Raw genomic sequence first — 53,763 nt, 5'->3', positions numbered from 1 at the left:
AGCAGTCTCGATTTAGCGGTTTTTTTTTTTTGTCGTCCAGTACCACATTTCTTCAGCAGAGGGCGGGATTGTATTTCAGCTTTGCAATTTTGAACGATACACTCGAAGCGTTGATGGTTTCAACCTTTAAACTTTACTTCTCTTTCTTCATCCATGATAAGTATGAACCTTGAACTGAGAGAGCTTTGTGAGGGTATGTTGCATAACCAATTCACACCAACAAAATAAGGGTAAAAGACTTCAGTAAACATTTCAATCGATTGCATTAAAAGATGATTTATATTATTTAGGTTACAATGCACAATATCCCAGCAATTTGGTACTTACATTCATTCATAGTAGCAACACGTTTTTTTATTACTGCATTTAAAATTCACATCTGATATCCCGATGTATAACATTGCAGGTCTTTAATTACAAATGCCCAAATTCACAACATTATATAATTGCAAGAGAGCTTTCAGACTCAAAGGAATTTATACATTTTCAGCTGTATTCTGTTGACATTTTGGAGAAAGGCACTTTCATATTTTATAAGTATGCTATACTTCAAAATATTATTAAACAATATTGCAGTATTAATTAACCAACATAGTATACAAATAGGCACTGTAGGTAGTGATAATATTGCTTCCATTTAGTTAATACAAATAACTGGAGTGACAGTAATGTATTACAAAATGCATTAAAAAGTAAAATCTATTTTATTTTTTCCTTCAAATACAATATGAAAATATCTTAAATGATTTCCCTTTCATGGGATGTGCTTCTAAGGTACAAAGGAGGAAAGAAAGAAAATAATTTCATGTTACCCTTAACTTATTACAATACATAGCATATGTTAATATGCATATTACTTGCAAATGTATGAAGTACATCCACTTACAAAATGCCTTTAACTTACTGGTCATAGATGTCATACATTGAGGTGCAGTTGAACTGCTACGGTTATTAGGGAGAGCATTTGGTATGTCCTACTATTTTCTTCATTCTGGTTCACCCAGTATTTGGAACACACTCCCAAATACTTTAAATAAGTCTGCACATTATAAGTTTACACGAAGTGTGACTACTGTTTTATAATGTACCAGTTTCAACTCTTGTGTGCTTAACACATTGGCAAGTGAATGTAAACATAACATAGATTAATAAATCACATAATTTAAAGTAATGGAAAATGTAATGATTTATTTACCTCTGACTAATATATTGATTTTGTGAAGACTCACAAAACATCAACCTTTCCCAGAACGATTAATTATTTATTGCGATATAGCCTCCTCACTCTAACTGTGCATTTGGATAAGATTAAACAGGAGGCTTTCTAAGATATTCTTGAGGAATGGATATTTTCACAGTCGTGAGCTGAGAGCCGTGCTGATCACTGGTCCTTTTGAAGTGAGCTGTAGTACTCCACCAACACCTTCCAGGCCTTGGGGGCCATGAAACCATCCGGAGGGTTCTGTCCTGTGCGAGCCAAGTTCCTCATCTTGGTTCCAGAGATGAACTCAAAGTCAGAATGTCTAACAGAATGAAAAATGAGGAATGGAAATATGCAGAGATTGGGCAGTACTGGGCAACACAATTTTAGTGGTCCAAATAACATAATTTATGCAAGTGTATTAGTAAAAACAAAATTTAAGCAATGTATAACAGTATCATATACGTGGCTAGAATTTTGTAAGGGCTTAGATTTATTACAATCTCCATGAAGAATTCTATAAAGGCGGTGCACTGACAGTTTATATTTTTACTCGAGGCCTTAAAAATACTGTGAATTCTTGTCAGATTAATTTTTTTTTTCATGTTTTTATTTTAAAGATGTGCAAGGTACAGTAATGTGCTACTGTCATTTATAAACATACCTTGCCAACTGATACAAATACAAATATCAACATTGTCTGTCCAATGTATGATATCAGAAAATACCACCCCTTCAACCCCCAGGTGCCCTGATGGCAGACCGCTGATCTAAAACATTTTAAACTCATAGCCCTCTTTTTTACTTACCTCTCTTTGTCATAGAAATCCATAGCCTTTTTAGACTTGTTGTAGGCAGCAACCCTGAAGGGGATAATCTCCACAGAGGTGAGGCCTGGCGCCATGGTTAGAACCTTGCCCCCATGCGTTGGTTCATACAAGTCTTGTTTAGTCTCTGGGTGAGGCATACCCGCAGGGTCGCGGCCAACAATATAGAAATTGGCTCCTGCAATCATTCTGGCCCTACAGTGCCATTGTACCTGAAGGAAAGTTACAGAACATCCAGCTTGATAATCACACAAACACCTAATATGCATTTATATCTAATTGCACAATAAATCAGCAGATCCTTGCCTCTGTAGGTCCAGCATACATCATAGGTGAGGGAAAGATGGCAATGATGGTGCTTTTTGGGTCCAGGACACCTTCCTCCAAAACGGCAGCATGCTGCCTCATTCGCCAGTCCAGAGGCACATCATCATCTTTGGTCCAGCCACCAAGTGGGTGCAGTAGTAGAACAGGATTCTTGTAGCCACGTTCCAGCAGACGACGTTTCGTGTCTTGCATCAGCAGAGCGTGACCGTTGTGGACTGGGTTACGGAGTTGAAAAGCAAATACTGCATCTAGGGAAGAAATAGTTACACAGAAGCATCAGTTTCACATTAGTTGCTTGTGTTCTCTGTATTTTAGAACAAACTCTCTACCCAGCAAAACTCATGGTGGAACCAAAGAGCAAAGCATGAGTATGGCATTCATGTCACAGTGAGAGGAAGCTATGTGTCTACTAATCACAAACATCACCACGCTGCTTTTAATTTACCATGTCACAATTTTTCTAGTTGATTTTCTGGTTCTGACAGCGTAATTGTATATTCAAGAATAAATTCCCCCCAATTTCAAGACTTTCAGTTTTTTAATCCTTGCAATTCACACTGTATATATGTATGTTCCAATGCTTTTTGATCTTTACTCTGGATTTAGGTGAAAGATTTTGAAGATTTTCTTACCCGCGTTCATGTCTTTGAATTTCTGCTTCAACTCTTGTGGGGTGAGACGGTACTGGTCGAGTCCATCATTCCATTTAATTCTCTGTAAAACCTCCAGGTCACCACCTACAAGCCAGTCACCTCCCTCCTTAACCATCTGCACAAGTTCAAAATATAGGTAAATCTTGCAAATATGAAAATGCCCCATACTAATATGCAAAACCTATTTGCAGTTTGTAGTTATCTGAATAGGCTTTTTTAACTTTTTTCTTTCAATGAAAGTAACAAAGGTAAACTGTAGCATTTACATAGGAAGAAAGAACAATGGTGGTTGACAGTGGTTGACACTGCGAAGATGTATTTAGGAGTCAATGGCATCTGGTGAATGCCTTCTCACCTTGATGTAAGGGTGCTGTGGGCAAGTGGTGCCCCACTGTCTGGCAGTACGTTCCTCCTTGCGGTGTGCATAGAACTCTGGATTCCTGAGAATAGCCACTCGTGAACCCTGGTACTCTAGTGCTATGGCTGCACTGCCATCCAGCTCTTGCTTGATCTCAGTACTAACAGGCAGGACAATGGGGACAGACAAGTTGATGGCCCCATCTGTGAACCAAAAAAAAAACAATTTAATCAAACTGAAACCAAAAATACATGTGTGTCAAAGTTGCAAGACATCCCAAAAGTACATTCAAATTATGATGCATTTACTTAAGCAATGTCTTCTAAAATTAAAGAGGTACACTCATTAGCAGGATTAACTTTTTAGGTAACAGGAGACGTACAATGCCTTTGACAGAAAAGTAGTCAATATCTACATAAAAATATATTTTACAAAATATAACTTTATTTAATGCTACTTAGCGTGTGGAAATTAATGTGCAATTGAGCACTGACCTTGAAAAAATATCCAAAGGTACTTGGTAAATGTTTTTAAATAGTACAAGTATGAGATGATGCTGAAATTAATTCCACGAGCAAGCTTCAAACAACCTGGTGTGAATCAGTGATAGTTGACCTAGATATGCAAAGTCTGCGTACATTTTCTCCAAAAGTAGGCTGAATGTTCTGATTAACAAAGATAACACTGGTTTCATTTATGGTTTTCAAAAATCTAAAGAAACTAGAACATGTGGTTAAAGTCATTAACAATTACACGACATGTAATCTGCTAGAAAGGAGACTTATTCTGTGAAGTGTCTCTTACACCTAGAATTGGATATGATGTAAATGTAGGACAAGTTCTTTTTTTTTTTCTTTCATGCCATCCTTGATATGATAACAGATTAAGAGGTCAGTTTTTCATCAGATAATTTGCAGTCTTAATTCATTTTACAAGACTACAGAACGAGGATAAATAGTGGTAGCAGTGATAATGTCAGAGCAAAGTCAGAAAAAAGTGACAACAATAGTGGTGTTTTGGCTCTCACCATCTAAGAGGTTGCTAAAGTGCAAAACTTGGAGAAACTCTCGTTCTCTCATGAAGCCCTTCAAAGGACTTGCCCAGCCCTCTGCTAGAACCTGGACCCACTGGAGGTCGAGCTGATGAAAAAAAAAAAAAAAAAAACTTATTCAAAACAATTATATTTTTTCTTTTTTAAACTGAAGGTGAAAATTACAGGTAAACAGCATACAGTTCCGGTCAAATGTGTGATTTCTTTTAAAGGTCAAGTTTGTAGAATTTAGAATGGATCATTTTTGCATTTCTCTTATTCAAGTAACATTATGTGTTCTGCGGTTCGGAAACTTCTGATAATGACAGCTGTACTTCCCCCACCGTGATGTATATGACATATCTCAATCAGTTAAGACTGACAATTATTTTCCTTTTCCTGCATTGCTATAAATGCAAACTAATTCAGAAACGTTATCAAATTAAATTAATTTTACTGATTTCACATAATTTGTATCATATCCTAGCAAACAAACACTTTGGGCTGAGTCTGCTAGTTTGTCAAGTATTGGCCACATACCTATCTGCCTGTATGAAAAGATTGCAGGCTGCAGTTTCACCACTAGGTGTCATTAGATCCAGTACTCGCTTACTAGATTCCTAAACACTGAAATAGTTTAGTTTTTTCCATTCCAGAACGTCTCATCTGTCTATCAGCTGTAATAAGTTCTTATTTTATATCGCAGCTGTATAAGAATATTGTGGCTGATATGTTCGTGATCAATACAATCATTCTCAACTAAACCACAAAATAGCTCATTGAAACCCAGCCTTGGTTAAATTAAATCTAAACTACACAAGAAACCAATCTCAAAAGTTTTTGTGGCAATGTATGTGTGCATGTCTAAATAAATGCAATCTCTAAATGCAAACATCCTTTTCCAGGTACTTACACAGGAAACACAAACAGATAAAAAAGAAAAAAAAATGAACAAAGGAAACAGGAAAATTCACATAACTTTTAAAGCAAAATGTACAGACGTTATTATATGTATCCATATATGTATGTGTATGTATGTGTGTGAGTGTGTGTGTGCATGTGTGTGTGTGTGTGTGTGTGTGTGTGTGCGTGCATGCCTGGTAAATATAAGTAAATAAAGAGATAAAAACAAAGAAAAATATTTAAATAAATACAATCACATACTGCAGTCTGCATATTCTGCTTGTTTTGCCCAAGGGTTGTTTCTAAAAGCGTGCACTGACTTACGTCTTTGTCAAAGTGATGGCCTCTAGAAAAATGCTCAGGTCTTGTTTCAGTTCTTGACAATCCTGTTAGTCTACATTTAATTGTATCAATTTTCCTGGGGGTTGTTATGTCTCTAAGAACTGTGAGAAGTACAGATCAGTTCATGTGATCCAAACAGTAGAGAAGGTTTTTTGAGCTCATTATGAGCTCTTCCCCAGAATAGACAACGCAGCTATTTACTGCGTAATAAATAGAAAGCCTCGATATTGGAGTGGTAGGTTACCTTGGTGATGCTGATGGTGGGTAGTGTGTTTGCATCAGCCTCAGCAAGATTCAATGCGTTCTCTGGAACAAAGAGTTCATTTACCTCCTCCATGATTTCACCGGGCACAATATTCTATAGATGGAGAGAGAGAGAGACTATTAATGCAAAGATTAAAAAATGTTGTTTCCTGTGTTGTGGTAAATCAATGTGAAATCTGTAAAGGACATGGAGAACATTGAGGTGATCCCTCAGAATGCACAAATTCCTCCTACTTATTAAAATTGCTTCTTTTTTTGGGTTTACCCCAGCAGGTCCCATTAGTAGGTTGCACCTTACTTCTTCTCAAACAGTTCAATTCTCAGGCAATTAGCTACTGTGTCATTGGTACAGCAGATCAAGTACTTAGGAGATGGAGAGTAATAGAGAGTAAAGAAAACAGGTTCAAGCAGGTGGAGAAAAGTGTCAGGGGTACTATGTGATAGAAGGCTATCAGCCAGAATGAAAGGAAAGTTGTACAAGACAGTGGTGAGACCTGTAATACTGTAGGGCCTAGAAACAGTGACACTGATGAAAAGACAAGGCTGGAGGTTGCAGAGATGAAGATGTTGAGATTCTCTTTGGGAGTGAGAAGGATGGATAGGATCAGGAATGACTCCATCAGAGGAACCACACATTAGATGTTTTGGAGAGAAGGTCAGAGAAGCCAGACTGAGATGGTTTGGTCATGTACAGAGGAGGGATAGTGAATATATTGGTAGATGGATGCTGAAATTGGAGCTGCCAGGCAGGAGGTCTGGAGGAAGACCAAAGAGAAGATTTATGGACGTAGTGAGAGACAGTATGAAGGTAGTTGGTGTGAGAGAGCAGGATACAGAGAATAGGGTCAGATGGAGAAGGTTTATCCGCTGCGGCGACCCTTGAAGGTAAAAACCAAAAGGAAAAGAAGAAGTTACAGGTACAGTAGATAGACTGGCTAAGGGCTTAACGTCAAGCATACGCAGACACTCTTTTAGACTTCTGCTTTTGCTCTTTGTGGCCAAATTTAATTACAATAATCAATGTTGACAACTGACTGTGACAGGGTTATGATACTGTTTTTTTTTTTCCTGTTACAGTAAATTTTCCCATCAGCAATCCAATCCTAAAACGAACGTCCCTTTATGTCATTCAAATGTACTTGTGTTACCATGTGACATAAATGTCCCCCGGGTAATTTAGTAACCACCTTGAAATGACCCTTGAATGAAAACTTGATTTTCGTGTCAGGCTGGAGGATTCAGAATTTTTGCCAAAGAGAAGCATGCATGATTGCAGGAATGCTCACCATCTGACTTTGCACTGTACTTGTTGTACCTGTATTTGGATATGTATCCTCATGTGGCAATGAATCACGCTTGAGTATAATTTTCTTCGGGTAAAGAATCATCTTTTGCTATTTTTCTTATCTGGGACAGGTGTAAACTAACAGGAAATCAACACGTTTGTTCAATGAGGGCAGCTTTTATACCCCTGAATATATGTATATATTTACTTATATGATTGACTTGAAATTTTTAAAATATTTTATTTCTCCAATTATATGAGTCATATGATCTGTTTTCTGTCAGACCTTTGAAAAATAGCACTTCAACATGTGTTGCAGCACACACACACACAGACACACTTTTTTAGGACAAGCCCCAACTCAGGTCTCAGTTGGCTTGCTTGGACTTGTCTTTCACACACTTTTGCGGAGGATCTTTCTTTGTCGTGCTGCTTTCTCATATATGTGTGTAATTTTGCAGAGACTGCATGTAGTGGAGAAGGTAAAGCAATTTTGCAGCTTGTTTGCAACAATAGTGATGGGGACCAGAGGGGCCAATATAAATTAATGAGCACTATTTTACCTTCTCATAAAACGCATTCGCATATCACACAGCATTACAAAATTGGGGTGACACACACCTGATCTCTGAGCATCTCGAGCACTTGGTCGACGCATTCATTCACCGAGAGCTCTCCAGTTTTCAGTACCAGCTCTGGGGCTTCTGGGCGCTCATATCCTGAGTCAATCCCAGTGAAACCTTGCAAAAAACATGCAACAGAAGCGTTAAGACACCACAGGGATTCGAATCATCTTATTTCAGAAAACATACAGTGACTACCTAATATATGCAGGAAGCACGGGCACAATGTAAGAATTTTTAAGAAAATGTATTCAGTCGACAATCACACATACCTTTGATTTCTCCAGCCCGGGCCCTCTTGTAAAGCCCTTTTACATCTCTGCTCTCACACACCTCCAGAGGAGCATGGATAAACACCTCGAAAAATGGTAGTCCAGCATTGGCATGGATTTTTCTGGCTTCCACACGATCCTGTGGAAGGCAATACCGTGCATTGAGCACATGTAGACAAGACTCCTTTTCATATGTACAAACTTGTGAAAAGGTACGTGACCTTAGAAAAGGGGGAGATGAAACTGGTGATGCACACAAGTCCCGCATCGGCAAACAGTCGAGCGACCTCGGCGATACGACGGATGTTCTCTTCGCGGTCTTCAGCGGAGAAGCCCAGATTCTTGTTCAGGCCCTGGCGAATGTTGTCCCCATCCAGCGAGTAGCAGGGGATAGCATGGCTGACGAGAAATTCTTCCAGTGCAAAGCTGATAGTTGTTTTCCCAGCGCCAGACAAACCTTGTTGGAATGACAAGAGCGCATTTGTTGAATATTCCGTCTAATACCCTATTTCGTATGTGTGGCTGTGAGGCACCTCAGATAGCAGGGCACTGCTTACCGGTGAGCCAGATTGTGCACCCTCTGAAGCCTCCTCTTGTACCCACAATCTGCCCCCTCTTGCTCCGGCTGACATGATGAGCCTGGTACACCACATTGGTCGACCTATTCAGGTCCTGAAAGAAAAGAATCCTGAGTAAACAAAGGCAGGTGTGTGCGTGTTATTCTGTTCATTCAGTGATAATTATCAAAACCATTCAACAGTCGTACTTCTGGTAAGCCCACTCCTTCTCGACTGTCAACATTTTTGCCATTTAACGAGGATGTCTTCTAAATAACGCATATTACAGCGAGACATACAATTCAGAGATTAGACTCCTAACCGTGTGTGGAATGCACTTACCTGTTACCGCCCATTTTGCATACAGATTTTGCCTCACTTGACTGGTTTTGTATATGGCCCTGCCAGAGAGTAAATACATTGACCAGGATGTGGATGAATGGGCCTGTGCTGACTTCTTGAGGGAGAGGGGTGGAAGAAAAAAAAAAAAAAAAAAAAAACAAGGAAGGTAGTGGACTGACTGGACAATGTGGACAGTGTGCTGCAGCCCAGGCGGCGCACTGGGACAGCGATGATGTGGCAGTACTGGTGCCCACACATTCGCCCCGCAGACCCACTCCCTTCCACCCTGCATTCATTCAGCCCACTATTAACACACCCCTTCCATCAGTGCTCTGCCAGTCTGTGACCAGATTGTTTTTTTCCACAAGCAACTAGTGTTCCAAAAAAGCCATATTACTGCCTCCTGTTAATCATTTCATCAGTATCAGGAAATGGAAATTGTGTAGTCTGTGTTTTTTTAGATAGTAAAACCCGCCCAAAGATGTTTCTTGACAACTAAGTATCAGGACTGTAGATCTATCAGGAACAGTTTTGGTGGTGATTCACTGATAACTTGAGCAAAAGTTTTTCGTGCTCATCGATGAATAGGAACTTCTTCAAATTATTTCATTCAATCCCAACGTGCGCCCTTTCACACAGAGACACACTTGAGCCCTTCTTTTAAACACACCTGAGACTCGTTGTTCCTGCCTCACCTAGTTACTTATTTAATTTGCTCCTTCTCACATGTGATTTCACTATGCAAACATCTAGCATCTTCAGCGTCTTCATTTCTCTGGCCTTCCAGCACGCCCCTCTGAGAGCCAGCACGTTCTTGTCCAAGAAGGTCACGGAAACCAGCTGGGACATTTTGTACCGACGCATCATTAACTTTTTCAGGTAACGGAATACATGTGCGTGACTTTTTGACTGTTCTATCGTCTGCGACTGGGTGATTTAACAATAAGCGTGTGGAGTCACAATGGGCATATACAATCAAATATTACCTCGCTGTTTGTTTAATCCACAACTACAACCTCACATTTTAACCATAACTGAGATAGCGGAGGGAGACAACTCAGTTGAAAATAAACAATCACCTGTTGGATGATTACACCTCATTGTGTGATCTGATCACCTTGAGACGGGTGTAAGTGGAGTCCAAACACCATGAACTTCGTGGCACAGAATGATAATCGATTAAAAGTTTGTTAGAAGAAATCTGGACACACACACACACACACACACACACACACACACACACACACACACACACACACATCCAGAGCTTTCCATTAATTCCTCTCACTCCTCCCAGGCCCCCCACCGCCCCACCCCATCTTGTGATAACTACTCCCCGGCTGAGCAGCAGTCTCAGCCCGTCGTTCCAACAGTGGCTTCTTTCTGCCCCTCGCCCAGACCAGACACCCCCTCCCTCGTCATGAATGGGTCATATTGAGATGAAGTCGTTCTGACAACAACCGGCCCATTCAAGGTAACGGCACGTCTTCTGCCACACCTGGGTATAACGATATGCAGCACCGAACACAGCCGAATATTGAAGTCGACCACACGGGGGTTAACTTTGTTTTCTTTTTGACCGTGTATGTGCGTGTGTGTCTTGTAATCATCACTTTGAAGCGACCGGAGAAACCCGGTGGTTATTTCACATGAATACACCGCGCGTTACATGGAATAGCGCTTTGAACGCTGTACTTTTAGACAAAACAGAAAACAAACATTTGAAGATTCGGCTGATGACACTTTGGATCTTAATCGGTTCGCTTACCGTGCGAAGCTTTTTCACTCCGGACATTTCGTACGAGGGAGGGCGGGTGGAGGGAAACGCACCGCCGAAGGGACCGAGAGAGGCTCCTCAGTCTCAGGCCTGGATGCCGAAGTGTGCCGCTTCTCTTCTTCCGCGCCGGAGCTTCCAAACTTTTTGTCCACGGTTATCGATACGGCGGAGGATAGAGGGAGGGAAGGGGTTTAAAAGGACTTCCAAGACACGTAGCATTCCTCTGGCCCAGCCTCCAGAACCTCCTCCTCCTCCGACGGCCATAAATCTGCATAATTTAAGGTACACCAGCCAATACTCGTCGTGAGTGGGCCGAGCGTGGAAACCGGCTGGACCGGAGTCAGTGGGTGCGAGGCGCCTTCCACTGTAACCACCCGCTTCTTCCTGTTGCAAAAAATAATACAAAAAAAATCACACAAAGCAACAAAACAGCATTTCCTGCTGAGCAGAACACGGCGAAACATTCGATATTGGAAAATACATCACTTTTTGACTTGCAATATGAATATAAAAAACAAATCTGGCATGGATTTAGCACACACTGACACTGTGAGTGCTGATCTGTGGCTGTTGGACTGTTTGAACTAAAGTTATGAGGCTGCTCGCAAAAGAGAAAGCATATAAGGGGTCAACCTTGGGAAAAGATAGTTAAGCGGTGCTTTGTTTGCAGAAGCAGCTTGATAAAATTCAAATCTGCTACTGTTCCAGTTATCAGCGCGGCCCAGAGATAGTTGCTTGTAAATTATGTGTTTGTGTTTGATTCAACTCATCGTGCTGTGGTGTCAAAAGGGGATGAACATCCAACCAAATATGACGAAGAGTTCCTATTTTATCATCACTATCAGTGCGATCTTATTCATTTATCAGAAAAGGTAATGTAACTTATAAGAAGCGCTACAGGTTAAGTGTACAGGACACGATGGCGGTGAACCAGGTGTTCAGACCCTCAGCGGGGCCTGATATATGAATTTTGTCACCGACAGGAGAAGTCAGATCTGCGTACAATAGGCATTCATAGTTGTCTAATCCGGGCGGCAGGTTGAAAGTGAGCGCTTCCACCTCGCAGTGAGATGACCCCTGGTTCGATTCCCACTGGGGGCCTTTCTGTATCCTGTTTGTATGTTCTCCTGGTGTCAGTGTGGGTTTCCTCCCACGATCCAAACACATGCAGAGGGTTAATTGGTGGCTCAAAATTGCCCAGAGTTGTAAATGAGAGTGAATGGTGGTTTGTCTTTATGTGGTCCTAGGATTGACTGGCAACTGGTCTCACCCAATGGCAGCTGCGATAGTCTCCAATGTCCCTGTGACCATGAGTGCAGGATGAGCGTTAGCTAATGAAAGAATGAATGAATGTTGTATAATCCAGTGCATGAGGTTTGGGTCGGGGCACACCCTAGATCACCATTCCATCCAAGACCGACACACAAACGCTCTTATTCACACCAATGGGCAATTTGATGTCCTTGTTTCACCCTAAGCGTAGTTTATTGGACTGCAGGAGGAAACCGGAGAACGCTTACAGATTCTCAGTAACTTAACGTACACCACTCCCACGGGGAAAAATGTTAGCACCTGCCAAAAGACTGGAAATTTACTGTGATACCATTTTGATGGTATTATACCAGCTGCATCAATGCAGACTTTTATAAAACATCATTGCTGCACTTGTGAAAAATTGATGGTAATTTGTTCCACTATAAGCCAATAGCCAACTGTATTTTAAAAAGTACTATTTGAGTGCAGTTTATTTCATTTTTGTATATCTATCACTCTATGTATAGAAATCTTCTTCTTCTACTTTCGCCTTTTCCCTTCAGGGGTCGCCACAGCAAATCAACCTTCTCCATCTAACTCTATTATCTGTATCCTCCTCACTCACACCAACTACCTTCATATCGTCTCTCACTGCATCCATAAATCTCCTCTTTGGTCTTCCTTGAAACCCCCTGCCTGGCAGCTTCAATTCCAGCATCCATCTACCAATATATTCACTATCCCTCCTCTTTACATGATTGACCATCTTAGCCTGGCTTCTCTTCTATTGCATAGTACCCCTGACACTTTTCTCCATCCATTCCAACCTGCTTGACCCATCTCTTCACCTCTTTTCCACACTCTGTTGCTCTGGACTGTAGACCCCTAGTACCTGAAATCCTCCAACTTCTTGATCTCCACTCCCTGTAGCTTCACCATTTCAACCGGGTTCCTCTCATTCACACACATATACTCTGTCTTGCTGCGACTAACCTTGGTTCCTCTCCTTCCCAAAACATACCTCCACCTCTCTAGATTTTCCTCAACGTGTTTCCTGCTCTGACTATAGATCACAATGTCATCCGCAAACATCATGGTCCATGGAGATTCTTTTCTAGCCTCATCTGTCAACCTGTCCATCACCACTGCAAACAAGAAGGGACTCAGAGCTGATCCTTGACCACTGCTTTTATCCCTACAGCAGTGATCCCCCAACCTTTTTATCATGGCGCACCGGTCAACACTTCGGGACCACTGCCCTACAGCACACCGCACCACTGTCTCACAGCGAGCATACATGTCTTGCACCTGTCAAACATACTTCTCTGCACTCCAGATTTCCTCATACAATTCCAGAGTTCCTCTCTTGGCACCCTGTCATATGCGTTACCTAGGTCTACAAAACCACAATCCGGTATGATCTGGTTATTACTTTTGATTTGCGTGTTTGGTTTTTAGCAAAAGTTTGACGCCGGATGCCCTTCCTGACACAACCCTCTGTATTCATCCGGGCTTGGGACTGGCTCAGTCCCGTGCCCCCCCGAGGCTAGCTCAGGGAAACACCGGCCCGTGCCGCCCTGAGGCTGCATTACTCTATGCATAGTAGTAAGGATAGAAATTCAGTAGCCATTCATTGATAGCCTGCAAATTGGATTCAGAGCCATCAGTAAGAGTGCTGTGAGGACCAAAATAGCTGAATGTCCTCACTATTCATAGTGATCATAGAAATCTGTATTCCTTTAAACCATAAGTTGAAGCGAAGGTAGGTCCAAATGCAGTGTTAATGACAAGTTTCAAAGCTTGTTTAATAAGTGACAGGAAACAAAAGTTTGAAAACAGATGCTTGAAATTGTTACAACACGATGTCTCAGGAACCACACGCACAGCAGGACGGCTAGAAACACGGAGAGAGTTGGGAAAAACGTAACTGAGGGCTATGGCATCAGGTACACAGTTTGTTGAGTAGTATACAGTCTGTCAGGTGAAGAGTGCAGCAGCAGCCAAATGGTTTGTTGTCGAGGTGTGGAGTCAGCGTTGGGAGAACACTGGCACCCATAGAGCTTATGGCAACAAGCGACTTGCTTGGTGTTGAGGTGTAGAGTCTGCACCGGGAGAAAACTGGCACCTGCATCCACCGAGGTTCCTGAAGTAGGTGAGCTCTTGGAGAGGCACAGTTGGGGCCAGTAGGCACGGTGAGAGGGTGCCGGCCCGGTTGGGGCTGCAGGAGCATCAGCATCCTCAGACCCAGGGAAGGAAAACAGAAAAGACAGAAGCAGCTCCCTTGCAGAACTCTGGAGGGAGACAGCGTGTGTGTGTAACAGTACAACCAGTGAGATTGAGGCTCTTGCTTTTAAGTCATACTGATCACTGGCAGCAGCCACAAGCTCAACCACAACAGATATGGATTCATGGACATTTGCAAAGATCATTTTAATCCCTTTATTACCTTGTGCAAAGTTTGATTATTATAATAAGTGATTTCGCATTCGTAAATACTATGACACACGGCAGAATTTGACTGCAATTGCAATAATTAAATAATTATTGTATTGAAGGCTGAAATGTTGCTTTCCTTTTGACGCTTATGTCAAAAGACTATACTTGAGTTAAATAGGCTTAACTGAACTCTGCTGACACGGCAAGACAGGGGTGTTGTCTTCTTGGAAATGAAAAGGCCTGCTTCAATTCCAAGCTCTGAGACACTGAAACCTGGCTGCTGCTCAGATGCTGCCTACTGCTCATTGGTTCAACCATGATGGGTTAAATGCAGGGGGAACATTTTGCTGAAATTGGGCTGTGTTTATAATACTACATGTGACAAACATTTTTGTCAAAAAAATAAGATGTCACACTGATGTAAGTTGTAGTTTATACTTTCGAGGCATCTGTTTCCACAATATCCATTAAAGGAGACACCCTCATAAGACAAGCATGCTCTATGCCTTAACTTCAGCTGAACAGCCGACACTCAGTCTCAAAGTCACAGCTGTGGAGCAGGTCCTTGTAGTGATCTTTGACGTCTTGATAGAGAGGCACTGGGGCTTGTTTGACTGATAAGCCAGGGAAAGTGATGGGTTTTTCATTGAGCAGTGGCTGCAGCCTCAGGTCTTCTTCACCACAGTCGTACAGCACCAACAGAAGGTTAGCCGCATAGGGTAACATGTAGCTGGTGCGGAAGGAGCGTTGGGTCTGTGTGGCGTAGTTAGTTGATGTCAGAGGAACACTGTCCTTAAAAAAACCCAGGAGGGTAAGCAGTGGCAGCAGGGTCTCTGCGTGGCCGATCTGGACTGTCACAGCTTCAGTCACTTGCTGACCTGATCTAATATAAACAGTAAGATTTAGGTAGTACACAAAACAAAGTCATTTTCTGGATTACATTTAACAGGCTAGTTCAATACAAAGTGCACGTCTGAAAAGCATTCTCAAAACACAAGTTATATGGTGCATTTGGATATTTGTTCATGATTCAAATAGTTGGTCATTTACAGACATCCAAGATACTGCATCTCTCTTGTATGTTTGTATTGGGTGTCCCTTAGCAGTATCCTTTTACTCCAACAAAACTATTAAGAAAAGCACAGTATGTGAAATATAAATGCATTTATGACTCCAACCACCCGCAAAAAGATAGTAGAACATCCTTTTTCTGGGAGTAAAAGCATTATGACTAGTAAGGGTAGTTTACTTGTATATCTATATATTTGACTTCACTATGTTTTTAGTGAATTGCTTAAAAATGTGAAAGTACCTTAATTAGTCCAGTACCAAGAGTAACAGTAAAATCATGCTAATTGTGAGAAAAGCAGTAAAGACAAATACATTTATTTGATCCCCCAAAAGGATTGTAATCTGTTTTGTTAAATGAAGAACACAAATATGCATTTGGGGAACGTGATGTGCTCATAGAGCCGATAAAGGTTTTGTGCGAGCTGAAGTGAGACAGAAGGTTAACTTCATTGATAAGAATCACATTCTGCTGATTAAATTCTTCACTTCGAATTACCCTCAGGGGTCAAGATGCTCTTGAGTAAAAAGACAATTGCTGGCACAGGTCCCAAGGTTTTAATCCTTAAGGAAATAGTCAACATTTTTGGAAACATTCTTATTCAATTTTTTTTTTTTTCTGTGAGTTATAGATGACAGCTGGCAGCTGCTGGTTAGTAAACTGTTTCCCTGGCAACCCTACAGTGACCTTATACTCACTTGTTCTCGTTGGCTGCTTTGTCCAGTCGACTGAAAACATCATGGAACAGGATACAACTTGACTTGCTGTTAATGTCATAACCATAGCCTCTTTTCCAGAACTGTTTCAGGTCATTTGAATACTCCATAACCTGTTAACCCAGATAGAACAAATAATTTATAGTCTGCAGGAAGTGGGATTCATTTTCTTTCATAGTGTAAGTTAACATTTCAGGCCACCTGAGCATTGGGTCAGCAGGGATAAAAATCTCTTTGTGATGTGAATAATGGTATTCTCAGTGAATGAAAACACTGGCAAAAGAGATAATAAAAGGCATTGTGAGTTTTTGTGGTCTGGCTGACTGCACTTTGTTTTTATCTTTGAGATTGGGATTTAAATGTTGCATCTTGTACACTCTACTGACAAGAACTACAATATGGTCAAATTAAACTTGGGCCTGTAAGTAAAAGGGATGAGAAAGAGCATTTGGCTGCTAAGTACTTTCATGTTACAAGTTGTTATTCCCTCCATTAATATTCTCCATTGATATCAACACTCTCTGTTTCTTCCAGACTTGCTTGTGATTCTACAATCTGTGAAGCCATTTTATAACATGAAAAAGTTGTAGTTAAACACCAAGAACCATACCTGTGCATCAACTTGATCAAAGAGCTGACACCAAGGCGAGCTTACAGTCTTGATGGCAAACTCATAAGCACACAGGTAAAATGCAGCTTCGGCCATATCTAGGAAAGAGACGGTGTAATAAAATGTGAAAATGTCATGAAACAAGTCACTGAAACTAATGTAACAATGTGACTCCCATTTAACCAAAAAAACAATATTTTCATGTATGAGAATTTCTTGATGAACACAACAGTTTCTGTTGTAGGTCATATGTTCTGTAACTCCCCCATAAAAAAAATCTAGAAGAAGAAACGTAAAAAACAGTAGCAAAATAATACTAACTGCATTATAATCGTAGAACAATCAGATTCATTCATAAGCACACACACGCACACACACACACCACACCACACACACACACACACACACACATTGGTCTTGCAAATATTGTATCACTATTCTTGCCACTTGTGTGGTATAGTTCCTCTAGGCACCCTCACTTCCAACAGAAGAGAAATGAAAACATAACAAAAAAAACTTGGCGGGTAATACTCAAACAACTTTCTCATGTGTCAAAGCTGATGTTTGAGGGCCCTTCTTTTTTAGGAAGTGCAACACGTATGATTCATCAAACAATAACTCTGCATTCTTAAGCAATTTTTCAGTCACACAGAGAAAGAAACTTAAACAGGATCTTCTGTAATACAATATGATTTTTCAAATTTAGATGTGTATCGCTCCTAGACAAAATCCAACCATAGTAAGGCACACATTTTGTTATCTATCAACACAATTATACAAAAACATCTAAGGGACTATTGAACTTAAAATGAGTGGTTATACTTTAGTTATTTATTTTGAATGCTGGTTTATACTACCATCAGAATGTTATAATATATCTAAATCAAAGAACAAAATCCTTTCCCACTGACCAAATGTGATGGTATCATAAGGAACTCGGAGGCGATCAGCTATTTTTTCCTGGACTCTTGCCATCTCTGGTCCCTTCCTAAACTTGTCCACCTCTGTCAAGGCTGATGGGTTGTTGTCAACTTCCTCCACAAACTTGGTGCACTGGTCGAAGAACCGCATCAGGGCATCATTCACAGCATGGTCAAACTCCATATCTGGAAATGAGAGAGCAACCAGTAACTGAAAATTTGATATTTGAAATGCATTCCTGTACTGAAAGTATCATCGTCGTGTTTGTAATGAAAAACACGGTTGATTTCAACATTACTTAACAGACAGATGGCCGTGCTTACAGGCTGATGGCTATGCCTCTGAGTTTCTTCAGGTATTAAAAGGAGTACCTCAGGGGTCAACCCGAGGGTCACTCCTGTATATCAACAATATCGGCCACAATGTGCCCCATGCCAAGTTTCAACCCACATAGGCATCAAGTGATAAACATGTTGAACATGAAACTTGTTTTTTTTATTTCAGGATTAAAGCTTGCCTCTCCTGTCAATACAAAAGGCTGATTGCCTCTAAGAGATTAAAAAGCATCACTTTGTTCTCTAGGAACATGTTGGATGGTCTTCATTGTTTACACGTAGACTACCATTGGCGCCTTGGATCATATCAATTCCATTCCCGGGATGTTCTCTCACCGTCTGTCCTGAAGGTCCGAACACAGCCAGCATAAAAAAGGCCATTTATGTTTGCTGCTCCCTTTGCCTAGAATGAACTACAGAAAACCCTGTAACCTGGCCTCACTGGATGTCTGTAAGAGAATGCTGGAGGACGTGGAGGCAGACACACCTGTATGCACACGTTTATCCTGTAGTCTTATAGGGTTTTATATGATTACTTGATAATTTTATGTTTTCAATTGTCTGTCTTTGTTTTAACTCCTTTAAATGAGCTGCTGCCCGTCTCGGTAACTCCACACTTGTAAACATAACTTTTTAATCTTAATGTGGTTTTCCTGGTTAAACAAAGGTTAAAAACAATCATCATCATCACCCTACCTTTGATAGCCCACAGCTCGGTCAGCCCGGCCTTAAAGGACAGAGTGCTGTTGACACACCTGTGCTTTGAGCTGGTTATAAATCTGATGAATCCACCTCGGAGTTTATCCTCTGAAACTAGTGTAGGAAACAACTTGGACAACCTAATGGCCAGATGTTTGTGATCCCTCATTCCCTTCTCGACCAGCCGGCCGTCCATGTCGTCTGTGTACCACATCCTCCACTGGCTCCGGATTTCACGCAACCAGCTCTCGGTGCCCGACGCATTGCTTTTGACCAGATCGTCGAGTTTCTGCATTTTCCTGACATTTTTAACGGTCGGATACCTTGTCCCGTGTCTGATTATGGCCGTCAGGTGGATCGGGCGACATTGTTCGGACGGAGGTTGTAGAATGGATCCGTTAACCGCGAGTATATTCTCTATCAGATGCGGGTTCACTTCCTCGTACCGCCCTTTGGTGGTGAAATATTTGGCGATCGCCGGTATGTTTAGGTTCCAATCTGGGCCAACGCTGCTGGAAAAGGGAGCTAAAACACAGAAATACACAAAAGGGATGATCCAATACTTGGTCGACATGATGTGACCAAAGAGCTCCGGCAGCTGTTTGCCCCCTCCCGCACACACAACCCTCCACCTCAGAGCGGAAGGACGTAGTCTGTGCGTAAGCGCAAGTCCAGGAGTCCGTTGACCACATTCGCGTCAACACTGATTTTTACTTTCCAGTGGACAGTGGATACTTTTCCTTTTCCTTTTTTCGGCACCATTATATATGTAATTTATGATTCAAGGAGCCACTCGGTCGCTATTCTGTTTATTTTTTAAAAGCATTCCCAATCTATTTTTTTTCCCCTTTTGATAATCCTATTGAGTCGCAGTCTTGAAAATATAGATACAATAAATAATGGTTTGTCAAAAATTTAGAATGATAATATTTTATTAGGGTGTTTTTTTTTAAATACACTTGTTTTACTATTTGTGTGATCTCATGCTTGGGACCCATGTGGTTGTTTTCACTTTCTATGGTGACCAAAACAGTTGGCCCCCCAAAAAACAAAGAACCTGACTTGTGCAGTTATTGTTACTTTTTGAAAGGGTCAGGTTCACGTGTGTCTTGATTTGCTCAATGCTCAATTTAGACTTCAGATTTAAAGGTTTGTAATTACCCACTGAATTTTGTTATAAGTAATTTGAATATAGTTCTAGCATACAATGATATTTAAACATGTGGTAACTGTAAAAATTCCATGTACATTCCTCTTTAAGAAAAAAAAAGTTCAGTTATTTAGCTGGCCTCGTGTCCACCAGGTGGATCATTACATTACATAACATTAGGACAGGAGAGGAATGAAGGTTAGTCACAGCAAGGCAGAATATATGAGTTTCAATAAAAGAAACCCAAGTGGAACGGTGAGGCCACAAGGAGTGGGAATCAAGAAGTTGGAGGATTTCAAGTACTTGGTGTTAACAGTCCAGAGCAGCAGAGAGTCTGAAAAACTGGGTTCAAGCAGGTTTGAATGGATGGAAAAAAGTGTCAAGGGTGCTATGCGATAGAAGACTATCAACCAGAGTGAAAGGAAAGGTGTACAAGACAGTGGTGAAACTGTAAGCTGTATGATCTAGAAACAGTGACACTGTCAAAAAGACAGGAGGCAGAGCTGGAGGTTGCAGGGATGAAGACGCTAGGGTTCTCTTTGGGAGTGACCAGGATGGATAGAATTAGGAATGAGTCCATCAGAGGAACAGCACATATTAGATGTTTTGGAGAGAAGGTCAGAGAAGCAAGACTGAGATGGTTCGGTCATGTGCAGAGGAGGAATAATGAATATATTGGTAGATGGATGCTGGAATTGGAGCTGCCAGACTGGTGGTTTAGAGGAAGACCAAAGAGAAGATTTATGGACATAGTTAGTGAGGATATGAAGGTAGTTGGCGTGAGAGAGGAGGATACAGAGGATAGGGTTGATTCGCTGTGGCGAACCCTGAAGGGAAAAGAAGGAGAGGACAATAAAGTAAATTACATGTCACACACAGCACTTGCTTTGTTGGTCTTGTGCTCTCTTTGTCTCTTTTTATAAATACTGTGTGTTTATCACATAGTAGAACCTGCTCAAGCTGTTTCAGCAAGCCTCACCTTTAATCCAGTGACATCTAGTTGTATTTTTTTCAGTCAATCTTGACGTTCATGAGAAATTAAAATTTGGAAGAATAATAACTGCAATCACATGAAATGAGAACATTGATTCTAAACACCAGACAGTCAGTCTAAACACCAGAGTACAATGCAACTTACAAATTCTCAATGTTCTTTTTGACTAATCCTGGTCAACAAGCAGGTTAGATAGCTTTTGCAGTTCAAATAAAAAAATGCCACAGACCTCAGCATTTACCCATTTAAATCAGTCCTCTTTACATTGTCACTGAATTGCTCATAATTTGGTTGGTCTGCTTTTTATTACCACTAATTAGATAAAAGTGCCCTGAGCTATTACTTACCGATGACAAAACATGTGTGGTTTGATCATTTATTTCTGGCTTTCCCTAAAACTCAATTTAGTAGTTGGGACATGGTACAGATTTTTTGTGCTAGCTTATCAAGCCTTTTTTAATGCTTAATTCATAAATGTAAGTTGTGATTTGGCTTTTTGTCATGTGTTTGTGGCTACTTCAACTGCACCTGTCATGTTTGTACCAATTAATTTTTATTCATATTGCCATTGTATTTTCTTTTTTTTTTTTTTCATTTTGCCAAGTGATTTTGCACGCAACGTTTACTGTCTTCATGTCATTTCAAGAACGCCAGGAAGGTAACATATCTAAGTTAAAACACAATCAAACACACCAAAAAATAGCAACAGCCCAAAATGGCTGTGGTCTTGGATCTCCTTCCCCATAGTTGTTAAAGCAACAATGTTAAATGAGCTGCTTTTGGCAAGAAGTGTTAATCCCATATGAGGTAGTGGGTTAATGTGAGGGAATCACTTATTTGCAGTAGAGGACCAGCACTATAATTACAATAAGGCAAATACAACAAAGCTACCAAGGTGCAATCCTACAGGGTATGTCTAGATAAAATCCATTAGAAGGGAACAAGAAGTGATGCTGATGCCCCTGAGAACATCTGAAGGAGACCAGATCAGGCTGTTTGTTTGCTTTGTGCTATTTGTGTTTGGTACTGCCGTGTGTGAGCTTCTGCACAGACCAATGCTCCTGGCTCAAATAACTGCATGTCTGTTGATATCAAGATTGTTTATCTGGCTATCTCAAAAAATTCCTTTGTGATACAGAATAAGGGAAAACAAATATTGTAATGTTTACAGTGAAACTGCATCTGCTTCATTTTCCCTTTGTCTCTCTTGAAACAAGTCTTAAAACTTGTTGCTTATGTGAAAATCAGTCTTTTCTGCACTTCAAGTTTATAATTAAAACGTTTTCGTGAAGGAAACCATATTAATACCATGGGATAAATAAGAGAATCTTTGGGTGTTGTATTTCCTATGTGTAGTTGCCATCTAAGAGCCCACACAAGGGGGAGATCAAGGTCTTGAAATAAAATTCACAGGCTCACAAGAAGTATGTCGTTAGAATGGCATCTGAAAAGGGAGACTTCCTTTTCTTGCTAGCTGCATAGCTGAAAGTTTAGGTAACAAACAAGTGAGATACCTGCAAAGTAAAGCACAATGTGACATACATGCAAAGTAAAGCACGATGTGTACAGGAAGGAGGCATCTCCATGGCAAGCACCAAGAATGTAACGTCTGTATATAGTTGAATTTACGCTGTGAGTTTTACAATATGTATAAAAGAGCTGAATTATGGCCCAAATTTGAAAACTGGTATTGTGTTTTCAAATGAAGCATACAAAGCTAGTTTGGTTTCAAGCAGACATGAGAGGCTTAGTTCTTCAGCTTTACATAGCAGCACCACCCAGTGTACAGCAACTCATAGTGAAATTTTTGAAGTGGCATTAACTTTTAACTACTGTAAAGCTTGTCACCTTGTTTTTCGATATCTCTGATATTCAAAAAACATGTATTGGATATATAGGCTGTTCAAAATGTGATTAATATTATTATAGTCATGTTATAAAGACCTCTCTCCTTAACAAAGTTTAAAAAACAATCAAGCAAGGTGTCGTGCCGGGGGAAAAAAGTGGAAAATGCCCAAAAATGAAACAGATGAAATCAGAGGTTTGGTGTACCAGATAAGTGTTCTATACATTTCTTTATTGCAATCACAAAACAAAAATTATGAGGAAATTCAAAATAATTTCTACAATCATCTCCAACCGGTCCGTTTGCTTTTACTTACCCAAGATTTTCCATTCCCTCATTTAGGTATAAATGTATTTTCAAAATTATATTCATACAATATTTTTGTATTTTTTTACTGTAATTGACCATAATAACAATTTATCCTTGTGGGGAAATTCATTCAATTAACCCATCATGGATGAACCATGGCTTCTGTCCACTAGCAACGTGCTCAAGAGACCTTCAACACACTAGGAGGAACTGAGAATTGAACCAGGAGTGTTCAGTTGGAAGATGAAATGCGTGTTAGATTTCACATTGTATCCTGTGCAACACAAGCAACATTGTTCAATATTTTCAACCCTTTTTTGAAAGTTCTATGGAAGTCTGTTGGTCTTTTTCATATCAGATAATCTATTATAGTTCCTATTACTCAGTTTTAATTTGAATTCATTGTAAAGAACATGAACTATTACTACTTTTAATATAGATGGTAAATGATATTAAACAAAAGCAGCACATAAAGTCAATTCAATCACAAATGTATAAGACATGAAATCTGTCACTATTTCAACTACAGTTAAAAATTGATACTTTTTTTTGCCAAGTTTCCAATAATATCTTGTCATTTGGAAAGTATCATTTTCATTTCACCATGTTTCTTTTTGCTTCATTTATTAATTTCTAAACCACAAATGATAGCAGCAAAAGAAGAAAGCAAATTTAGAATGAAACTGAGATCAAGTTAAAGTAAGCTAAGTCTACAGTGATATGGTCTGACCTTTCAGAGCCAATCAAAAACCTCCTCTGCAATTCCAGAATGACCTGCTTTCTTACAAGGATTTGGTAACAGTGTGTCATATATTTGATCAAAAGCCACCCAAAGAGGAACCAAAAATAAAATTACAACACCTATATTATTATAGTTTGGGTAATATGTGCATATATCTTGAAATGAATGTGTTCAAGTAACTCTTGCAACTGTAATTATAAGGTTATCAAACCTAAGAGCTCGCTGTTGACACAGCTTGATGGTAAACATTTTGATTACTTTTCCAAAATGCGAATCCTTTACTGAGTCTAGTCTCAAATATTTCATTTCTCAAGGCCCCAGTAACTGATCACTGTACAAAAAACATAAAATCAAATCCACTTACTAAGAAAACTAGGATAGGGGATAATGTAACCCCGATTAAATTATGTGTTGAAAGCTATGGAGTATTGTGCAAAGACATGCAAAATGGTAAATAAAATAAAACATGCTAAATTCACAAACCCTTTCCATAATAATCAGTGGATTTTTAAGAAGAGTTATCTTCTTTTCCTTTTGGCTTTTCCCTTCAGGGGCCTCCAAAGCAAATCAACTTTCTTCATCTAACCCCATTCTCTATATCCTCCTCTCTCACACAAATGAACTTCATATCCTCTCTCACTACGTCCATAAATCTTCTCTTTGGTCTTCCTCAAGACCTCCTGCCTGGCAGCGCCAATTCCAGCATCCATCTACCAATATATTCACTATCCCTCCTCTGTACATGACCCAACCGTCTCAGTCTGGCTTCTCCGACCTTCTCTCCAAAACATCTAACATGTGCTGTTCCTCTGATGGACTAATTCCCGATCCTATTCATTCTCGTTACTCCCAAAGAGAATCTCAACGTCTCCATATCTGCGACCTCCAGCTCTGCCTCAGTTCTTTTCATCGATGTCACTGTTTCTAGGCCACACAGTATCATTGGTCTCATCACTGTCTTGTACACCTTTCCTTTCATTCTGGCTGATAGTCATCTATTGCATTGTACCCCTGACTTTTCTCCACCCATTCCAACCTGCTCTCTACCTCTTTACCACACTCTCCGCTGCTCTGGACTGTTGACCCCAAGTACCTGAAATCCTCCAACTTCTTGATCTCCACTCCCTGTAGCGTCACTGTTCCACTCAGGTTCCTCTCATTCACACAACTATAATCTGTCTTGCTGCAACTAACCTTCATTCAGTACCCTCTGTCAATACATTTCCCTCTCTATCTTTAATCACCTGGACCTGCTGTACATCTTTTCCATCCACATCTCTCCATTTTGCCAACCTGTATTGATCATTCTCTTCCCTTCTTACTGTCCAACCGAGCATACAAGTCATCATATGCCCTTTGTTTTGACTTTGCTACCTCTATGCTACCTCACACTGTAGCTGCATGTACTCCTGTCTGTTCTCTTCAGTCCCCTTAGTGTCCCAGTTCTTCCCCTTTTAACTGCTTTCTCTCTATATACTCCTGCACTTCCTCATTCCACCACCAAGTCTCCTTATCTACTTTCCTTCCACGAGACATTTCATCCTCTGCTCTGCCTTTGTCCTCTTGATCTACCTTGTCACCAGAGTCATCCTACAAGCCACCATCCTATGTTGTCAGGCTACACTCTCCCCAACCACTACTTTGCAGTTATTGATCTCTTTCAGATTACCTTGTCTATGCAAGATGTAGTCTACCTGCGTGCTCCTACCTCTGCCCTAAGTTACTCCATGTTCCTATCTTTTCTGGAAAAAAGTTTTCACAAAAGCCATTTCCATCCTTGCAAAGTATACCACAATCGGTCCCTCTTGATATGAAATCTGCCCATCACCTCTATTGCCTGCACCAACATGTCCATTGAAGTCTGCACTAATTACCGCTCTCTCATCTCGGAGGATATTCTGCATCATGTCATCTAACTAATTCCAGAACTTCTCCTTCTCCTGTAACTCCCATCCCGCCTGCAGGACAGAGACACTAAATCATCACAAGATTTATGGACGTAGTGAGAGAGGATATGAAGGTAGTTGGTGTGAGAGAGGAGGATACAGAGATTAGGATTAGATAGAGAAGTTTGATTCACTGTGGCAATCCCTGAAGGGAAAATCCGAAAGGAGAAGAGGAAGACTCATGAGTCCATCTGACATTTTTTTCACCTCCAGAACATTCCTCACAAACTCCTCCTTCAAGATAACGCCTACTCCATTTCTCTTCATGTCAGTACCATGCTAGTGCAACTTAAAGCTTCTAGCCTTACTACCTTTCCACCTGGTATCCTGGACAGGGTATATCTACCTTCCTTCTCTGCATCATGGCAACCAACTCACGACCTTTTCCTGTCATCGTCCCAATATCGAAAATTCCTACTCTCAGTCCCAGACTCTTGCCTTTCCTCCTCTCTCTCTGCCTTCATTCTCTCCTTCTTCGACCCACAGTAGCCCAATTTCCACTGGAACCCTGGATTATTAGCAGCACTGGTTGTCATTGTTAACTAGGGCGTTGACTGATTCGGTATGAGATTTTTACCTGTGATTCGCATATTTGGTTTAGCACAACTTTTACGCTGAATGCCCTTCCTGACATTTATTTGCATTTATCTTGGCTTGTTACTGGCTCAGGGAGACACTGGCCTGTGCCCCCCTGAGGCCGCATTAGTTATAGATTACAAAAAAATAATAAGGAACAAAGAAAACATAATGGCACTATGTAATATAAAAATGGCAAATGTTAATGTGAGGATGATATAACACAATTAGTAAATAGTAGCAATAACAGCTCTATCTAGAAGTGTCAAAACAGTGGTGACGCTTGCTGGTGTGGATAAGGCCAGTCTAAATGCTATTGAAGAATCTGTCATCACTGGACTTGAACAATTGACATGACTGAATTCCTTTATCACACACTAATAAAATTATTGGTTTGGCATCCTTGAATCATTTTCTTAGCGAATTCCAAAATGCTTTACATCACCAAATTCCAAACGTTAGACTCTTAAAAGGTGTAGTGTACAAAATAGCACACCATTAAAAAAAAGAAAACAAAACGCTGAAATACACTTTTGGGGATGTCGATTGGAAAAGGAGAGTTGGATTATTTTTTAATTGTGGAAATCTCTGCAACACATCAAGCACTCTGTTAAGGAATAAAACCAACCATCTACAGCCACTTCTGAGACACTATTTTAACAAAAATGGCATATTTAAGGAAGCTTTAGGAAACTAAAACAATATTGTAAATGCATGTATAGAAAAACACATGTAAACATTTAGACAATAACATCCGTTTTAATTTTTTCGTCAAAGTATGCTGGAGGGGGGTAGTTCTTATTGGTGTTAAATTTTAAAACAATCAAAAACAATAAATAAACAAATAGCAGCACTCCCCAACTTCCGACGTGGTGACGTGTTTGGCTTAACGCATAATGACGTAGCACAAACGCTGTTCCCACTCCATGAAAACACTACTCACACTCAGCCGAGGGACTCGAGATTATCACTACAACCCGACGAGTCATTTTGCCGACAAGGTAAATTACACACACTCCGTTTCCGTAGAAATCTGTTGAAAAACAATTATAGCTCATGTTCTGAGTCGTTTCAATCTTGCGTTTGTTCAGTGAACTTAGGTAACACTGGCTAGAAGGTAAGTGTTAACAGTTGGTTAATGGTTTATTATGAGGCTCTAAGACCAGATCGGAAGCAGCCACAGTTATGAGGCGTTGTTCTCTGCATGCGTTAATTATCGGACAGCTTTACATTTTCCTGATGCACCTAATTCTTTTTACTCGCCTTGTGTCAAGCATATAATCACCCGGCGAGTCAACGACTCCGGTTTTTGTTTATTCTGAAGCCACCTGAATGGCGCTGGATGTAGACTTAACTAAATGCTAAAACGGCAAGCCCTTGAGATATTTAGTATTGTTATTAGGCATACGCCATTGTACACCATTGCCTGTAATCTACAGCCGTTTAGCTAACATTGTATCTCGCTACGAACACAAGAACCCTATGTGAATTCTACACAGCTAACCAGCTAACTTAGCTAGCTTAAATGTTGAAGACGCCAGCTTGCTTAGCTATTTATAGGTGGCAAGACTGTAAGCTTTTAAGCCAAACAATTCAGGGAGTTGTGCAGGATTAATGTGAATATAACGGTGTTTCAAACATGTCCAACCACCGATAACATTCACAATATAGAATTAAGTTATTGCTGTCTCACAGGTATGTCAGCTAACATTACAGTAGAAGTGAATCACCGAAATCGTCTACTAATCCACTTTGGCATGTTGAAGATCGGAGTAAATAACTTTAAATTACGAAATTTCGCGTTTTTCTTTTTTTGTTTGTTTTGTTTTGGGGGTGTCGGAGGATTTTTGTTGTTCAAATTCAGCGTTTGATAGGGCGGGGATTCAGCGCCCTTTTCCTTCCAAAATCCGTATTAAAATGTCCTGCCCCCTTTGGAAAATATGAGAGACATAACCATAGATGTGCCATAATAGTTGTATCGTTGAAAAAAAATTAACAGGAATGACTTATTCCAGGAAGTGGCTATATAGCCAAAATCCCCAAGTGTCTCACAAGAAGAGACTAGAAGCAACTAGAGATAGTTACTAGAATAAACAGAATTTTAATTTTGGGAACTGGTGGCAAAGCCGGCTTCCCAAAACTGTTACAACTGCAGTCACTCTCAAAATGTGTAAATGAGTCAATGGAGCTCATTGCAAATATTTAATGCCATGTCAGACTATCAAGTAAGCGGGTATATTTGACAAGAAGGCACAGTGTTTTTTGTCTACTTGTGGACACAATGGGTTTTCTGTTGGTATCCTTAAGACTCAGCATTGGAAAACTGTCAGCTGACAACAAAATATATTGACAATTGGTGTCTTAGATCACCACCTATCTGTGGCTTGGAATATCATTAAAACATCCTTTGTTGAACAAGAAGCAATATCACTGTTTTTAGAAATATATGTGGGATTTACTGCTTCACATAGAAAGTAAAACTGCCTGTTTTGCCTCTTTAAGACTTTTCCCTGGTAATGCTGGGTAGGCTTTTTATTACTCTCGCAGGCCTTGGGTTATGTAATCAGAGGATCAATTAGAACTGCTTATATACTGTAGCTTTTCATAGATAAACTTTCATTTTACACTTATCTGTAACAGATTACTTGCAGTTTGTGCAAATATTCAAATTTGACTTGAACTGTCACAGTTTTAATGTTATCATCTTAGAGTGCCTGTGATTGTCTCACATTCAACGTTTGCCTGCACAATTTTCAATGTGGATCATAATCTTTACTTAGAGCCTTTCTCTTGTTTAGTTGGAGATAAGCAAATCAGTAAGAAAGATTTTAACACATTAACGAGCACAATTTTTCGATTGAGCCCCTTTGAGTCCATTGAATATTTCCTCTTTCATTTTTTTCAACACATTATTGTACTAATCTCAAACCAGTGCTTTTTCTTGACTGCATATGATACTAGACATACAAAATACACTAACTGATTTTGAACTTGAGTACTTCTTAGCAAAGTAGGCACGAGGGGGATATATTTGTTTCACTTTCTCTCATCCTGTGAGTACAGACTGTTTTTTTTTTTTTTTTTTAATATTATACATGCCTTTGTTTATTTCTACCATATTTTGAGTAAATGAAGAAAGCCAATAACACTTATTTAACATCCTCTTGCAAGATACAAAAAGTGTTATTATGCCTACTAAAAAGTAGTTACAGTTACCCATCTCCAAACACTTTTGAGAATTATATTTTTAGTTGCTGTAACTTTGCTCATTTGTCAAATGCATTGCATTGTCCAGCTCTGGGACACAATGCATGAAAAATGTTTTTTTCTTTTTTTTTGTCATTGCTAATGTGAAAGGGCTCAATAAATGTTTAGTTTCTTTTTTCTAATATGCCCATGGCATCACGGCACTCTGAAACCCATTACACCCAGTGGCATCAGCTGCTAATGGTTCCTAACTATTCAGCAAAGGACAATCTCAACCCAATGCTTATGTTCAGTAAGCTGCTCTCAGGCTATGTGCTACTGTGCTGTAACAGGAAAATATCCTTTGAACTCAAGGAGCAGTGTAATTTATTTTTTCAACTTTTACATGTTATCTCACAGCTATCCCTTCTGTGTGGAATCACTACTATCCCACTAAAATGTGAACTTTGGCACACCTGAATTATATACAGCCTTTTTTCCAGCTCAGACCAGGAATAGAAGAGTTTTACTGTTTTCAGACTGATCAAAATGGTGTGTTACCTCTTCATACCTGGCTATTAAAAAGTGGAATTGTTGACAATGTTACTACAAGAAGCTATAATCACACGCTAAAAAGTTTCTACAATTCCCACTTGGCAAGGCAGAGCGCAGAGCCATGTGCAGCAATGTACAAAGTCGTTATAAAAGCTGGAAAGTTAAGAGGAATATAATTGCCTAAAATTAGTATTTGATCCACAAAAATTTCCCCTGAACTTGATATCTGCACATGACTGCTTAAAAGTTTACCTTGCTTAGCTTTTATCTTTTGAGATTACATGAAAATATCAAGCAAATGTATACTTATCTTATTTTTCCTTAAGCCACAAATTTCTAAAAGAAAGCATAATTTTCAGGTGATAAACAACCATTGTGTGTGTTGTAGTTTTAGTAAATGGTTGCCTCTGTGATGTATTGCATATTGTAGCCCATCCATCCATCCGCTTATCTGGAGTCAGATCACGGGGGCAGCAGCTGGAGCAGTGAGGCCCAGACCTCCGCTACATGGTGCAGCTCCTCTGGGGGGACCCCAAGGCATTCCGAGGCCAGCTTGAAGACATAATCTCTCCAGCGTGTCCTGGGTCTTCCCTGTGGTCTCCTCCCAGGTGGACATGCCCTGAATACCTCCCCTTGGAGGCATGCAGGAAGCATCCTGACCAGATGCCTGAGCCACCTTATCTGGCTCCTCCCTATGTTGAGGAGCAGCAGCTCTACTCCGAGCTCCCCCCGGATGACCGAACTTCTCACACTATCTCTAAGGGACAGTCTGACCACCCTGCAGAGAAAACTAATTTCGGCCTCTTATATCCATGATCTCATTCTTTTGGTCACGACCCACAGCTGGGGACTATTGGTGAGGGTGGGAACGTAGATCGACTGGTAAATTGAAAGCTTCGCCTTTTGGCTCAGCTTCCTCTTCACCACAACAGACCACTACAGAGTCTGCATCGCTGCAGACACCGAGCACCCACTCTGCTTTTTTGGAGGTATTGAACCTCATCCTGGCTGCTTCACACTCGGCTATAAACCATTCAAGTGATAGCTTGAGATCATGGTCTAATGAAGCCAACAGAACCACATCATCAGCCTACAGCATCGAGAGCTTTGAGAAACCCAGGGCGGACCCTGCTACTGATGAGCTTTTTGACAGCTTCAGCAACTTAAGGCCCGGAAATAGGTGTGTCCGCTCCAGAGTCCCCCTGCTCTGCTTCCTCAGTGGGCGGTGTTTCAATGGAGTTGAGGGGTTCTCAGACTTATTCCTGCCACCAAACTCCTCCCCGAACCCCTCCCATGCCCAAGTTTTTGCCACGGCAACCACCGAAGCCATAGGGAAAACTGGGTCCAAAAACTTTGTCTGTTCCCTCACGTGGTACCTGTTTGCCTTGGGTGACTCTTCATAGCCAACATAGCTCCCAGGATCACTGGGATACACAAACTCCTTCACCATGGTAAGGTGGCAGCTCACGTAGGGGCAAATTTTAGTCTTGATGCATAATTAATTGGTGTGTTATATAGCTGTAAACGTATGGCTCTATTCTGTCAATCCAGTTTATAGCATCGCAATCATCTAGTTAGCCATTAGCAATTGATGTTGCTTACATCATAGGGCTGCCCCTAGAGAAACTGTATGTAATGTCTTTAATCTTATTTCTGCCACAATTAGAAACACATGAACTTGTATCACTACTCACATGATGTCCCAGTTTCCTATGCCCTAAAAGTACATTTTGTAAATCTAGGGTAGGAGCAGTAGCTGGTCTACTTTTGTATAGTCTGAAAAAGGACACATTATATGAGAAACAATCCTGATGGAACGGTTTTGATTGTGTTTCTTGAACTTTTAATGTGTTTCTCACTTGTTTAGGGATGTCAAACTACTGACACAATTTTAACCAGAAATGGAGTTTCCTGGAATCAAGATTTGATGATGCAAATGGTTGACAAATGCTTTCAGACAATGAAAGTAAATAAGATCATTAGTGAGGAATATCAAATAGGCATTAGGCAATTAAGGTGACATGACATCGCAAGGTAGTAACTCTGCCACCGTACAACCCCCAATCAAATCCCTTTTCACAAGCAAAGTTTTTCATGATCATTGGCAAAGGCCAGACCCCTCCAAGCATTGGCTCAGGTGGTTAGCTGCAGTGGTCTGAAATTGACCCTCTAAGGCTCTATTGGTAAATAGAGCCCCCACTATTCACTGGCTACTGACATTAGCCTTTTTGTCACCAGTGACACTTAAGATTCTTGAGACCTACGCATTTGTTTGTGCATTTTTTTTTAATTAATATTTTTTTTTTAATGAACAACTTGTAGAGGTGCTCAGACTCAAAGCACATCAGCTGCTTCAGTTGAGCAGATCATTAGGGCAGATCTACTTTCTTCATTTCTTGTGATAAGCATGCTTTTTTTTTAATAAAAATTTGTCCTTTGTTAATCCTTCATGGGTAAATCCGTTCTCCGCAATTAACCCATCATGGATGGACCATAGGCTGTCGTCCATCAGCACCAGGGGAGCAGTTAGGGGTTCAGTGTCTTGCTCAATAACGCCTCGACACAAGAGGAGGAGCCAGGAATGGAACCAGGAATGTCTGGTTCCAATGATGATTGCTCTACCTCCTGCCACAATAATTTTGCTCCAATAATTAAGGATCTCAGTCTTTAGTTTCACCCACTTTAACCAACTTGGACATTTCATGTGTTTTTGCTTAGATCTGATATACATAACAACTCCTGGTTAGTGGCAAGGTCCACTGTGTTTCTGTGCTAAATATTTCAGGACTGTGTGCAACAGTTCAACTGCTGTTGAGCAGAGATGAGAAAAGGAATGTGTAGGTTCAGTTGGTGTCTGACATTTTAATCAGTGACTCACCAAGTCAATTGTGCTTTTCTCTTGAACAGTGCAGTCGCTGTTGTGTCATTGAACTTAACTATCCAGAGAACTCTAAACTACATTACAGTTTCCAATTGTACATTTTGAATTGTCCAAAGAATGCTATTTTGTTTGTAAAGGAATAAGAACTTTTGAACATTTAAACATTATCAGGTTTCACCAAAGGGAAATCAGGGACAAAGCTTTGATTGTAGGATACAAGCTAATAAATGCCATCTTGTTAGGATGAACAATGTTGACAGAATTTCCCATCTGTGTAGATAACATTGTTGTACAATTAGATAATTATTATAATGGTATCAAATCACTTCACTTCCAACGTGTTTTGGTATTACCATAATGTCATGTTAAAAAAATAATTTAAAAGTAGTTAAAAGGAGCCAAAAGCTCCTGCTCCTTTCTATGAATCTCCTGTTGAATTGTGTGGAGCAAGACACTGAATGCCTTAACTCAGTGATGTCAAAGGCAAATACACAGAGGGCCAAAAAAGCAAATTTGTTACAAGCCGAGGGCCGGACTAATTCAGTGTTTATTAAAACATATTGAACTGAATGAACATAGCCGATTGAACCAAGACCTAAATGCATAAATAAAATCGCATGCATTATAAACTGAAAATGCAATATCGTGTTGCTCTATGATCATATCAATTACTGCTTTCAAATAGTGAAATGAGAAAATAAAAATAAATAATTCAAATCAGTCGTATTCTTTCTGATGGCTCCTATCTGCAATTAGTCCATTAATGAAATACAATAAATTAAAATACAAAAATCTATGGCACACAGACAAAACAGCATTTTCTTCAAAGAAAAATCACATCTTGAAGAAACAAATGTAAAAATTTACCTGAATTAAAAACTAAAAATACGTTCATGCTCTGTGATGACCACTTGTCTGAGGCTGAGCCTGATACTTGGTGGTGTCTCATCTTTTGTACAAGTTCTTCAATGTTCAGGGTCAGGCTCTGAGATGAGGAAATCCTCAGGATTGAGTGAAGGTGCTTATCACTAAGATGGCTCCTTTGGGATTTTTTGTTTAGCTTCATCAAAGAGAACAGTTTTTCACACAGGTATGTGCTACCAAACCTAGAGAGCGTCTGAGCAGCTTGGATGCGCAGCTTGGGCATTATGCCGGGGATGAAATGTGCAAACTCAGCAGCACCCACTCTCTCATATTTTTCCTTCAGTGTGTCATTGCAGTGGAGCTCAATCAACTCCATTTGTAGGTTTGTGGGTACGATTTCCATGTAAACTGCAAAGGATTGCAGAGCAGTGCAAACCTGCTTTTTTGGGCTTCAAAGTCAGCAAATGGGTGTCGGACGCAAGTAGCAAGTATGTTGAGTTTATCGGCAAACTGTGCACTCAGGAACACAGCGGTAGAGAGCTTCTCTTTCATGGTCTGGCAGCTGGGAAAGTGGCTCAAGTTTTCCATCCGCATCTGCAGCCAGACTTTCTCTCACACAGGTTGGCCTTTTACCTTTGTGAACATGTACTCTGCCTCCCACCTGCCTTGAAATCCCCTGTTCTCAGCGTCCACCTTTTGTTTAGCCAATTTTTTTGGGAGGAGGTAACTAAAACTTGACATCTGCTATGACTGCTGATGAAGAATGAAACCAAGGCCCGCTAGCTGCACTGCAGTGACTTCCCGGGGTACCATTGCATTGTGGGGAATGTAGTATTGGTGCGTTCAAAATACCAGCAGGTGGCTGCGGCCTGTGGGCCGGTTCCAATAATAATCAATTTCATCCCAGGGGCCAGAGATAATTTGTTAACGGGCCGGATCCAGCCCGCGCGTCTTGACTTTGACATATGTGCCTTAACTGGTCCATGGCACCGACTGCTTATGATTTATCCATGATGGTTTAAATGCTTAGGATTAACAATTTCTTGCAAGGGTCTTATGAAATGCTGTCCCTCCCCCGAAAATCAGTTAATTTTATGGGTAAATTATAACTATTTAATTCATTCATAGCTGTAAAGTAGTGCCTTTATTTCAGTTCATTCTCTCAGTCTGTAATAACACCCAGGTGCTGCACCCAGTCTTTTTACTGCTTCTTTACTGTAGGAAAGATTCCACTATAGCTTTGGACTTTGCATGACTCAACATGGATTTTTTTTTCTATTTTTTGGAGATTGAGCTCACCCTTTAATCTCTGAAATGCTGCACATTCCAATCATGTTATTCATCCTCTTTCTGTTCAAACACAGCTGAATCATCAAGTATGTCCCTTCCAAATACAAAAAAATCCATGTTTATCCAGGCCTTAATATATGCCATTTATTTGAATGATTTCATTCTGACAAAATGAGGATTTAATATTTGTCGGAAAACTGCATTTTTTAAAGATTCATGATATTCTGTATAAGAATATTAACCTATTGCAACCATGGGACTGAATTGCATTGTAATCTGAAGCAGTTACACTGTTACTTTTTAACCATAATATCGCTCATTTAAACCAGGCCAGTACTGTTGTGTAAATATTGGCCGCAGTCTGTTGAGTTTTTGTGGGCAGAATGTAACCGTATACAGGTGAGAGCGTGCTTGTTGACCCATTGTTGGTTTAAGTGTGTAAAATGATACCACACTTTTAAAAAAGGTGCAAAGAAAGCAGTATGTTTAGGACACTGGATAAGGTAAGCAAAATAAGGTTGGCGTTTTTAAGGAGGAATCTGTCCCAATGGGTTGTGTAAACGTTATGGGACAATAGAGCATCATTCAACCTAATAATATTTTACTGCTGTCCATATAATAATACTGGGAGATGAAATGGAGATTGTAAATCAATGCCTATTCAAAAAGGGACGATTAGAGTTGAAATAATAAGGTAGTGTTATACTGGTGTTCAGTTTGATCACTCAGTGGATGGTAATGATTAGGTCATATTTAATCCAATATTTTTTAGATATTGTTTGCGTAGCATCTAACTGTATTTTCCCTGGTATTGTGCAATTTAGTTCCTAATCCTAAGGCTCAATTTTACTGCTCAAAAACAAATGCACAAAAGTTATGAGACAAAGTCACGTTCAATTAAAATTTTGGAGGAAAACTCTAAGATACACACACAATTATTGTAAAATATTTTCATTTACTGAAATGCTTTGGAACTTTACATGAAACATGATATTGATATCATATATCAATGGATTTTGTCAGTATTAATTGACAATTTTGGCTTCTCAACAAGTTGAGTAGCCTTTTTTCCAGTTTGTGGAAATGTGTACAGGAGAATTCATTCCTGAAAAATATCTTGATCGGACACCTTTTTTTTTTAGTGAACTACCTTTTTCTACCTTTTTGAAATCTTTGCATCTGTAATAAAAAAAACATTTTCAGACTTTTTATAATGAGCAGTTGTCATTATTCATGCTAATTAATTATTTTATGTGTCACTCAAGAAGAAAATACACTAAAAGAATAGCTGAATAATATAGGTATATAATATGCCTACTTGATATAGTAGGACAAACATGTACATACCCTAGGTTTTTTTACACACCTGTGTGTAATTGAAATCATTTGTCAAAGAAGACATGAAGGAATAGAGGGGAAAAATTGCTCTAAAACAAAGATCAAGCACAATCAACAGCTGTTGCACAAAGGCAAAGAAGAAAATGAACGAAGACTTGGAAAAAGCCTTGCCAAAAAATATTGAAGTAGCTTTTGAAGCTCAGAAAAGTGTGTCTATTCATGTTGGAATAATTAATTTCGCTGGTGGATTTCAATTTTGATGAAATATAATTGTTTATATTTCAGGACAAAAATGAATAGAGGGGGGCAAAAAATAATCTTTAAAACCAAGAAAAGAGGATGATGACTAGGTGTTGGGTTTTGTTCAAAAAAACTAAGAAGAAAATGAATAAAGAAGGACAAAAGGCAAAATAGTGGTCTACGGATCATTTGGTACCAGTCCACACAGGAAATCTTTCTTGGTACAAATTATAGTTTTTTTCACTAGACCCTCTGGATCTTATTTTGAAAAACGATTGTTTCCGCCTTCACCTTACTGCCTCACCTACTATTGAAATTGCCTAACCTAAAGTGTAATCATTGTATTCAGAATATATACCATGAACTGATAAAAGTGTTCATTATTTGAACCCCTGTGCCTCTAACTGGTCTGTGGAACAAAAAAGGTTGGGGACTGCTGGTTTAGACCAACAGCTGTCTTGTTCTCAAACCACAAGTGAGTTATGAAAACCCAAAGAGGAAACTGAAGACCACAGATAGCTTTTAGGTTGAATAAACAAAAAAAACATTATCCAGCGTGGATTCAAATTAGGTGTTTGAATGTAGTTTGGAGAGGAGGAAGGTGTGTTCGGAAGCAGAGAGAGAAGAGGAAAGGCAAGAGTCTGGGACTGACAGTGAATATGAGGACTATGACAGGAAAAGGTAGAGTTGGTCAACATGAAAAGGAATGTGCATGTACTGTGTGTCCAGGAGACCAGGTGGAAAGGTAGTAAGGCTAGAAGATTAGGAGCAGGCTTTAAGTTGTACTTTAATGGTAATGGCACGAAGAGAAATGTACCGTATTTTCACGATCATAAGGCACACCGTACTAAAAGGTGCAGTCTCAGTTACTTGTGCCATTACTGTATTTTACACACACATAAGGCGCACTTGATTATAGGGCGCAGGTTTTAAATATAATCCACGCCCACACTTCCCCCTTTAACATTCTCATGGTAGTCGTCCATGTTAGTGATGTGGCTGGGCTGGATGTGTTTGTCGGCTATGTGTTTGCTGCAGTAGGAGTGGAAGATGGCCAGCTTTTCATTATAATCTGCTGGAAGTTGCTGCGCTACTGTAGTCCTGGTCCAGATGGAAAAATGGCACTGTTTCATGAAACGAAAGCACCAAGACGGACCTCCTTGGAAATGTTCAATTTTCATTTCTTCTGCTAGCGTTACTGCTTTTAGTCGAATGGCGACCGTCGAAATGCTCTTTCCACTCGTTTTTTGCTCGATGACCCACTGCCCGAGTCTTTCCACCAACTTGGGCCACCTTGCCTTTTGTCCATGGAAACCCAGCTGCGTCTTCTTGACCTGTCTGAGCTTGTTTTCCAGCTTCCTCCACTTGTGAACCCTCGATTCATTAATCTTAAATTCTCTCGCGGCTGCTCGATTTCCATGTTCTGCCACGTAGCTGATGGCCCTCTGTTTAAACTGTGCTTCAGAAGCGTGTGCCTTTGCCATTTTCAGGGTTGTTAAAACAACGATGTTCTGCATAACGCACATACCAGTTCTTTTATATACAATCAACGCCCACACTTCCCCCTTTAATGTTCTCATGGTGTTCTCTACTATGTCTGCCTTACAACAACAACAACACACACAGGGCGCACTGCACTATAGGGTGCGTCGCAGATTTTGAAGAAAATCTAAGACTTTTATGTGCGCCTTATAGTCGTGAAAATACGGTAATAGGAGTTATCTTGAAGGAGGAGCTTGTTAAGAATATTCTGGAGGTGAAAAGAATGTCAGATAGACTTATGAGTCTTAAACTGGAAATTGAAGGTGTGATGCTCAATGTTGGTAGTGGCTAATCCCCAAAAGGGGGGTGTGAATTTGAGGAGAAGAAGATCTGGAATGAGCTAGATGAAGGGATGCTGAATATCCCTAGAGATAAAAGAGGGGTAATCGGTGCAGACTTCAATGGGCATGTTGGTGCAAGCAATAGAGGGGATGAAGAAGTGATTGGCAAATTTGGAATACAGGATAGGAATGTAGAGGGACAGATGGTGGTAGATTTTGCAAAAAGGATGGAAATGGCTCAAGTGAACAATTTTTCTAGAAAAGACAGGAACATAGGGTGACTATAAGAGCGGCGATAGGAGCACGCAGGTAGATCTTATATAGACGAGGTAACCTGAAAGAGATCAGTGACTGCAAAGTAGTTGTAGGTGAGAGTGCAGCCAGACAGCATTTGATGGTGGTTTGTAGGATGACTGTGGTGACAAGGAAGATCAACAGGACAAAGGCAGAGCAGAGGACAAAGTGGTGGAAACTGAAAAGGGGGAAGTGTTGTATGGTTTTCAGGGTGGAGTTGAGAAAGGGGGGCTCTGAGGAGTCAGCTAGAGCTTCCAGATGATTGGACAACTACAGTTAATGTTATCAGGTAGACCGTTAGGAGAGTACTTGGTGTGTCATCTGGCAGGAAAGTGGATAATGAGACTTGGTGGTGGAATGAGGAAGTGCCGTGTATATACCGAGAAAGCGGTTTTAGCAAAAAAAAGAGGGACACAGAGGCTGACAGATGAGGTTTGACAAGAATCGCCATGGACCATGATGTTTGCAGATGACATTGTGATCTGTAGTGAGAGCAGAGAACAGGTTGAGGAAAATCTAGAGAGGTGGAGGTATGCCCCAGAAAGGAGAGGAATGAAGGTTAGTCGCAATGAGACAGAGTATATGTGTGTGAATAGGAGGAACCCGGGTTGAACAGTGAGGCTACAGGGAGTGTAGATCAAGAAGTTTTAGGATTTCAGATACTTGGGGTCAACAGACCAGAGCAATGGAGAGTGTGGAAAAGAGATGAAGAGACGGGTTCAAGTAGGTTGGAAAAGTGTCAAGGGTACTATGTTATAGAAGACTATCAGCCAGAGTAAAAGGAAAGGTGTACAAGACAGTGGTGAGACCAGTGATGCTGTATGGTCTAGAAACAGTGACACTGATGAAAAGATAGGAGGCATAGCTGGAGGTCACAGAGATGAAAATGTTGAGATTCTCTTTTGGAGTTACCAGGATGAATAGGATCAGGATGGAGTCCATCAGAGAAACAGCACATGTTAGAAGCCAGGCTGAGATGGTTTGGTCATGTACAGTGGAGGGATAGTGAATATATTTGTAGATGGTTGCTGGAATTGGGGCTACGAGACAGGAAGTATCGAGGAACACCAAAGAGAAGATTTATGAACGTAGTGAGGGAGGATATGAAGGTAGTTGGTGTGAGAGAGGAGGATACAGAGATTAGGGTTAGACCGAGAAGGTTGATTCACTGTGGTGACTCCTGAAGGGAAAGGCTGAAAAGAGAAGAAGAATGTGGTAGGAAAACTTGTTTAGGAGAAAGGAAGTTGCTTTTAAAGCTTACAGAAGTGCTCATGTATTCATTTACAATACATGTGTGTGTTTTTATCCCAGCCCATTTTAGAGCGCCTGTATCCTGATCCATATGAAGCTATTGAGACTAAGTCATATGTTTCCACTCTTGTTCGTCTCAAGATGAGCTGCGGACTGTGTTTACAGTATGTGTATCTGCTTGACATATGTTCCTCCTGGGTGGGATTTTTCTCTCGCATCACATGTGCTGCCTTGTGCCTCTTCCCCCAATTTGGCCTCAACAAACTTTCAGAGTGGAAATATTTAACACACAAGGGAATGCTGATTTGTTACCGTTTTTATCCAAAGTATAGCTTTTTTTTATCGTTTCTATTTTTCAAGTCTTTGATGCCATTCCTTGTATCTGCAGAGGGATATGATAATTAGAGGAAACAATATATGGATGGTCTTGAGCGTCTTGTGTCCATGATTTGGCTTGAGTGCTGTATGGTCTGTGATGATGTTCATGCTGCAAATTCTGTGGCCTGCAGGAAATACTTAGAATTTATGAATACTAAATACCAATTGTTAAATTCAGCATGCTGCTAGGTATTACAAATGGCAAGCTTTCTGCAATCATCCATCCATCTTTTTAAATATTCATTGCTCAATGAATTGAGATTTTCATCTCTGAAAGAAAATACATAACCAGTACACCTGCTCTCAAAGATCATATCTTGATAGGCTTATAAAGTCTACCTAGCTATGTAGGATGCATCAAATTGTACTTTTTGGTCAAGTATACAAACATAGACGTTAACTTACATGGCCATAGTCTTTGTGATAATTTCAAAGCTTTCTTTAAAGCTTTTAAAGCGTTCAAGTCATTTGAACTCTTTTTTTTTTCTTTTTTTTTTTTTTGCAGATACAGAAACCAAATGTTCACTCCTGCAACCGCCATAAGTGGATTTTGACACACCCAGAATTATTTAATTTTGATATAAATTGCTGATATTTCACCCCCTAGAAGAGAATGAATGGAAAGTGTGTGAAAGTGATTCACAGTGACAAAAGTAATCAGATCAGTTAGTTTTAAGCTCAGGAATCGTCATCAGTGGAAACAAGTGACTTCAGGCACTGTACAAAGCACATCAGTGTGCATAATTTGGATTGGAAGCTTGTAAATTATTGCCTTTGCAAACCACACTTCACACCTCCTTTGTGCATGCATGCATGGTGTATATAGGGTAAACTTCAAAAACCACATTCAAAAATTCAGCAACTTTTGGTGTTTTTAGAATAAATTGTTTTGTAGAAAATGACTGGCCAGCATTTTTATGCAAAATTGTGTCCCCTGGTTGTGCATTTTTATTTATTTTTGTTTGTGGTCTGAAATATGTGAGGGGTAAAAAAACCTGCCAAGATCTGCATTTTACAGAGAAGACGATTTAAGTGGTGTTGCTCAATTTTCCCGATGTGCCTAAGTAAATACCCACCAAAAATACCAGTCCCTTGATTGATCTAAACAAATGAGAGCATTCTTAACATAAAGTTTGGTCAACTTTTCAAAATTCATTTTGGGGTAAATTATGATTACATGATTACAGTGTTAGAATTTACTTGTGGTTTACATGCATCACTGACATCTTGAATCATTTTAAAGGACTTTGGTTAAGTTAGAATTTATGTACATAGTTGCACGGCAAAGTGTTTCTATGAGCCATCAGACTGACATTCATTTAATGGTAATGCATTGTTTTTTTCAGCTCACAGAATACATCTGCTCTTTGTTCAAACAGTTGAGGCAGTTTGTTTTGAAGGAAGTGTGTTAGTAGCAAGTTGTCTATTGCTTTCAGTCACTTGTGGTTTGTGGGCAGTATTGGGTCCAAAGGTTGTCATGTATATGTGTGTCCATGTAATAATGAATGTGTACTTTGCTTCTTCTTCATGGAAATGGAAAAAAATCCTACTTTGAACACTTAAAACATCACTTAAATGATTTCTGTAAGAGTCAGGCTTTCAAGAAGTAAACAAATCACAATTGAACTCACATTGAGGTGTGTGTTTACTGTACAGTAAACACACACCTCAGTGTTGACAATCTGCTTCGCGCTTCATGTAACAATTCTCTCTTGTTGCCATATTTACATTAGGTCTAAAGGGAAATTATTACCAAGGACAGAATTCTTTGTTTATAGAGGATCTTCTCTATTTTTGTTGTATTAAATTCAAAATATCACACGGTTAAAGCATTTCCAGACTTTCTGCTTTTTCTGTGCCTCCTTGTCCTCAAATAATATTGTCTTCAGGTTTAGTCTGTTGCCTTCTGTCTGGCAGTTACATAAAGCCCAACCTTTGATCATTAGTAAACTAAAGCTCTCTTCAAGTTGTTATCCTTAGTGAACCTGGCATTGGTTAGTTAAAATTAACATCCATTAGTAGTAGTTAACAGCTAATACCAAAGTACTCGTTCTATTATCCTTCAGCTGCAATGACTTCCATCAGATTTTTTTTTTGGTATAATCAGCAATTTCTTAAAAGTATTACTTTGTAATGAACTAAAGTAATTGGAAACTAATTTTAGTGAATGTGATTCTCACTTTGCCAATTTGGTTGTGCAGTAATTTTTCCAGAGCATGCTATAAGCTGATTTCATAGAGCAAAGGTCCTCAGCACAGCTAATCTCTAACCTGTCTGAATTGCACTCTGTTGACAGTAGAGCTCTTTGTCTCTTTCTCATCTCCATGAAATAGTGTTTGCCTTTGCACCTCCAACACACTCTTACTAGAAGGTGTGCAGCTGGTTTGTCATGTGGTCTTGTTTTTGTGTTGTATCCACTTTTTGAGTAGTGTTACAAATCATCATATTCCAAGTGTCTATATTCCAAGTGGCTTTATAATTTAAAGTTACTTCTATAGTCCTATTGCTTGTTTATCACTGTATGTCCCTCCCCATGTTTTTTTTATATTCATACTGATATAAGCTATTGTGAATGAGCGAGAACATTTTTTTTCACCAATCTGTAACAATACTCAGATATAAGTGGTGCATCTGAACTTTGACATCTCACTTGAGTTATTAGGACCTTTTCATGTACTTGGTTCAGAATGGTATAGCAACATTTTTGGAAGTGGTATGGTTTGGGATCTCTTGTTTCTATCCAAAGGCCAAAAGCGATTCAAGTAAGCTAATGGGGCTATCTGAACCACCTATAAGTTTAAATATGCTTGTAAATGGTTCTCTGTATCTATTTTTCAACCCTGTGGTTAACTGAGACCATGTCAATCTTTCTTGTCATCCTAGTGTATGTTCCTTCCCTGTTGCTCCCTATAAGCTATAATTGGCTCCAGCGTACCGCTGAACCCTTACAGGTTGAATTGTACAAATGTCAAAACCTTTTCCCCCCTGTAATGTACAGATGATCACAAACGTCAGTAAGCCATTGTTGAAGTGTAGTGCCAAGCTCCTCCCTCTCAAATAAAGAAGTGAATCATGTGGGATAATGATAACTGTTGATTTATAAAGAAAAAGAAGAATACAAAGGTATCTATGGTATGAAGAATATCACAAGTATTTTTGATTTGAGTAAGGAGCATGTATTTATTGAAAAATTGTTAGACCGTTGCCAAATATCCTGCTAAAGTCTGTCTCTGGTAATACTCATACCTTTGGGTTGTGCCACACACTTTTGTCTGTAAAACCAATTAGAATAGAAGAATAGAATAGAAGTTTCACCCCAAAGGAAATTCTTTTGCTGGAAGGCTCCGACATTACATATATTCACTGGAAACATGATATTGATTTGATTTTATTGCTGTCAGGTTTCCATCTTGCAGAAAGGGAGGAGTCATATAGTTTGTTAGTTTGAAAAACCTGTGGGACTCTGTGGTGCTTCTTAGTGGTCTCAGTCTATGACTGAAAGCTCTCTAGGACTTTAGTAAAGCATGCAAGGGGTGAGAGGCATTGTCCCTGATACTGAGTCATTAGTTCATCCTATGTTTTTAAAGGAAGCAGGAGAAGCTACATAGGTATATGTTTAATGTATACATGACAAATCAATCTTGAACAAGAAAATAAGTCTGTTTGGGAACCTAAAAAAACAAATGTGAGACACATTACACTGTTTAAAGAAGAAAACCAAAGGTGAGCTACACCATCGTTAAATCAACTTTGTCTTTCATTAGTTGTATAAATGGTTTAATGATTTCTTACATCTATGAATTAATTTTTTATAGAGGGAGAGGTTGGGAGAGTGTGGGAGAGGAAGGAAGAAGGGGAGAGAGAGGGAGAGATCCATCACTAGCAACAAGTAAAACCAAGTGGTGAGGCATTAGGAAGTTTCTTCACCGCATGCAAAAGGACCAGCTATGTCAGGCAAGCTGATAGGAGGATGCACTTTTTAAAAATGTTTGCACGGACTAAGGGCAGCAACATAAAGGAGAATGCAAAGGAATCTAACACCTCACCAGTGATGACCAAATGGCCAGCCAACCCCCTGGTGTAGTACTGTCCGGGACCTGTTTAATGCAACCTTCTCAATCATGAAAGCCAAGCTGTCAGACCTACTCCCTACTCTCCAACCTCCCAATTCGGGAGGTTGGAGAGGAGGGCAAGGACAATGAGATGACAGGATGTGCTTGCAGAAATTTAGGACAGCAAGCCACTGTCATGGGTCTAGGTGAAAGAAATACCATCAATATACAAAATATGATACATCAATTATTTTCCATGTCCAATTTGCATCTGGTCATCCATCTAGATTCTTTAGTTATTTTCCCACTATGCTGTTGACATACTTGGGAAAAATGCAGAATGCACAAACAATATAGAAAATAGGGTAGAGGTATCAGGTATTCTCCGTGTCCAAAATATTGTGTTTCAGACGGAGTTTGTAGTCAAGTTGATGTAAAACAAAATCTAGAGGAGCAGCAGCCTCTTCATACAAGGAACTAGTGAAAATAATTGATATTTCTTCAATCACACCAATTGCCCTGGATGCCAGAATCCACCAAGGTCTGGTACATGAAGCAATCAAAAGAACATGTATTTAAGCATTACCTAGAGGTGGCAATAGTCAGTTGTTACAAATTACCTCCCTAGTGGAGAACCCAGGTAGAGATTTTGTTTTGTTTTTTTTTGAAATATTATCTCATGAATATCTTTTTAAAATATCCTTAGAAAATTAATTACTATAGTATAAAGTACTTGGTTACATGCATCCATATAGCTGTTTTTAACATTTCATCTCCTGAATATTCTTCTCTAAAATATAATAATTAATCCTCATGGGAAAATTTGTTCTCTGCAATTAACCCATCATGAATGAACCATGAGCAGTAGGCATGCCGTCCACCAGTGGAGCAGTGTCTTGCTCAACACTTCGACACACTATGAGGAGCCGGAAATCAAACCAGGAATGTTTGGTTTCAAAGACAATGGCTCTAACTTCTGTGCCACGCTGCTACTTCAACTAAATTATTGTAGTTTAAATTATTAAGTTATAAAGAAAGCTGTTTAATAACATCTATACGTCTGTATTTAAACTTTAAATCTGGCATTTGCTTTATGAACCTCAGAGGAGGGATCTTACAAATTGTTCATGGTTCTGGTTGTAGCCTTTCAGTTTACCTCTGTTTTACTAGTTAAATGAAACTAGTTTTAGCCATGTCAAGGTGTAACAAAGAGGCGATGTGCTGTTTCTGCAGCCATCTTAAAGAACCACAGGTGTAGGTTTTTTTATTTTCTTTCATTTTTGCTACTGCTGGACTTAACTGTCTGAGCTGTGGCCAAACTGCTGGCTGATTTCTCTCTTTACAGGGGTGGGGCTCTGTCGGTGCTGACCTTCACTGTGATTTATGCTTCCTCCTCACGGCCAGTTTCCCCTCTATCATCTCCCTTTCCTCTACTGCATGCAGTGGATCAGAGCTTGACTTCAGCTCCAGTCCACTATGCAAAATCAGGTCCACCATTTGTCCACCACAACAAGAGACAGTAAACAAACATATAGTATGCAACAGATTTATAAGTTCCTTTCCTGGGAATCTCTGAGCATCAGTCTGATCCCCGATGAGGCTTGGATCAGAAAGTTACACCAGGAGTTGATCTACTGAATTGTGTTGTAAAAACAAATTTTTGATATTGTTTTGGATTTGCTCAAGCTTATTTGAAGTAATTTGGGTTATTCTCGATCAAAATTTCAAGTGGCTTAGCTTTTCAAGTGTTTTCTGTGTATTTATCCAATCACTTTTTCAGTTACCTTGTGATTTTTTTTTTTTCTTCCATTCTTTTCACTTGTTCATTTGTTTACCTTGGATCTGCTTCTCAGCTGTTGTGTATTAATTAACCACTACATTTAGCAATGTGTGCTTTACATTACAAGCTGCCCGATACAATTTTCTCCGTAGGTTGTGAAACTATGCATGACCCTTGCTTTCTATGTCACTTCTGAAAGAAAAAAAAATGTATTAAAGAAGCTTACTGTTTTTGTTCTCACAAAGGTTTTACATATGGCCATTCATCCAGTCAAGGATTGGCTAGCAACGGTCTGCAAGTTTGGTAGTGGAAACAAGAATTGTGAATCATATCCTGCTTTTCCTTTTTTTTAAACAGTTGTGCAGTTTGTGAAGAAGATTTTAACGGGGGAAAAGGCCAAAGGAGGCCCCAGGAATTCACCTGCTATCTGCTGGAATTAACCCAACGCAGATCCCATGAGGATCTGTATCAAGTAAAAATTCACCCTCTTTATCATTTTTGAAGGAGGCTGAGGTCCTTCTGGGTGCTGATATTCAATGCTCAAGAAACACCATGCCCCAATGCTGGTGTGGACTAACTTCTACTTCATAGACTTCTAAACCTCCTGTGAATTATCCTGTCTAGTCTAAGGACCCCATTATCCTCTAAATAGTCCACTGGTCAAGATGAAGAAGGTAGGAACATGGTCTGCCAAGGACGTGTCTGAGTGGCTGAACAAAGAGGGAATGCCAGAATATATGGATGCCCTCAATCAAAAAGATGGCTCTGCATTGCTCAAACTCACAAAGGCAGATTTCCAGACACCCCCCCTCTCACTGGTGTCATGTGATTGTGGACAACAGCTTTTGGAGCGTCTGGAGACACTTCGGATAGAGACCCACATTGAGGCTCATAAAAATGGTCATACAAATGGACATGTTGTTGGGCTGTCCAATGGGACTATCAAGCCACAGAGGAATGGCACATTGGGGATGGAGGACTTCCGGATGGAGATGGTTCACATTCCCATCCCCACGAAGGGAGTTCCACGCTCCTCATTTCCCGAGGAATGGGGAAAAACTGGCATAGCATTCATCTATGCAGTGCTTTGCTTTATAACCACCACTGTTGTAATTTCAATGGTCCATGAGAGAGTACCCCCCAAGGAGCATACCCCGCCACTGCCTGATAAGTTCTTTGACCTGTTCAACAGGATAGAGTGGGCCTTTTCTGTCTGCGAGATTAATGGAATGCTATTGGTGGGATTCTGGGTGATACAGTGGATTCTACTCAAGCACAGGTACAGTCTGATATTTTTACAGTCACATCTAGTATCCAGTTCAATTATTTAATGTGATTAATTGTCACTTTTTTTATTCCGTCCTCAGGTCTATTATAGGCAGGCGGTTCTTTTTTATTGTGGGAACTCTCTATCTGTACCGGTGTATTACAATGTATATCACCACTCTGCCTGTTCCTGGGATGCACTTCAAATGCTCTCCAAAGGTATAATATACACCATACAAAATTTTATTAGCGACTGTTAATTGAAGATTTTTTTTGTTTGTTTTGTTTCAGTACAAATATGAAATTTCTAAAGTGTGTGTTTAAGGACATTTGAGGTTGAAAGAAATCTGCCTTTCTATGTAATTTAGTTTAACCTTAAGACATACAGGCACATATTCTTGAAGTGCATAGTGTAAAATGTTAAATTAAGATACCTTATCATGTATTAACAGTTTAGTTTTAACAACATTAAGTTTGGTCAAATGAAAAAAAATAGACAAACTGTCAAACTCCAAATGGTTTATCTTTGGCCATTGACATTAATTTTGACCTTTTTTTATTTATAAATTCATTATTAATACATTATTATATTATTTTAAAAAATGCATGGGAAATTAATAAATTAAGTATAAATAAAACATTATCAATGATAGCATAATGTTATAGAAATTTCATGCATTTGTTTTACTGCCGTTTGCTGCTGACCACCACCACAGATTCATATTACATGTAGTTTTTTCAGTCATTGCCTGAACATGATTGTTATGATGATGTTGTTGCTCTTTTTAATCAACACAGTATATGGCACTTTCTTTTAGCTCCTTGGAGACTGGGAAGCACAGATAAGGAGAATAATGAAGATGATTGCTGGTGGGGGCTTATCCATCACAGGGTCTCACACCATGTGTGGAGATTATCTGTATAGTGGCCACACTGTTATGTTAACACTGACATACCTCTTCATCAAGGAATGTAAGTCCAAAGTATATTCATTGTCGTGCTTAGAAAGGCGTATTTTTTGCCTGACAGATAAATTTCAGGATGATTAACACATTTATTCTCTAAATTGTTATTATTTTTTTACGTTTAAGTACAACAGTAGATTACCAGAATAAATGAAGGAAATATTTTCATTTTTATGTCAGAAGGACAATAGAACTAAAAGGCCATGTGCCTTTGACTTATAGTTTGCCAGCCACATTTAAATAAGTGTTTAGTATACATTTTTTACCTTTTAGTTGTTTCATCAAAAATGTTTATATTTCCTTTGCTGCAAAGTCAAACTGTTAATATACATATTCTATTTCTTAACTTGTGCGATAGGTTCCCCCCATGTTCCATAGGTCATGTTAGTAATGATTCCATTTTGCAATACTATATTGCATCAGCAGATTTAGACCAAAAAAACCTGCAGAGGAAATGTTGAAATATTGGTTGTGAAACTACTAACATACTAGTTTCTTGTGGTAAAACCTTTCTTTTGTGCTAACATTTTTGGTCATTCAATAGGCAATCATGTTTTTGAACCGTATGATTTGCATTTTTACTTTATTTACTCAAAGTAAGTTTTTACCCCGCCTCAAGGTGACTCTAACTACTACTTCCTCTCTATCTTATGAAGTTTCAATGCCTTTCAAGGGTTTCCGCTTGTAAAATCCAACTGATGCAGCAGAGACATCTAGTGTTAAAATTGAGAATAGCTCTGACTTCATTTTTTTTTCCCCACAAGTGAATAGCATCATTTGTTGCTAATAAATGTTTTTTCTTAAAGTTCATTGCTAGCTAGCTAAGATTTTTCTTGTTTACCAGACTCCCCTAGGCGTTTCTGGTGGTACCACTGGATTTGCTGGACATTGAGTGTAGTTGGAATTTTCTGTATCCTTCTGGCCCATGACCACTACACTGTGGATGTGGTGGTGGCATACTTTATCACAACGCGTCTCTTCTGGTGGTACCACACAATGGCTAACCAGCAGGTGAGTTCTACATGCTAGCAACACATTTGGCATTAGATTATATAAAGTAACCACACTTTTTATAGTCATTTACAAAAGGCAATACCAATACTTGAAATGTGTGAACACAAGAATTGTGATTTACATGTGTAATACTACCTATGAAGTTAAATTAAAATATTTAAACTAAATTATCAAACATTTTGTTAGGCAGTAAGGACCTGCAAATGGAATAAGGTTCTTGTTGGGCGAAGATAAATGCTGATGTATTGTCCTCAAAGCGAATTAGAACTTGATTTATAGTTTCATAGTTCTATCCAGAGGTTTGCAGTCATTTATCAGTCTGATTTTAAAGTATATCAAGATAAATTTGATATTACATTATTAGGAAGCATCCATTATTAACAATGGAAGGGATTTCTTCAGCTTTTTTATGGTGATTATTCTAGTATAGTTTCACGAATCATAACACTCTAAATATGGTTTATACAGTTTGTTGTTAAACATATTAGCTCTTAACATATTATTGGCTTTGAAATATTGTGTACATAAATTGACCTAAAATGTCAAAGTAAAATCATGGCTCAATCATTTTAACTTAATATCTGCCTGAAAATGTAATTTCATAACGAACATTTTTGTCTTTTTCTGTTTTGGGTTAGTCGCTGAAAGAGACATCACAGAACAATCCATTTTCAAGGGTTTGGTGGTATCGACTGTTTCAATACTTTGAAGAAAATGTCAGTGGCACTGTCCCCCGGAACTATCAAGTGCCATTGTCATGGCGAGCACTAACATTGCCACGTGGTGGGAGATACAGCAGCCTGGAGATCCAGTGACCCTTCTGTCAAAGACTTCCAAAAGTTTTTTTTTTTTTTTTTTTTTTTTTATCAAAGTATGAAGGCATTGTTTGATGTAGCGCTGTTATTTTGCCTCTAAAAAGATAATCTCCTAATGGTTAACACTGTGACCCACGTTTTTCTTTCCTCGCTGGTATTTTTATTTGTTTTACGTATTTTTCTCCTTTGTGGGCCACATAAGTTTTGCTTTTGTGGCAGAAAAATAACCATTTCAAAAGAGTGTTTCAAATCTCTTCACCCATAAGGACTCAGACATCCTTTTTTGAATTAGCACAAAACTTGGTTATCATCTTAATGTCTTACAAAACTTTTTTTTGTGTGCAAATTGTGTCAATCAGATGCATAGTCCAACCAAAATGCCATATGCATTTCCTCCTTTTTTAATTAAAGCAAATTATCTTTTGTAATCTCTCCTTGCTAAAATAAGTCAAAGGTGCAAAAAATAATTTTTGTAAGTGTGTCAAACTTTATTTTTCAAAAAATTTGTTCAAAAATATTTTTAGATTTTTACCTTTTTCAAATGGATAACAGAACATAATTATCTAATGTGATATAACATTATTCCAGTGCCTTTCCTAGCTTGATTGTAAAACAGTTAAAGAACTGAATCTTGTTTCCACTCTGTTGTGGATCTGACCATGCTGTGGTACTTGGTTAACAGTCTTGTTCCCATGAATGTAAAAACAACAGTGCCAGCCTTACCTGAAGATTGATTGGTCTTCCCAAAATTAGTTGCAGTGAGTAAACTATCCCATTTATTGATGCTTAATGATGTCATTGTGTTTGTTAGTAGTGCTCTAAGAGGAAAATTGACTGTTATTATTATTATCATTATTATTAGGTTTTTTTTTTTTTTTAACGTTAATACCATTTCACTTATTGGTCTTCTGCTGACACCAGCCATGTTCTAAAGTTGACTATTGATGCTTCAACTTGTTTCCTGGTTGTATTTGCTTGTATGCTCAACATCACTGCCTGGTTTCAAAAATGGCAATGTAAATCTGGTGGGCCAACTTACTTCACGCTAATGGGCCTGCTTACGTCACACAATCTTGACGTGGCCCTGTGCAACATTTTTACGCAGTCGATAAAGAGCCTAATGCTGTTCCTGTTACTCAGTCATACCTTAGAATGAGAAAAAAATGTAATCATGAAGTCCCGCCAATTCACATTTCTCTGATAATGAGGAAAATGTGCCATGTGACAATTATGCTGTGTTCAAGGAAAGTCAAACTTGTGAAATCCGGAATCTTGAGGCAAAGTTTCTGAGTATGCCTTTAACAATTCCAGAACCTTTCCACAATGAAAAGTGTCTGAGGACAACAGCCAAATTCAGGGTTTTTGGTGTTGCTAGCAGACATCACACACAACTAAGACTTTCTCTTCCATTTGCTGGTTATAGTTAATGGTCCAATGATCAGTTTGATTCACACAATTTAGGTGATGCTAAATCATACACGTACATTAGGTGGTGCAAGTTGCAAGACTATATCAGCCAGTATGTTTAGTTTATTTTTCCTCTCCACACGGATTGTTTACCTGTATGAAACCAAAGTTCGCTCAGACGGGATTGGGCAACTTCTTGGACTGAAAGTGGTAACCTGAATGTTAATGGTCCCGAAACTTTGTAATTTGCCTCCAGATTCTACGTTCATGTGTTTATCGTGATCATGCCTGTAATCATTGTGTATCTGCCGTGTAATTTCCTTATTTTTAAATTAATCTGCTGCATTTACGTTAGATGACAGTGTATTTTTTCACTGCCTTCTAAATGTAATGGCGAAACAATCTCTAAAAATAGTAGTACCATTTTACTCTAAACTTTTGTGAGGGGAACAAGTTGGTGCATGATCTACAGAGAGGGTAAATATATTTGGTAAAGCTTGTGCAAAAGATGGTATTGGTTTCTGCGAATGTGAAAAAGCTTCCTTGATCAAAATCCTAATGGTAAGGCTATTTAGGGATTTGTGATTTGACTGAACTGTATAAAATTAGTATATAATTCATAAGCCTGAAAATTCATCATATGAAACTTAATTAAAATTAAACTCATTTTACCTCAATGAGGTAAACTAGTTATCTATAGATAATGCAAAGTCTACTATATTGAGATTAACTATTTAAAACATGTCAAAGGGAGGAGGTGTGAATATTTTAATTGTGAGCTTTTAGTTTGAAGTTATCAGCCTTCACATTTGAGATAAAATGCAGCATGGGCTTACTTCATTCTTATCATGTTGTCCAATCATTTCATATTTACTGACTGCTTTCACAGATATAAGAGCACAAAAGATATTCCTCCTCCTATGCCTATGCCATTATTTTATTTAACTAAATGTCCAACAGGGCTCTTTCTGGGCCATAATAATGATTATGTGGGAAGACATTTGTCTTTGTTTGCCAATAATTTTAATTTTTTTGGATTTTCAATGAAATACCTTATGTTCACTGTAACCTTCTCACCTAGTTTGTCTCATATTTGTGCATATACTAGACATTTGTAAGATATGACTGAATTCTACATGGGGCGCTATTGAATAAATTAATTTGCTAGAACATTTTACTAAATCCCTGTTTTGTTAATCTTTTTCCTGCAGCATTCTTATTCAAATCCTGTCTCATCATGCTCATGTTGGGAGCAAGCAACATTACTGTAGTCATAAACAGCCAGCAGATGGGCTCACTGAGTTGCATTACAAAAATTGGCTAGACCTTGCCTTCCAAAATATTTTAATTTCCATTATGTGTTCATACACTCCAGTCATTCTTGACCACTTTTTGACACCCCAAGCATCAATTTACTGTTAGGTTTCCTGTAGCCTTTCTGTATCCTATTGCCCCCTGTTTTATTGTAACAGGTGAGGATTTTTTTGTCAGTAGTGTATTTGTGTTATGTTAAGAACAAGGCAAACTGAGTGGGAGCCACAGTTGCTGAACATCTCAATGTACACTCTGATGTACTATATTTATTGCTTTTAAGTAAGCTATTCACCCCTTAATGTTTATCAATTAAATGTAAGGTTTGATTGGAAGACCTGCCAATGAATTTTTGAGACATTCATTTGGATATTTTTATTTGTTGGGCCTGTGTTTGTAGATTTTATCAGCCACCGTCTTGTATCATTGTACGCTGATGTTCCACCTAGTGCAAACAGTTCAGACAAAACAACAAAATCAAAATTCGCAAATAACCATGACAGCCTGTCACTGAGCTGCATTATTGCCACCATGGACTCAAGGAGAGGTGGCAAAGATCCAAGTAATACAAATTAGATCATGACCCCAGGTTTTTCTAAATGCAGTTGAGTAATACTGCCTACTGAAAGACAAAGGGATCATGTCTTAGATGAAAAGAAGTATATTTATTTTTGAGCTGACTGCTTGGT

The 53,763-nt window shown here is 39.3% G+C and overlaps 3 protein-coding genes across 3 annotated transcripts; 1 reads left to right on the top strand and 2 right to left on the bottom strand.

Annotated features, from left to right (window-relative positions):
• Positions 1–256: 256 nt before the first annotated feature.
• LOC147236599 (bifunctional 3'-phosphoadenosine 5'-phosphosulfate synthase 2-like) lies at positions 257–10,926 on the bottom strand. The gene is made up of 12 exons (XM_086171352.1): positions 10,753–10,926; positions 8,643–8,757; positions 8,307–8,542; positions 8,086–8,224; positions 7,812–7,930; positions 5,886–5,999; positions 4,394–4,505; positions 3,364–3,569; positions 2,988–3,123; positions 2,335–2,603; positions 2,011–2,240; positions 257–1,523 (listed from the first exon to the last, which is right to left on the bottom strand). The coding sequence occupies exons 1-12, from the start codon at positions 10,777–10,779 to the stop codon at positions 1,382–1,384; spliced, it is 1,845 nt and encodes a 614-aa protein (XP_086027478.1). The 5' UTR covers positions 10,780–10,926; the 3' UTR covers positions 257–1,381.
• A 2,869-nt stretch (positions 10,927–13,795) lies between these two features.
• Positions 13,796–19,447, bottom strand: minpp1a (multiple inositol-polyphosphate phosphatase 1a). Its single transcript, XM_086171331.1, has 5 exons — positions 18,799–19,447; positions 17,758–17,952; positions 16,847–16,944; positions 16,219–16,349; positions 13,796–15,334 (listed from the first exon to the last, which is right to left on the bottom strand). Exons 1-5 carry the CDS (start codon positions 19,373–19,375, stop codon positions 14,965–14,967), a joined length of 1,371 nt encoding a protein of 456 aa, XP_086027457.1. The 5' UTR covers positions 19,376–19,447; the 3' UTR covers positions 13,796–14,964.
• A 7,844-nt stretch (positions 19,448–27,291) lies between these two features.
• Positions 27,292–52,945, top strand: sgms1a (sphingomyelin synthase 1a). Its single transcript, XM_086171342.1, has 6 exons — positions 27,292–27,365; positions 46,654–47,575; positions 47,664–47,781; positions 48,381–48,534; positions 49,372–49,538; positions 50,180–52,945. The coding sequence occupies exons 2-6, from the start codon at positions 46,962–46,964 to the stop codon at positions 50,354–50,356; spliced, it is 1,230 nt and encodes a 409-aa protein (XP_086027468.1). The 5' UTR covers positions 27,292–27,365; positions 46,654–46,961; the 3' UTR covers positions 50,357–52,945.
• The last annotated feature ends 818 nt before the right edge of the window (positions 52,946–53,763 follow it).

The sequence above is a fragment of the Fistularia commersonii genome, chromosome 2 (assembly GCF_037954325.1).
Source record: "Fistularia commersonii isolate RoL2024-O1a breed Wild chromosome 2, RoL_Fcom_v1.0, whole genome shotgun sequence".
In the NCBI taxonomy this organism is placed as follows: Eukaryota; Metazoa; Chordata; class Actinopteri; order Syngnathiformes; family Fistulariidae; genus Fistularia; species Fistularia commersonii.
The sequence above is the reverse complement of the archived record's forward strand: the minus strand, read 5'-3'. Positions and strand labels throughout refer to the sequence as shown.

Excerpts from the sequence above, each read along its gene's own strand:
- minpp1a (XM_086171331.1), bottom strand. The coding sequence starts at position 19,375 with ATGTCGACCAAGTATTGGATCATCCCTTTTGTGTATTTCTGTGTTTTA. Across the intron at positions 16,945-17,757 it reads TTATGATACCATCACATTTG|ATATGGCCGAAGCTGCATTT; the intron begins GTCAGTGGGAAA and ends TCTCTTTCCTAG. Across the intron at positions 15,335-16,218 it reads AAAGCAGCCAACGAGAACAA|ATCAGGTCAGCAAGTGACTG; the intron begins GTGAGTATAAGG and ends TGTTTATATTAG.
- LOC147236599 (XM_086171352.1), bottom strand. The coding sequence starts at position 10,779 with ATGTCCGGAGTGAAAAAGCTTCGCACG. Across the intron at positions 7,931-8,085 it reads CCGGGCTGGAGAAATCAAAG|GTTTCACTGGGATTGACTCA; the intron begins GTATGTGTGATT and ends GTTTTTTGCAAG. Across the intron at positions 6,000-7,811 it reads TCGAGATGCTCAGAGATCAG|AATATTGTGCCCGGTGAAAT; the intron begins GTGTGTGTCACC and ends CTCCATCTATAG.
- sgms1a (XM_086171342.1), top strand. The coding sequence starts at position 46,962 with ATGAAGAAGGTAGGAACATGGTCTGCCAAGGACGTGTCTGAGTGGCTG. Across the intron at positions 47,782-48,380 it reads ACTTCAAATGCTCTCCAAAG|CTCCTTGGAGACTGGGAAGC; the intron begins GTATAATATACA and ends ACTTTCTTTTAG. Across the intron at positions 48,535-49,371 it reads ATACCTCTTCATCAAGGAAT|ACTCCCCTAGGCGTTTCTGG; the intron begins GTAAGTCCAAAG and ends CTTGTTTACCAG.